General features: G+C 36.5%; 1 protein-coding gene and 2 pseudogenes across 2 annotated transcripts; 2 read left to right on the forward strand and 1 right to left on the reverse strand.

Annotated features, from left to right (window-relative positions):
* The first annotated feature begins 3,061 nt into the window (after nucleotides 1-3,061).
* Nucleotides 3,062-41,167, forward strand: CUNH14orf39 (chromosome unknown C14orf39 homolog). Of its 2 annotated transcripts, XM_069993771.1 has the most exons (19): nucleotides 3,062-3,230; nucleotides 3,641-3,708; nucleotides 3,798-3,854; nucleotides 3,950-4,006; nucleotides 5,234-5,360; nucleotides 7,571-7,660; nucleotides 8,609-8,796; nucleotides 8,889-8,931; nucleotides 11,297-11,417; nucleotides 15,129-15,220; nucleotides 18,026-18,156; nucleotides 22,038-22,117; nucleotides 27,274-27,341; nucleotides 27,662-27,726; nucleotides 31,204-31,268; nucleotides 33,123-33,298; nucleotides 35,599-35,734; nucleotides 39,097-39,148; nucleotides 40,968-41,167. In XM_069993771.1, the coding sequence occupies exons 3-19, from the start codon at nucleotides 3,806-3,808 to the stop codon at nucleotides 41,165-41,167; spliced, it is 1,740 nt and encodes a 579-aa protein (XP_069849872.1). In that variant the 5' UTR covers nucleotides 3,062-3,230; nucleotides 3,641-3,708; nucleotides 3,798-3,805. The 2 variants fall into 2 exon arrangements, with proteins under 2 accessions (XP_069849872.1, XP_069849787.1); XM_069993686.1 differs by lacking the exon at nucleotides 3,641-3,708.
* On the forward strand, nucleotides 29,857-29,957 carry LOC138835049 (U6 spliceosomal RNA; annotated as a pseudogene).
* Nucleotides 41,168-59,000: 17,833 nt separating the features above from the next.
* Nucleotides 59,001-59,824, reverse strand: LOC138807961 (proteasome subunit alpha type-3 pseudogene; annotated as a pseudogene).
* Between the last annotated feature and the right edge of the window lie 12,265 nt (nucleotides 59,825-72,089).

The raw sequence follows: 72,089 nt of genomic DNA on the forward strand, positions 1-72,089 counted from the left end.
CTTTCCTAAAAGGAGTAGTTAATTCATATAGGACAATTATAATGAAAATAAGATTAATACCTAAAATATGTAAAGAACTAAAATAACTCAGAAAAAAGTAAACAAATAAATGTATTACTAAATAGGCAAAGGACCTGTATAGACAATTTTCAAAAGAAGGTATATAAATAATCACAACAAAAAAATCCAATATGACTAATCATCAAGGAAATAGAAACCAAAATAAAAAACCAATTCACAGCTGTTAGGGTGGCTACTATAAAAGCAGACAAAAGAATAACAAGTATTAGTGCTGATGTAGAGGAAAAGGAAAGTTGTATTACTTAGGAATGTAAATTAAGATAGCCATTATGGAAAACAGTATGGAGGTACCTCAAAAATTAAAAATAGGAGCTGAGGAAGTGGCGCTGTAGCTCAAGTGGTAGAGCGCTCGCCTTGAGCTGAAGAGCTGAGGGACAGCGCCCAGGCCCAGAGTTCAAGCCCCACGACCGACACACACACACACACACACACAAAAAAAAAATCACATAAAAATAGGAGCTGAACATAATACCACTTCATGTAATCCCAGCACTTAGGAAGCACAAATAAGACAACATCAAGTCTGAGGCCAGCTTGGGCTACACAGCAAGACACTGTCTAAATGAAAAAACCTTAAAGAGGTCTAACTGATCTAGTAGTCCTCCTTCTGAGTATATATAAAAAAGGTATGAAATCAGTAAGTCAAAAAGGTAATTCTGCACTTTCATATTCACTGTAATTATTAACAATAACCAATGTATGATAGCAACACTTGGGTAATGTGAGGATAAAGAAAATGTAACACACATACAAGGGAGTGTTAGATTTAAATAAAAAGAAGAAAATCTGATCACTTGTAACAACATAAATGAGTTGGAGGACAATATGGGAAATAAACTAGGTAGAGAAAGACAAATACTACAGGGTCTCACTTATCTGTGGAATATAAAAAAGTTGAATGTTGAAAAGCAGAGATTAGTATTGTGGTTGCAAGTGGCTAAGTTAGTAGGATTTTGTTTTGTTTTGTTTTGTTTTTTTGGTCTGGTTGTGGGGCCTGAACTCTGGGCCTGGGCCCTGTCCCTCAGCTCTTCAGCTCAAGGCTAGCGCTCTACCACTTGAGCCACAGTGCCACTTCTGGCTTTTTTCTTTTTGCTTATGTTATGTCGAGGAATCAACCCAGGGCCTCAGGCATGCAAGGCAAGCGCTCTACCACTGAGCCACCTTCCCAGCCCAGTTAGTAGGATTTTGGAACAAGATTTTAGTCAAAGGATACAAAGTTTCTAGTCAGTCAGGATGAATAATTCTGGAGATCTAACGTATATCATGATGAGGATAGTTAGTAATGCTGTATTTTGTACTTGTTATTTGCTATGAAGAAAAAGAGAGTATATGCATACTAGTACTGGGGCTTGAACTCAGTTTCTACTACTCTAGTTTAGCTTTTCCACTCAAGCCTGGTGCTCTACCACTTGAGCCACACCCTTACTTCTGGTATTTTGCTGGTTAATTAGAAATAAGTTTCTCAGATCTGTCGGCCTGCGTTACCTTCAAACCTTGATCTTCAGATCTCAGCTTCCTGAGTAGTTACGATTACAGGCATGAGCAATCAGCTCTCAGCTTACATAGATCCTAAACATTTTTAGCACATACATTAATGATAACAGTCACCGTTTCATAATTGATTTGGCTTGAATATTAGTTTGTGTGTCCCTCAAGGTTTCATGTGTGAAAATTTAACCCCCACTGTGAGGTATTAATAAGGTGAAAACAATATGACTATGGTGTTTAGACTGGGGACTTTGGGAGAGAATTAGCATTAGATAAGGTCATTAGGATGGAGCTCTCCAATTGAATCCTGGTAACTATATAACAAAAGTGCAGAAGACCACAGAAACACATTCCAAAGGTATACTCTGTTTCCTTGAGCTACTTCGGGACCTTGCAAGTCAAGAAGGCTATCACCAGATTTGGCCCCTCAACTTTGAATCCCAAGATCTGTAAGTCAAAACAAATTTATTTTCCTTATATAATTTACCCAGTCTGTGTTATTCAGTTGTTACCAATAGACAATGAGTGCAATAATATGCACATCAAAATATACTCTGTAAATGTATGTAATGTTGTCAATTATAGCTCAATAAAGCTGGAAAAAAGAAAAGATTTTCATATAGAGAGACAAAAAGATAAATCTAGTTAAGTTCTTCTATTATCCAAACAAGCTAGCTTACTGGTTTATTAATAATACTTATTAGTGTACAACACTGCAAAACATAATAAAATCGATTATGGATAGCTGAGGCTAAATAGAAAAAAAACTTATGCACATTGCTTTTCATGATATGAAACCATTTAGGATGTGGTGAGCTGAGGTAATTATTGAGCTCATTTAGGATAAAAACATGTTTCTACCAGAAATATACAAAATTAAAAGAAAGGGTATATATCAGTAGTTGATTATAGGCTTAGTATGCAGGAGGCCCTAGATTCAATCTCCAGCACCAAACCAAACTAACCAAAGCCAAACAAACACCAACCCCCCCCCCAAAACACACACACACACACACACACACACACACACACACACACACATCCAAAGACAACCAACAAAACTCAAAAAGATTAAGACTATTGGGTGCTTACATTGTTTTTTTCCCCCCTCCATTCTTTTATTTCGCTTGGGCCAAGCAAGGTCTACACACATAAAAGTTTCCAACAGCATTTTTCAGACAGAAAATATGCTCTATTGGAAGTATGCTGGCGTTCAGTAAACGTTTTGAGAACGTTAAATTAAAGCTGAATTCTGACTAAGGCTGCAATCGTTACTTCTTGCGCTTATCCGTCATCTATTTTGCTGTGAATCCCCAGGTTATGTCTTACTGAAACGTTTGCAAGCAGGCTGCCTAGAAACCCCTATGTCCTGAAGGCAGCGGCGCAGGCCTGGACGCGTCCCCGCGGGGTTAAAGGGCACCACCCAGCCCGCCGAGCGTCGCCTCGGCAGCACTGTAGTCTCGCGTGCCTTGCTGATCTCGCGTGGAGTGTGATGCGGCCTCGTTCACCCCAGCCGCTGCTGGCGAGGCTGGCCTTACAAGTCGAAGGCGAGGCCGGGTTCTGCTTCCTTGGAGGTGGTGTCTCGGCTGAGGCCTTGGCATCGTGGGCTTCGCTCCGTGGGGGAGTGAGCGCGGATGTTTGTGTCCGAAGGGGCCCCTGAGGTGGGTGGAAAAGGGCGCCTTATGGTGGGAGGCCGGGCGGGCGGTGGCCCTGAGGAGAGGCCTGTCTGGGCCTTGGGCAGCGGGGGTCACGTGGCAGGGTCACGTGGGGGGGGGTTGAGGACCCGCAGGCTGGGGCAGGTCGTAATTGTACTAAATTGCCCCATCAGTGCAATTAAGACCTAAAAACAAAAATAGTGTTGGGGGAGGGAGGAGCATATGTTCTGGAAAGTTCTGGAAGGGTAGAGTTTGATGATCTTTTTCTCCATTTAAAAGAAAGCATATTTCAGGAAACCAGTGGATTCAAACTTGAAATTTCGGGGTCCATGCATGGACAATTAGAAAGGTTGCCCACCCTTTCTGGAAGTTTCAGATAAGCAACCAGGCCCAGCAGCTATTTAACACTTTCTCAGGGCTCACCAGTACTGGCCTAGGCGAGAGACACTGTGCTGAAAGGGTGTCCACCACGTTTTCATGTGAGGTATGCTGTATCTGGAAGGTGCTCGCTTCTATGTACACTGTTCCCTACCCGACTTAAGAAAATCTTAATATATGTATTTTTTCACATAGTATCCAAGATGAACGACGGCCTGTTTGCCAGTTTGGACAAGCTTCTGTTAGAATTTGGTAGGTATAAAATGAAAATAAATAGATAACTATTTGTATTATAATTGGACTGCAACAATGCAACAAAAAATTTAAAATAATTGTTTTTAATTTAGTTTTCCAGTATGAGCAAGACAGAAGTACTAAAGAAGATATGGTTCAAAGAATTAATAGTAAGTAGTTACATATGGCACAGATACTTTGGTCTTTAAAGATTTATGGCATATAGCATAATACATGATTTCCCTGTGGAGGATAACTTAGAGTTGGCATTGTAACTACTGGTTATTAATGAGCTATTTACATTGTGACTTAACTAGTTTTTCAACAGTAAATTAGTTTATTCAGAATTTAATTACTTACGAGTTTTCTTTCGTAGATAACTTAAGTGTAATTGAAAAGTTTTTTTTTTTTTTTAATATCAAATAACAAGATAGTGGGGCTGGGAAGGTGGCTCAGTGGTAGAACACTTGCCTTGCATGCCTGAGGCCCTGGGTTCGATTGCTCAGCACCACATAAGCAAAAAGAAAAAAAGCCGGAAGTGGCACTGTGGCTCAAGTGGTAGAGCGCTAGCCTTGAACTGAAGAGCTGAGGGACAGCGCCCAGGCCCAGAGTTCAGGCCCCACAACTGGACCCAAAAAAACCCAAAACAAAACAAAACAAAAAAACAAATAACAAGATAGTTTCAAATGTAAGAGAATTGATTTTTTCTCAGAAGTCACCAAAAATCAGGGACCAAGATTGAGATAGATGGAACATTTTCAGGAATGATAATTCTGAAAAAAAAAAAAATCACAGTATCAGTAAAATTGGATGGTTAATTAAACAAATATTTTAAGTTCTTAAATACACTAAACTTAATTTTAATTTTCAGAACTGGACTGTTCTTAGTTCTGGAAAGGTAGAATTTGATTTATCTTTTCTGCAATTAAAAATATATTCTATTAAATTATTTTAATATTTTCAAAATTATCTTTATATTTGATCATTAATAACAAACTAATTTAAGGTGTATCTAGTTATCATGTGGAATTGATTAATAGAAATTTCACATTTGTCAAAACTGAAAGTCTTATGTTAATACCCAGTAATGAATAAAATTTATAGCATTAAAAGATTGACTGACTTGAAGTGTTACATAATCTAGCCACTTTCTGATAAAAATGAGGGTAAGGGACATTTATTTCTTTTAAATCACAAAACATAAATCCATCTTCTTCTGGGTCATGTATTAGGCCTGGTTGTGGTTTTCTACTTTTTAGTGTGAAAGCCTTTCCATCTCAGGCCTCTTTTCCTTTACATTCTCTGGGTTACCTCCTTTTAGGAAAGTTGCTATACACTTTTTTCTAGTTTATTTATTTTGAATTTATGATTTCTACACTAAAACATTTCCCTTTCAGAATGTTTTGAAGATATTAAAGAAAACAAAGAAACTATTCGTAAGATACATGAAACCATAAGTACAACAGATGAAGAAATTACTCATTACTGCAAACATAGTAAGGAAATCAAAGACAGCTGTAATAAGTGAGTATTTGAAAGAAATTAACTTTCAATAATTATGATTTGATTCTTTTGCTCAAAGTTGAAGACATTGTTGCTCTAAAATAGTTTTGTTGCTGGGGATTGGTGCACAGAGTATTCGTGGTTTATTTTGTTTTGTGCATAAGACATTGGCAAAGGGGCTGGATGTAGCTCAGTGGCAAAGCGCTTGCCTAGCAATTACAACGTCCTGGGTTCTATCCCCAGTACCAAAAAAGAAAAGACAAAAAAAAAAAAGACATTGGCATATATCCTTACCACTGAATTAGTCTTAGGGTAGTATCTATACAACCTTTTTCATGTTTTTTTTTGCTTAAACATTTTTTTTTTATCATCACTTGTTTATGCTTGGCGATATGGTATTTGAACTCAAGGCCTCCTGCTTGCTAGGCAGGCATACTTCTAGCCTATAAATCAGTTGCTTTGTTATATGTCATTGTAGAAAGGATCATTGATGGTTCAAAAAAAAAATGGAAGGGCTGTAATATCTCAGTGATTCAAATCTGGTCATTCTAAGTACAGAATTTTTAATATAATTTAAGCTTAGGTTTTAAAATTTTTATTAGATTTGAAATAATTTTGATATTTGACTTAGTTTTATGTAAGAAAATCCAGTCTAAAATATTTCAAGATAAAGGACTGCTGAAAATGTAATTTGAAGGCCTTTGCCCATTTGTTTTATAGTCTTCTTGCTATTGAATTGCTTGAGTTCTATTTAAACCTTTTTTTTTATAATATGAAAACATTAGCTATAACTCTTTAATGTTCAACACTAATTGGGTAAATGACTTATTAAAATATCCATATTTCTGAACACACAATAGCTAAGGAAATTATGACAGATGTATGTTTAACATGAAAAGAAGTGAATGATACATTACAAATTAAAGCAAAGTATAAAATGTTTATAGTAGGAACTCAATTTATAACTATATATGTCTAGAGAATCTAGAAAGATGTACATTAAATTGCATGTAGTAAAATTATCTTCTCAATGAACCTATTTCTTACATAATCATTAAATGCTCAGAATATATGGACTTCTAATTCTGTTTTGGGGATATTTTCTAAGAAATTAGAATATTAGACAAATTAGATTAAGTTAAATTAGAATCAGACAAATATTTAAATAAATTTTGTTCAATAAATAAAGGAGAATAAGTTGTTTATGTGAATATGATTTTGATTACACTGAAACATATACATATAGCAAGACATGGAGATAATTTATTAAAATAATAACAGCAGTTATTTAATATGGAGAATGTTGATGATAATTATTTTCTTATATATTTTGTGTTTCCAAAGTGAGTATACTTTTTTAATTGAGAAATATTAGGGAAAACAGGAAATACATTGAAGTAATCTTGGAATAGAAACTATTATGGTATATAGTAATTATATTTTTTATAATGATAGTATTTTTAAGCTATATAATAAAACAAAAATATATGTGATGGACATTCATCTTATCCTTTCTGTCTGATTTTATGATTCAGTTTAGCCTAGTTTCTTTCTTCCCTCCTTCCCTCCTTCCCTCCTTCCCTCCTTCCCTCCTTCCCTCCCTCCCTCCCTCCCTCCCTCCCTCCCTCCCTCCCTCTCTCCCTCTCTCCCTCTCTCTCTCTCTCTCTCTTTCTCTCTTTCTCTCTTTCTTTCTCTTTCTTTCTTTCTTTCTTTCTTTCTTTCTTTCTTTCTTTCTTTCTTTCTTTCTTTCTTTCTTTCTTTCTTTCTTTCTTTCTTTCTTTCTTTCTTTCTTTCTTTCTTTCTTTCCTTTCTATAACCTAAATGTAAAAGGAGAAAAATCCTCTTTAACCCTATCCTAGCTCTTCCAATGTTTATTCCAAAAGAATTTCTTGGTCAGGATCTTTTCAAAAATCTATCAGAGAGAAAGACTGGAGTTAGAGATAATAACTGAAGAGTATCACTATAATGCATAATAGAAAAAAATGCCATCGCTGTACCACACTTGTTCTCTGGTCATTGGAAAAAATTTTATGTACAAGTATTAGTATTTGTGCATATGAGTACATGATTGCTAGTAGTGATGATTTTAAGATATGAGAATATTTTTCTTGATGTAAACTTGTTTTTTCTAAGTGAAAACATTTATTTAAAAACAATTATTTTCATTTAAAATTATCTTTGTCAATTTGTTTATTCTGAAATGGTTACTATAAGTATACTTTTTTTTCTAGTTGGAAGCCAACATGTGATGTTTTTCATAAACATGAAGATTATATGCAGGACCAGTTTACTGTTTATCAAGAAACTATTGAAAATGACAAGTATAATACATATATTAATTTAAGTATATCGGGGCTGGGAAGGTGCCGCTCAGTGGTAGAGTGCTTGCCTTGCATGCATGAGACCCTGGGTTCGATTCCTCAGCACCACATAAGTGGAAAAAGCTGGAAGTGGTGCTGTGGCTCAATTGGTAGAGCGCTAGCCTTGAGCTGAAGAGCTGAGGGACAGCGCCCAGGCCCAGAGTTCAGGCCCCACAACTGAACCCAAAAATAAAAAAATAAAATAATTTAAGTATATCAATTCTAATATAATTGGTTATTACTAGGACTTGCTTTGTAAGAATAGTAATTGAAAATGTAGGAAGTTTGTATTCTGAAAGAGGTTCTTTTTTTAGCTAACCATAGTAATTTGGGCTTTGTGTGCCATTTACTTATTGTAAAGCTCTGTGTAATCCTGAATTTGTTTAGACAGTGCCTTAGATATAAACTAGTTCTCAGCACTAATGACAGCATAGTCCTTCAATTAATGCTTGCTATGAGTTATAGGCATAATTCTAGAGGAATAATTAGCTGTAGACTTAATTTTGGAAATAGTGAGACAAAGTATAATTTAATAAAGACATGTTAAAAATGAACTATATAACTTGTAGGGGTGGGGGTTGGCAGGAATAAAACTAGGAGTCAACTAAGGAAGAAGTGACAACTGTTGAAATATACTCATTACTTATGTAACTGTAACCCCTTTGTACATCATCTTTATAATAAATTTTTTAAATGGTGTCATTAAAAAAAGTTAAATTGAAGAAGATTAAGGAGTAAATAATTTAGAGTATATTTGAAAAGTTTGATAGGTTAAGGGAAAGTATGAAGAGCAGACAATATTGAGGACAGTCGAGTTAAGTAGATATTCAACTTGCTTCTGGTGCTTAATTTAGTAGATCTTAGCAAGTGATACTTATTTTTTGAATGTATTTCTTTTAATTTTAATAGAAAAATGTATCATGATTATATCAGTCAGTATAAAGATGTTTTGAAGCAATACCAACTAAAGTACTCAGAAAACCATATTTCACGTGAATATTATGAGAAGAAAAGAGAACATGAAGAAATTCAAAACAGAGTGTTGGCTTGTAGTGAACAACTAAAAATACATGAAAATATTCTCATGGAATTTCTAGGTATTAACATTTTGTTATATGTTACTTTAATTATAGTATGTTATTAATGAAAAGAATAATAGCTCACTCTCAACTATGATTTTGTTTTTCAGTACCTGCTCCCTTTTCATCACTTACCAAATGGACATTATATATGTATCCACAATAGTATTTCTACTTATAATTTTTATTTGATATGTATAATTTATGTATTTTCATTGTTGTGTACTGTGTTTTCTTGATGAGAGTCTCGTGGCTTTGTTTTTTGTGTTTAACTTATATTTTAAAGATTACTTAAATTTTTTATTACATTCAAATAGTAGAAACTGTAATTTTCCTATATGTCTATGTGATTAAAAGCAAGAAGTTTTAGGGAGAATAAATGATACCTGTATCTGCCTTTTATTTTTTTTTGCCAGTTGTGGGGCCTGAACTCTGGGCCTGGGCGCTGTCCCTCAGCTCTTCAGCTCAAGGCTAGCGCTCTACCACTTGAGCCACAGCACCACTTGCGGCTTTTTTCTTTTTGCTTATGTGGTGCTGAGGAATTGAACCCAGGGTCTCTGGCATGCAAAGCATGCGCTTACCTCTGAGCCATCTTCCCAGCCCTTATGAAGCTCTTTTAAGCTTACAGTTTAGCATGGAAAACAGTCATATCAATAAATAATTCTAATTCATTACCACTTAATACTTAATTCTTAATTTTTCTAAATCTCACCTATTTGTAAGAGATCTTCACTGATAATGAACTTGAAATTTAGTCCTCTTTCAACCTCTACAATCCTTTACATGCTTTCCTATATCAGATTATAATTCTACTCTTGGTAGTAAATGTTCTGTCCCTCATAAATCATTCCTCTAACTCCTCTGCTACTAGTTTTTTTCTATTTTGGGGTGTTTTTTTGGACGAGGGGGTCAGCTCTTCATTGCCGTGCATCTGAGCACTTTCAATAGGAAGGGGCAGATACAACAACGATTTAAGGAGTTGTATGTGAGTTAGGATGAGATAGAAAGTTGTATAACAGGCAAGAAGAGAGATGGGTACAGAGAAAGAATTAGAATTTAGAATCTGAACATCTATAATTAAATTTAAGTTTGATCCAGTTTGATAATAACATAGCTTTATGTTATGTTGTTCAGGTGCACCATATTCACCTGGGGTTTTGTGTGCTAACATGTCAATCATATTTTGAAGGCAGGATTGGGAAGGTAGGATAAATTCTCACTAGAATTTTGATCACTGTTGAGTATTTTAAAATTCTCTTAAGTAGATTGTATAGTAACTTAGAAAGTTGCATTATCTAAAAATCATCTAGGATATCTATTAATAGCTAAGAAATTCTTTAGTTGAAATTGAGCATAAAACAGTTTGAACACAAAGCCCAGAAGGAAGCTCTTCTGAGTTCTGCAACATACATTGATGACTTTGGAACAGATAATTGGAATGTAAAAAGTTAAATTTGAACTTGAATAGTTCAGGTTATGGTCAAATGGCACAGTGAACTTATATAAAAAGAACAGAAGAAGAAGAAAACTACAAGCCGGGCACTGGTGGCTCATACCTTTAATCCTAGCTACTTAGGAGGCTGAGATCTCAGAATTATGGTTTGAAGCTAGCCAGGATAGAAAGAGTTCCCATGAAACTCTTATTCCTAATTAACCATTCAAAAACCAGAAGTAGGGCTGTGTCTCAAAGTGGTAGAACACTAACCTTGAGTAAAAGAGCTCAGGGACAGTGCTTAGGCCCTGAGTCAAAAAGCCCTACAACCTACACACACACAAAAAAGGAAAAATACAGTGCTGTGAAAACATTTAAGTGAAAGGAAAAAAATCCTAGTGAGTATTTGGGATGAAATGTTATGTTTAAATTCAGTAAGCTGGCCAGGTGCTGGTAGCTCACACCTGTAATCCTAGCTACTCAGGAGGCTGAGAGTTGAGGATCGCAGTTCAAAGTCAAATCAGTCAGGTAAGTCCGTGAGTCTTATCTCCAGCTAGCACCAGAAAAACAGGAAGTGGTGGTGTGGTTCAAGTGCTAGAGTGCTAGCCTAGAACTGAAGACCTCAGGGACAGTACCCAGACCCAGAGTTCAAGCCCCAGGACCAAAACAAAACAAAATTCAATAAGCTGTTGGCTCATACCTATAATCCTAGCTATTCAGGAAGCTGAGACCTGAAGATTATAGTTTGAAGCCAGTCCAGGCAAAAGTCTGTGAGACTTAGCTCCAATAAACTACTCACAAAAAGCCAGAAGTGGCACTGTGACTCAAGTGGTAGAGCACTAACCTTGAACCAAAGAAGCTCAAGGATAGCATCCAGGCTAAGTTCAAGCCTCAGGACTAGCCAAAAGAAAAAATAATAAACAAAAAAATTAATTCAATAAATAACATGTAAACAACATAGCTTATTTCCATCTTGTTTTCAGACATTCTTACTATTTATTGCTTATATTAAATGTACATATCAGTAATATGTACTGTTTATATAAATAATATTACTTGAATGATATAGTTCCTTAACATGAACAGAGTTAATTTGAGACATGAAACACAAAATATTCTTAAAAGTTTCAACAATATTACCAAAAAATCATCTGAATTGAAGAAAGAAGTAGATGAAATGGAAATGGAAATTAATTCTTTAAACAAGGTATGTATTTTGTTATATATTTCTAATGCATGGACTAGTGTTTATGTTAAAATATTTTTAAAATCCTGTTGTAAGGAATTACAAATATAGAGAAAGGTCAGTGCATTTGTCTCAAATTACTTTTGAAGCAAAATATATTTTGGGTATTGAAATATATAATATATATTATAAAAATATATTTTCTTTTGATCCTTTTTACAACTTGCTTACACTTTACAACTTGAACCACAGGTTACTTCTGGCTTTTTGTAATTTGTTGGAGATAAGAGTCTCAAGGACTCTCCTGCCCAGGCTATGCTTCATATCCTCATATATTAGCTTCCTGCGTATCTAGGATTATAGGCATGAGCCACCAGCACCTAGCAGGTATTAAATATACTCTAACTCTGAGTTTTAAGGAATAGTTTGGCTTTCTTTAGGGTCTGAGGAAGATGAGGAAAAACAACAAAATGTAGATTAGTTACAGGAACTTATTGTGTAGTGTTTGTGTGTGTATGTATGCACGCGTGCATGAGTCAAACCTAGAGCCCTCTTGCATGTTAGGAAAGTTCTCTACTTCTGAGAATAGTTCCAGACCTACAATACAAATTTAAAGGCATTGAAAAGGCAACTGTGGCTGGGTGCCAGTGTTCACACCTGTAATCCTAGCTATTCAGGAGGCTGAGATCTGAGGTTGCAGTTCAAAACCAGCCAGGGCAGGAAAGTCCATGAGACTCTTATCTCCAATTAATCACAAGGAAACTGGAAGTGGTGCTGTGGCTCAAGTGATGAGTGCAGGCATTGAGTGAAGAGCTCAGGGACAGCACCCAGGCCCAGAGTTCAAGCCCTGTGACTGACTGATAAAAAAAGGGCAACTATGCTTTCTTTTTTTTTTTTTTTTCTTTTTTCTTTGCTGGTCTGGGCCTGAACTCTGGGCCTGGGCGCTGTCCCTCAGCTCTTCAGCTCAAGGCTAGTGCTCTACTACTTGAGCCACAGAGCCACTTCGGCTTTTTTCTTTTCTTTTCTTTTCTTTTTTGGTCCAGTCGTGGGGCCTGAACTCTGGGCCTGGACGCTGTCCCTCAGCTCTTCAGCTCAAGGCTAGTGCTCTACCACTTGAGCCACGGTGCCATTTCCGGTTTTTTCTTTTTTGCTTATGTGGTGCTGAGGAATTGAACCCAGGACCTCGTGCATGCAAGGCAAGCGCTCTACCACTGAGCCACCTTCCCAGCCCCTATTTTTATTATCTTTAAGTCAGTATACAGAGGGGTTGCATTTCAAAAAAGGGAACAAGAGCTGGGTGCTGATGGCTCATGCCCATAATTGTACCTACTCAGAAGGTTGATATTTGAGTACTTTGGTTCACAATCAGTCTGGGTGGAAAAATCTGTGAGATTCTTTAACTACTTTAAAGCCACAAGGAGGTCTGGTTCAAGTGGTGAGAGTTATGAGCCTTAAGTGGAATAAACCAAGCAAGAGCTCAAGGCCTTGAGTTCAATCCCCAGAACCAGTACAAATAATAAGTGGATGAGGGAAGAATTGTAAGTAGTTTTAAATTTTTAATCTTAAAAATATAATTCTGCAATTATAATGTTCAAAGAGCTTATAGGAATAGTTTAACCTATTTTTTGTAATAATTATTGGTGTCATTTAGTTGTAGCTTTAACTAGCATAGGTTCAAGAACCCATCAAAGCTATGTCTCAATTTTGAGAAAAATTTGAATATAGTACCTAATTTTTATTTTTTTTGAAAATTATGTTAAAGTTAATATATATTAGCCAGGCTTGGTGATTCATACCTGTATCCTAGTTACTTGGGAGGCTAAGATCAGCATTGCAGTTCAATGCCAGCACTAGTAAAAAGTTCATGAGATCCCTGCCTGGGCATGGTGATGCATACTTGTTATCTAAGCTAATGAGGAAGCATAAACAGGAAGATCACAGTATAAGCTGGCCTGGGAGAGAAATGAGACCCTATTTGAAAAGTCGGAAATGAGAAAGAACTGGGTATATGGCTCTTTGCCTGGCAAGTACAAGACCCTGAGTTCAAACCCTAGTTTTGTGTCTCCCCAAAAGATTATATGTTATTAATAGATAACAGTAACAGTAACATAACTTTATTTCATTTTATTTTTGCCATATTGGGGAAGCACTTGTGTTTGAGCTTTCTAGAAAGTGCTCTATCTGTTGAGCAACAATCTTAGCTGTTTTGTTGATATATTCACTTTCTGAGACAGTGTCTCATAACTTTCCCCTGCTCACCCTGAACTTGTGATCTTCCTATCTCTACCCCTTACGTAGCTGGAATTATATATATTTACCACCATATCCAGCATAACGTAATTTTAGTAAAGAGATTAAAATAGATTTTATTTCTCTTAAAATATGTAGTGACTGGGCTGGGAAGTTGGCTCAGTGGTAGAGCGCTTGCCTTGCATGCCTGAGGCCCTGGGTTCGATTCCTCAGCACCACATAAGCAAAAAGAAAAAAGCCGGAAGTGGTGCTGTGGCTCAAGTGGTAGAGCGCTAGCCTTGAGCTGAAGAGCTGAGTGACAGCGCCCAGGCCCAGAGTTCAGGCCCCACGACCGGACCCCCCCCCCCAAATATGTAGTGATTATGTCCCTATGTAAGAGTCAGTGTCTACTTAGCTCATAACAATTTTTTGTTATATTTTTAGCAGCAGCAATGACCTGGCATATGTTAGGCAGATATTCTACCACTTGAGCCATGCCCCCAGCTTTTTGTGATTTTGATGTTTATTGCACAGGGTTTTGAGTTAATTACCTGGATTATGATGCTCCTATTTACATTTTCTGCCCCTCTGAACAACATCTACTGGTTGAGATGGGGTCTTGTAAGTTTTTTTGCCTGGGTTGGTCTCAAACTGTGATATTCCTATGATCTGTCTCCTAAACATCCTCTCTTCTCCTCTTCCTCCACAACCTTCTCTTTCTCTTCCTCATGTCTTTCCTCTGCCTACTCCTCATTTTTTTTTGTTAGTACTAGTCTTAAAGGTTTGAACTCAGGGTCTGGGCACTGTCCCTGAGGTTTTGTGCTCAAGGCTAGAGCTCTACCAGTTGAGCCACAGGATCCACTTCTGGCTTTTGCTGTTAGTTGGAAATAAGAATCTCATGGACTTTTCCTGATTGTGTTGCCTTCAAACCAGTCTTCAAATCTCAGCCTACTGAGTGACCATGATTATAGGCATGAGCCACTGGTGCCCAGCTTCCTGCTCTTTTAAGTATAGAAGTTCCTTGAAATCTACCATGTGCTAATTTAGTGTTGAGAAAAATATAAAGAGGGCCTGGCATTGGTGGCTCATGCCTGTAATCCTAGCTAAACAAGAGGCTGAGATCTGATGATCATGGTTTGAAGCCAGCCCAGGCAGAAAAAGTCCATGAGACTCTTATTTCCAATAAACAACTCAGAAAAAGCTGGAAGCTCTGGCTGTGGCTCAAGTGATAGAAAGCTAGCCTTGGGAAAAAGAATCTCAAGGATAGCACACAAGCCCTGAGTTCAAGACCCAGGACTGGCACAAAAAATTTAAAAATACATATGTAAAGAGGTATTGTTTAATATTTATTTTGACTCTTAACAACTTTCAGTAAAAGCGAATACTACAAAAATGCAAATCTGATTCCACAGGAAAAAATTATATCCACTAGTTAAGAAAAACATATATCCCTATTGCTTTGTAGGTAATTACTTTGTTTTGCTTTCCCACTTTTCTTTTTAGCAAATTGCACGACTTTACGAAACTAAGAATCTTTCAGAAACTTTGGAAGAAAATAACCAAAATATAGAAAAGAGAAAAGAATTGAAAGAAAGGTATGGATCTTATGTAAACATATTCTGCATCTAAAAGTATCTTTCTGTAAGTCTGTTCAAATATAATTTTGTGCAGGATATTTTTCTATTATTTTCTTATAAAATTAATTTAATTTTGAGTAATTTAGTTATACACAGATATTATTGGAATATTCTTATTAGTAATAAGAAGGATATTATATTGAGAGAAATTGGGCTGAAGCAGCAGCACTTGTGTATTCTATAACCTCTCAACTATATAGTTTATCCAGTTCTCTGTGACAAATCATCAGTAGTAGTAAACATGAAACAATGCTAGGAACAGTAATGCATTCACTTATTTATCATCCTGTCACCAGCTTGACATACAAAGAGTAAAGATGAACTTCCAGTACACTTCTGTGTATTTGGGCATCATGTTTTTTCTTGTCCTTTGTTGTAATGGTAAGACTTTAGACATCATTGATGAAGGCTTTAAGAAGATATTTTTTTTACCTGTTATTGTACAACAGAGAGACATATTACTATTGTTGTTTCTAATAAACATTCCATTTTTTTCTGCCCATATCCTTTTAGTTGTTGTTTGTAAATTCCTTTCCACTGCCTTTATCCTGATTTTTCAACACATTTCCCTTTTGAGTTAATTTCCCTGATCTCTTGTTTGGATTTGTTCTTTTCTTGGTCCCTCAGCTCCACATATCACACCATGGAAGGGTGGTTTTAATTTATAACGAAATTGGTTGGAAAAATAAGCAAATGTACAAAATTTTATTTACTCACATTTTAATATTATATAAGCCCTGTATTGAAAAGAACTGATCTAAACACCTGGTCATTTTTTTCTTAATAGATAATAGTTTCCCTTTATCCATAGTTTTGTTTTCTATTTCACCTACTTGTGGAAAACTGTGGTTCAAAAATATTAAATGGGAAATTTAAGAAATAAATTTCACATGAGTAGTATGATAAAATTCAATGCATCTTTATTCTACTGGGGATATGAGTCTTCTCTTTGTGCAGTATATCTATGTTGTATATACCACTTGCCTTTTAATCGCCTTATATTAAGTTGGCCATTGTGGTCTCATTGTACTGCATTCAGATGACCCTTATATTTAAAAATGGCCCTAAGTACAAAAATAGTGATGCTTATAATTTAGATTCTTCCATTAGAAAGCTATAAAGTACTTTAATTAAATAGGTCAGAGTTTTCAATTAAGAAAACAGTCATATTCTTAGGTTGCTAAAATATTTTAATAAGAATGAATCTTCTGTCTGCCCAGTTGTGAAGAAGGAAAAGGAAATTTCATGGCCAGGCTCCAGTGGCTCACACCTGTAATCCTAGGTACTGGCTGAGTGAAGCCAGTCCAGGCAGAAAAAACTATGAGACTCTTCATCTTCAGTTAACCACCAGGAAACTGGAAGTGGCACTGTAGCTCTAAGTGATAGAGTGCTACCCTTCAGCAAAAATGCTCAGGGACAGTGCCCAGGCCCTGAGTTCAAGCCCATGACCAAAAAGAAAAAAAAGAAATTTATGCTAGTTTTTCTATTACACTTCACATTGCAAAAGTTGTAGCACAATGCGTACTGAGTACTTAGCTAAGACGGAAGAGACATTAAATTTGTGTATTATATATAAGAATATATATGAAAAACATGTAACTGGGAGAGAGTGAGGGAAAGGGCGATGCTGTCCATAAAGACATGGCCTCATTTCCTGACTTATGTAACTAAAATCCTTCTGTACATTACCTTTATACTAGCAATTACAAATTTTAAATAAAAATAAACATATAGAGAGGGAGGAAGAGAGAAAGAGAGAAGGAATGAGAAGTGGGAAGAGAAGGAGATGACAAAGGGAGATACAGTTGTGGTTACAGCTATCCACTAGGGATCTTGAACCATATCCCCTGCTGATAGAGAGGTGTGATGTATTTTAATAGTGTTTATTCTAGTTCTCTGATTTAAGAAAACTCAGAACTATTCTTCTAGCAATCCCCCCAAACATTTATGATATTCATGTTAGCTAATTTGCTTCTAGTTTTTTTTAAATTTGAAGTAATCCGAAATATAAGATGATATTTATGATTAACGTTTTCATTTAACAGGTTTCTGATCTGTTTAAAAACATCTTTTAAAACTGGGTATATTGGGCTGGGAAGTTGGCTCAGTGGTAGAGCGCTTGCCTTGCATGCCTGAGGCCCTGGGTTCAATTCCTCAGCACCACATAAGCAAAAAGAAGAAAGCTGGAAGTGGCGCTGTGGCTCAAGTGGTAGAGCGCTAGCCTTGAGATAAAGAACTGAAGGACAGCACCCAGGCCCAGAGTTCAGGCCCCAGGACCAGACCCCCCCCCCAAAAAAAAAAACAAAAAAAAACTGGGTATATTCTAAAAATAAAAAGTTATACTGAGCACTGGACTTAATTAGGTAAAGTATAGTTAGCATTGGCACTATTACCAAGTAATTTAATAATATTCAGCAAGTCTGTTAAATTTTTTGGAACTCAGTTCATTATCTGCAAATATAAAGAGTTTTTAACTATATAAAACCTAAATATTCCTTCTAGATTTTTTTTGTCAGTCGTGGGGCCTGAACTCTGGGCCTGGGCACTGTCCCTCAGCTCTTCAGCTCAAGGCTAGTGCTGTACCACTTGAGCCACAGCACCACTTCCTTTTCTGTTTATGGGTGCTGAGGAAACGAACCCAGGGCCTCATGCATGCTAGGCAAGCATTCTCCCTTGAGCCAGCTTCCCAGCCCTTCCTTCTAGATTTAAAATATATTAATATTTACTTGGCTAATATCGAATGCAATCCACTTTTCTCTTTAGAGTTTTTGAAAAAGATGAACATGTGCTTGTATTGAACAACCCTCCACAAAGCAGTCAATTATTTCTTCCCTATGAAACTCAGAAATTACTAAGACCAATAAAGATACATTCTTCAAGACCAAGAGTTACAGGTACAGAATTGTTTCTTATTTAAAAACTTTATTTTCCTTTGCAAACACTAAAGAAATCAAAATGACTTTTAGTTATCATTTGGTATAAGCAAGAAAACAGTTCTGGGATCTGTAGACTCAGGAAAGTACTATTGTGAATACTTCTGAGACCAATAAGATCTGAACTTCACATCTGTCTTTTTTTTTTAGAAAGAAATTATTTTCAGATACATTAAAATGAGTCAACAATTGTATATGAAAATTAAGGGAAGGAGTGGGTTGAAGTGGGAGGAAGGGGGTGAGAAGATTGAAGGGGATGACGCTGATCAAGATGAACATTGTATTAATGGGCTTAGTGTAGAGTGCTTGCCTAGCATGCATGAAGTCCTGGGTTCAATTTTTTAATAGCACATACACAGAAAAAGCCGGTAGTGTCTCTGTGGCTCAAGTGGTAGAGTGCTAGCCTTGAGCGAAAGAAGCTCAGGGACAGGTCCCAGGCCCTGAGTTTATGCCCCAGGAAAAAAAATGCATTGTATTCATAAACTGCTCTGTTAAATGGTGTCTTCTTTGTGCAATGACTTAAAGACAATGAAGAAATTTTGAAAGTGTTCTGGTTTGATAGCAGTCAGAGGAGGATAAATAAATATACACATTTTAGTTAAGATATTGTATATTATCAGTATATGTGATTTAAGTGGGAGTTAATACTATTAACTTGTGTTAATAGTATTTGTAACTTGGTCACCAAAGTATGAGAATCATATTTCATTCCAGTTGGTCTCCAGATTAGATTAACTACATTGTGTTAGACTGACTACATTAGCTGTTTTATTTGTTCCATATCATTAGTATCACTACTCTTCTTTGGTTATTCATTAAAATGATGTAGTTTTTTTCATTTAGTCTAATAGCCCTGAATTATTAAATAAGGGGCTGGGAAGGTGGCTCAGTGGTAGAGCGCATGCCTTGCATGCCAGAGGCCCTGGGTTCAATTCCTCAGCACCACATAAGAAAAAAGAAAAAAGCCGGAAGTGGCGCTGTGGCTCAAGTGGTAGAGCGCTAGCCTTCAGCTGAAGAGCTGAGGGACAGCGCCCAGGCCCAGAGTTCAGGCCCCATGACTGGACCCCCCCCCAAAAAAAAGAGTTTTAAATAATTCTGAATCTTAGATACTCATTTAGACCTGAGTTTCTTTTTTAAAACATTTTTTTTATTATTATATCTTGAAGTAGTTGTACAAAGAAGTTCCCATTCTACAAAACAGTATATGAATACAAAGTTTCTGACAACATTGTCACCCATCGCTCCTAACCCATCTCTTTTCTCACTTTTCTTTTAAAATTGAGATTAGATTACATAAATTTCACATATTTCACAGTATAGAGGAATAGCGATACTTAGTTAAAGACACAAATACATTTTAACCTTCACAAGGCAAATTGTCATTATCATAGTCTATAAAGTTTGTGAATTCTATGAGCTTTGACAATACAAATTATTTCTTCCACATCGGGTGATGTTTAGATTTCTTTCCTTTTGCTTAGTGTAGGCTGTTCCCTCTTTCCCTCTCATTCCGCCCTTCCCATCGCCGTCTTTGGGTTGCTTAGTTCTTTTTCTTCTATGTCCAGTGCAGCTGATGGTCCCCTTTGTTGTATGTTGTTCCATTTCCCACTTATTCTGTGTCCTCCTCCTGGCTTCCCTCCTTTGCGTGCATATATCTACCATATATATGGTCAAGAACATGGAGTCATTTAGTAATGATATGACAAAATGAGTGGCTGTCCTTTGTTTCTTGAGTCTTGTTTACTTTGCCATATCTTCTTGGATTTTGGCTTTAGCATCCACGTATCAGGGAGACCTTGTGCCATTTGTCTCTTTGTTCTTGGCTTACCTCGCTCAAAATAGTTTGCTCTAGTTCCATCCATTTCCCTGCAAATGCCATTATGTTGTCCTTTCTAATGGCTGCATAATATTCTATTGTATATAGGTACCACAGTTTTTGTATCCACTTATCAGTAGTGGGGCATTTGGGTTGTTCCAAAATCTTGGCTATTGTGAACAGTGTTGCAATAAACATGGAGATGCATGTGTCTTTGTGTACTGGTTCCTGTTCAGGGTAGATGCCTCAGAGTGGTATGACTGGGTCATAAGGGAGGTCAATAGTTAGCTTTCTGAGGTACCTCCAGACTGCTTTCCAAAGTGGTTGTATTAGTGTACATTCCCACCAGCAATGCAGTAGAGTCATCTTTCTCTGCATCCCCTCCAGAATTTGTCATTGGTTGAATTTAGGATGTGTGCCATTCTGACTGGGGTAAGGTGGTATCTCAGGGTTGTTTTTATTTGCATTTCCTTTACAGCCAGGGATGATGAACATTTCCTCATGTGTTTCTTTGCCATTTTAATCTCTTCTTCTGAGAAGTCTCTCTTAGTTCCCTTGCCCGTTTCATGATTGGTTTGTTAGATTTGTGAGGGGTTAGTTTCTTGAGTTCCCTGTATGTAATGGATATTAGACCCTTGTCTGATATATTGCTGGTAAATATTTTTTCCCAAATATTTGGCTTTCTTTCTAGTTTGGTTACTATTTCTTTATCTGTGCAGAAAACTTTTTACTTTAAGGTAGTCCCATCTATCAAGTCTCTCTCCAATTTGTTTTGACCCTGGGACTCCGTTCAGGAAGTTCCTGCCTGTGCCTATAAGTTCAAGTGTCTTTCCTACTCTATGCTGCAGTAGTTTCAGAATATCAGGTTTGATGTTAAGGTCTTTCATCCATTTTGAGTTGATGGTAGTGCATGGTGACAGGCTAGGGTCAACTTTTAGATTTCTGCATGTGGTCACCCAGTTTTCCCAACACCAGTAGTTGAAGAGATTATGATTCTTCCACTGTATGTCTTTGGCTCCTTTGTGAAATATCAACTGCCACATATGGGGCTTTATTTCTGGGTCCTCTAATCTGTTCCATTGGTCTTGAAGTCTCTTTTTGTGCCAGTACCAAGCTGCCTTTGTTATTATGGCTCTATAGTAGAGCTTGAAATTCAGTATCGTGATCCTTCCTGCATTCTTTCTTTTGCCTAGAATTGCTTTGGCTATTCTAGGTCTTGTTGTTCCATATGAATTTTTGGACTGTTTTCTCTATTTCAGTAAAGTACATCATTGGGATTTTAATGGGAATTGCATTGTCTATTTATATCAATTTTGGCAGTATGGCTATTTTCACTATATTAATTCTGTCTATCCAGGAACATGGGAGGTCTTTCCATTTCCTGGTATCTTCTATGTTTACTTTTTTAAGGGTTTTATAGTTTTCATGAAATAGACCCTTTACATCTTTGGTTAGGTTAATTCCTAGATACTTTTTTTGAGATTATTGTGAATGGGTTTTTTTCCTTGATTTCCCTTTCTGCTTGTACATTGTTGCTGTACAGAAAGGCGACTGATTTTTGTGGGTTAATTTTATATCCTGCTACTTCGTTGAAGTGGTTTATTAGCTCTAAGAGTTTGGGGATGGACCTTTTGGGATCATTAAGATATAAAATTATGTCATCTGCAAAAAAGAGATAGTTTAACTTCTTCCTTCCCTATGCAGATCCCTTTAATGTCTTTTTCTTGCCTATTGCTCTGGCTAAGGATTCCAGAACTTTATAAAAGAGGAGTGGAGGAAGTGGGCATCCTTGCCCTGTTCCTGTTTTTAGGGGAATTGGTTGTAGTTTTAGACCTGATTTTCTAAGGTACAAATTTAGATTAAATGTTAGAGATAAAGGCTGGGATGTAGGCTCAGTGGAAGAATGCAAGCTTAGCATCTTATTCTCACCACTAAAAATGAAGAAAGAAAAAGGGAGGGAGGAAGGGAAAAACTGGAGGAAAAGATGGAAGGATGGTTGGAGATCATGTTTAATTCTGTCTTCCAGAATTAGATGAAGAAGAAAATGCCATCAAACAGTCAAAGATTGTGAGTGCTGACTTCAGACAAAAAGAAAATGATATCCAGGTAGCTATTTATTTTTTAACAGCACAGATGTTTGCTTTCATTATATGAAATAATGAACATTCTGCATTTGGAATACAGAGGTTGAATGTCTGTTAATTAAGTCTTTCATTAGTATAACCTCAGGGTCTAAAATTTAAAATTTTCTTTTCGGTTGGTTGTGGGGCTTGAACTCTGGGCCTTGGCGCCATCCCTCAGCTCTTCAGCTCAAGGCGAGCACTCTACCATTTGAACCACAGTATCACTTCCAGTTTTTTATGGTTTATTTGAGATAAGAGTCTCACAGACTTTCCTGCCCAGGCTGGCTTGGAATCACAATTCTCTGATTTCAGCCTTCTGAGTAGCTAGGATTACAGGCATGAGCCACCGGTGCCTAGCTTAAAATATTAACATGTCAGTATTCTGAACATATACTGTAACAAGTCCATTAAAGTAAGAAAAATGATACTTTAAAATACCAAACCCTGACATAATAACCTATACACAACTCTAGCTATTCACACACAGTCAGACTAGAGGATACCAGTAGGTGAGGAACCCAAAGGCAAAACGCCCCTAAACTTTTAAAATACTACTTATTGAAAGGAATTCCAGGAAACAGAAACATGGGTTGTTTATATTAGTGGTAGTGTTTGTGTGTGCTTCTTTTTTCTTTGTTTCCCCTTCTGCTTTTTTTTTGTGGGGGAGGGGTGGGAAATGTGGGATACAGAAAAGGAGGGAGGAAAGATGAACAAATGCAATCATGATATTCAGTATACACTAGGTGGAATATTGGAAAATGAACTATTCACCTTGTGAGCAGGGACAGGAGGGCAAAACTGGGGGAAAGTGAAGGAAGGGTGAAATTGTTCAAAAGAGAAATGTGTGTATTACCTGAATTGTGAAATGGTAATCCTTCTGTATAATACCTTAATAAAAACAATAAAATAATAAAAAAAAATGCCAAGCCCTGTGCCTAGTAGACCAGAAACTTAGAAAAATCTCTGAAATAATGGCTGGGAGCTGGTGGCTCACACCTGTAATCAGGAGGCTGAGATCTGAGGATCGCAGTTCAAAGCCAGCCCGGGAAGGGAAGTCCATGAAACTCTTATCTCCAATAAACCACTCAGAAATCCAGAAGTGGTGCTGTGGCTCAAGTGGTATAGCGCTCACCTTGAGCTGAAGAGCTGAGGGACAGTGCTCAGGCCCAGAGTTCAAGCCCCAGGACTGACAAAAAGAAAAATCTCTGAAATAAGAAAGAAGGATTGATTTGAAGAAGGAAATTATCTCCTGGTATATGCATTTTCCACAACAGAGAGATCCAGGAACAATGATTAGGGTAATTGGTTAGGTTACTTCAGTAACCTAGTTAATCATTGTTTCTTCCATATCCATTCTGATTTTAGTCTGGTATGAGCAGTGGGATGACTTTCTTCAGGTGGAAGCAATGAGTTTAAGTGAGAAAGACAAGTTGGTACTTCTTGATACTTGTGAACTACAAGGAATTTACCACCAGAAAACTAATTACTGATTTTGCACATCATTGTTTCCCTTTGTTCTCCCTGAAAACAGTCCAGAGGGTTTTTGATGAAAAATATAAGTCATTCCACCAGTTCACAGTTAATAATATAACTAAGTGGTAAAGGTAACTAAGATAATTAATGAAATTTAAGTCTAAGTAAATAGTAAGTATAAAATCTAAAATTCTGGTACTAAAAGTCCTGATTATGTCAGTTTGAAGTGAGGAAAGAAGATAAAAGAAGAAAACAATTTATTTAAACTATTGGGGGGTGTGGGATGGAGCTGGGAATGGAGACAGGGAGAATGCTTGAATAATGATTAATTTTATATGTTGGTGGAAAATGCAAAGATTTGAACATGTGTTAAATATTTAAGGATAACCATCAAAAGAGAAAAGGAAGGCATAAAATTTTAAGACAGTAAAAAAATAAAGCAAATTAGTCAATAAGAGATAGAAGAATGGGGGAGAATAGAGCAGCTATAAAGCATTTAAATAGAAAACAAGACTAGATATATTTCTGAACCATAAATATGTGATTCAGTTAGTACCATCTTTAAAATATCCTTATCTTTTTCACTTAAAGCTGGCACTCTATCTCTTGAGCTAAGTAGCTAGGATTACAGGTGTGAGCCACTGGTGCCCAGCTACATATATTTTTATATTTAAAAAATTATGTTTGTTGGTTGTAGAGCTTGAACTAGGAGATGGGTACTATCTCTGAGCTCTTTTGCTCAAGGCTAAGTGCTCTACTACCTTGAGCCACAGCACTACTTCCAGTTTTCTGGTGATTAATTAGAGATAAATGTTTCATGGACTTTCTTGCCCTTTCTTGGTTTTTAACCATGATCCTCAGATCTCAGCCTCCTGAGAAGCTAGGATTACAGGTGTGAGCCACAAGCACCCAGCTATTTCTTAAATATTAGCAAAGCACAGTGTGGTTCTGGAAAAGACAAATTGATCAATTTGCAATGTCAAAATAAAAAGCCTGTACAACAAAAGACACTAGAGTAGTTAAAATATGACAGTATGAGCCAGGCGCCCATGGCTCATGCCTGTAATTCTAGCTACTCAGGAGGCTGAGATCTGAGGATAACCGTTCAAAGCTAGCCAGGGCAAGAAAAGTCCATGAGACCCTTATCTTCAATAAACCACTCAGAAAACCAGAAGTGGCACTGTGGCTCCAGTGGTTGAGCTCCAGCCTTGAGCTGAAGAGCTGAGGGACAGCGCCCAGGCCCAGAGTTCAAGCTCCGTGACCAAAAAAACAAAAAACAAAAAAAACCATATAGTGATTCTTAAAATTTATGGAGACAATAAAAGTGAAGCTAGACCCTTTTTAAGCAATTTATGTTATCATTTCATTGGTCAGAACATAGGTAGAAGACTATCTCTGTCTTCAGATGTTGAGAAATACAGAGTTTATAAGAAGGCAAATAACAGAAAAGAAATGGGGTCACTGAAATAAAAAGATTCTTTCTTTCTTTATTTATTTTTAAAAAATTTTTTTATTGTGAAAATACCATACAGAGGGGTTACAATTACATGGGCAAGGTAATGAGTACATTTCTTAGCAAGCTTTGTTGCCTCCTCTTTTGTTTCCCCTTCCATCCCTTCCCATCTCCCATCCCCTAACACCTCTAACCCCCTACCCCCCTATAAAAAGATTCTTGACTACAGAAGTATATCTACTTTCATTTATAAGATAACCAACATTCAAAAATCTCAGTACAACTTTGTGAGATTAAGATTTTTGGGTGTGTGTGTAATTTGTTACAATTATTTTGTAGGACTGATTCACCATATTTATTAGTAATAAAATACATATAGCAAGCAAGCTTACTTCTTGGTTCTAAACTTTGTCAGGGAGTCATATACAAAAATGTATTGTTTAAAACATACATCAAACCAATAACTGAATTTGTTCTTTAAAGGAGACTGACACTTATTATAAAAAGCACAATAAAATGATAGATTACATTACTCTGTTTAACAAAAATAAAAAAGATGAACTTTGCTTTAAAAAAAAAGATCCTTACATTTTGAGTCTATTAACAAAAAAAATTGGGGATTGTTAAAATGAGTCACTCAGGAAAAATGAAAGGCTTGAAATAATAAAGTGGTGTTTTAAACAATATTAAAGTAAAATTAAAAATGAAATCCTAGTTCTTTCATATATACATAAAAAAGAAAGTTCAGGCTTTGTTTTCCTTTCCTGTATTCAGATTGAGAGATTATAAAGGAAGGAAGACTATAGAAATCAGACTGGACCAGATGAGATTACATCTTTTCCAATTTTCTGGGAGGTAAAGATAAAGATTGTAGTTTGAGGCTAACCTCAGCAAAAAGTTAGCAAGATGCCATCTCAGCCACAGACGAAGTGATTAATTGTGTTCACACCCATCATCCCAGCTATGTGGGAGGTATAAGTAGGAAGACTTAGGTTTCCATTCACCTAGGCAAAAACCATGATATTCTGTTTGAAAAATGAAATCAAGTAATCATTTGAGAAAACATCTACTTGATTAGTCATGAATATGGTCAGTATAAAAATTTTAAAGCATTACCTTAAATGTAGAAATTTTGCCCCAAATGGTTATCATATTTTTTAAAAAGATCAAATTCTAGCCTGGTGCCGGTGACCCACACCAGTAATCCTAGCTACTTAAGAGGCTGAGATCCGAGATCACAGTTCAAAGCCAGCCTGGGCAGTAAAGTCTTGAGACTATCTCCAGTTAACCACCAGAAAATTCAAGTAGCACTATGGCTCAAAGTGGTAGAGCACTAGCCTTGAGCAAAAGACCTCTGGGATAGTGCCCCACAACTGACAAAAAAAGAAAACAAAACCCATCAAATTCTGAGTCTTTTTCTGTTGCTCTTGTTAGTGTTGGGCTTGGACATCGGGACCATGTGCTTATTAGGCAGGCACTCTACCTCTTAAGTCACATCCTTTTGCTTTCAGTTATTTTTAATTATTGTTATTTTTTTTTGTATGTGTGTATGTGTGCTGGTCTTGGAGTTTGAACTTTGGACCTTGGGCACTGTCCCTGAGCTTTTTTGCTCAAGGCTAGCACTCTGCTACTTGAGTCACAGTTCTACTTCTGGCTTTTTGGTGATTACTTGGAAATAAGAATTTCACGGATTTTCCTACCTAGACTTGCTATGAACCAAGATCCTCAGATCTCATCCTCCCAAGTGGTTAGGAGTACAGGTATGAGCTACCTGCATCCAGCTGTTTTTATTATTATTATAAGATAGTCTTCCATTTTTGCCTGGGGCCAGGCTTTAGCTTGAAGCTCTTACCTGTGCCTTTCATGCAGGTAAAACTATGGGCATCTGCCACCACATCCAATCTGTTGGCTGAGTTGGGTATGTTGCTAACTTTTTTGGCAGGACTGACCTCTTAGAACAATCTTTTCAATCTCTACCTCCAAGTAGGTGTAATTACAGATGCATACCACTATTCCTGGCTAGCCTGAGAGTCTCTTTTTGTTTCTCCGTATTTACTTTGTTTTGAGTGTAGTAGTAAATATTTGTAGTTGTTGATGTTGATAATGATTGATGATGATAGGGGAGTGAAATGTTAATCTGAGACAGCTCTGAGCAGTTTATGGCATATGCTTATTGTTTTATATAGCCAATTATAATGCTTAATTTCTTGCAGGTATTTAATGACTCTGCTATGAGTGATATTACAGCTATTAAAAGTTCACAAAATTCTTTGCAATTCAGGTAACTTTTTAAAATAAAATTCTTGGGGACTAGGGATGTATCTCAGTGGTAGAGCAACACAGAAAGAGAAGGAAGGAAGGAAGGAAGGAAGGAAAGAAGGAAGGGAGGGAGAGAGGGAGGGAGGGAAAGGGGGAAAGAGGGAGGAAAGGGAGGAGAAAGGCAAAGGGGAATAGCAAGGGAAAAGGCAGGAAGGAAGCAGAAGAAGAAGGAAAGGGGAAGAAAGGGAGGGAGAGGAAAGAAAGGAAGGGGAGGGGAGGGAAGGAATGGCTAATAAATACCAACTAAGGAAATAATACAAAGTTATGCTTATTGTATTTTAGATTAAATTTACAGAAAAAAGCAAGCTGTAATCAGTGGTTTGAAAAAGAAAATACAGGCATTTCAGGTATTTGCTTTTTATATTTTTCCTAAGTAAAAGTAACTATATATATGTATACATATTATTCAAATAAATTATTTGGATATTTTTATCTTTGGTAATTGCCCACACAGGCCAAGCATTAAAGTACATGTTCTTCTAAATGCATTTCCTTGTAGGAAGTTTGGAAAACAAAAATCTAAAAGAAACAAAAATACCATCACATAGACATAGCTGATGCCCATACTTACTTGTGCATATTTTTAGTCTATACATATTTTTTCATCCTAAATTTGAATCATGTCTCATATAATTTTACATCCTTTGTGTCCCTACTTGATACACTATTGAGCTTGTTTCTCTAGGTCATTGGTTTTATTTGGAATAACTGTATAATGGTCTGTTGTGTGAATACACCATAATTTATTTAGCCATTTTCTCACATTAAATATTTGGTTGTTTCTAGAATTTTTTGCTATTATAAATAATACTATATTCTTTTGCACTAATGTTTTACCATCTTGGGCCATTTTCTCTGGATAAAATAATAGAGGGCTCATAGAATATATATATGCATTTGTTATTCTCAAATCAGCTAGCTATTGGGATTTTGACACATCTTTGAAAATACTTTTTTCTCTCTTCTTATGTATCTCATATGTACACCTATATGGCATATGTCTATATGTATATAAATACCTATAAGAATATGTATATGTGTCATATATTATACGTATTTGGAAATGCATTAATACATAAAATTATCCCACACATTATGCTATGTAAATATCTTCAAATCTCGTTTGATTATGGACTTTTATTTTGGAAATACCTCATTCTGAAAGCATGAAAATATTGTAGATATATGCATTTTCAGAATGGTCAGTTTTTTTGTTTCTGGTACTAGAACTTGAACTTAAGGCCTCCAACTCTTACTTGGCTTTTTTGCTCAAGTTTAGCACTTTACCACTTGAGCCATACCTCCACTTCTGGCTTTTTGGGGGACAGATTGGAGGTAAATCTCATAGATGTTTTTGCCTGGACTGACTTCAAACCATGAACATCAGATCCTGCCTAACTAGGATTACAGATATGAGCCACAAGTACTTGACAGAATGGTTATAATGTATCAATATTTTTTTATGGGATTCATCCAAAAAACCATGCTTTTTCCACAAAGATAAATAGTCTCCCTACATTTTTCTCTGTAAGATGTATATTCATAACTATATATTCTAGATGTTCTAGATGTTTATATCCTTTCTATATACCAAGCTGAAAGTACTAGACAGGAGCAATATCTAATATCTAGGAACAATACATCCTTGAAATAAAAAGTTGGAAATGTATATAAATGACATAGTTTTACCTGTTGTTGAACACGTGTGATGAAGACATATAATTATTTTGGAAAATAAAAAGATAACTTTTAGCAACCTCTATACCCACAATGTGATGAAATACATGGAGAAAAGTGATAATTGTGACTCAAAATACAAAGCTTTTCAAAAATCACATAGAGAAACAGATGCATGACTTCTGTATAGGAAAGGATTTTTAGAATCCTTTGAAGTTTAAAAAAAATTTTCATCATTAAGTAATTGTAGAAAGACTTTACATAGCCATAAGTCAGGTTATGAGTATAATGAATTTTGGTCAATGTCACCCTTCCCTTTGTTCCCCCCAGTTTTTCCTCTCCTAATCCTTTGAAGTTTTTTTTAAAGGATTTTTAAATAATTAAAAAGCCTAATTATAAAAGAAAACTTAACTAAATTAAAATTAAGAATTTTTTAAATCAAAAGATACCATAAAGAATAGAAGGTGAGTCATCATGTCAAAAGATATATTTGCAGTATATAAAACTGTCAAAAAGAGTAATCTAGCCGGGTGTCAGTGGCTGATGCTTGTAATCCTACTCAGGAGACTGAGATTTGAGGATCATGGTTCAAAGCCAATCCAGGCAGGAAAGTCCATGAGACTCTTATCTCCAATAAACCACTCCAAAACCCAGAAGTGGCACTGCGGTTCAAATGATAGAGTGCTTACCTTGAGCTGAAGAGCTAAGGGATAGGCGCCCAGGCCCAGAGTTCAAGCCTCACAACTGGTGTAGTCCACACGATGTGAAAGAACTATTAATCAAGAAAAAAAAGTACATTTTTACTTCAGCAGCTCATAGACTAAATTTGGTATGATACAGAGAAGATTAGCATAGCTCCTGTCTAAAAGTTTCGCACATTCATGAAGCATTCCATATAAGAAAAGAAGGAAAAGACAACCCAATTTGAAGTGATATGTAAAATATGTGAATAAGCACTTTAAAAAGAGCAATTTGTGTGGCAAATAAACATGAAAAGATGCTCAGCAACTCATGGAACTGTAAAAACTACAGTGAGATATCCTTACACATCTCTAGATTAGTAAAATTCAAAAGTCTGACCACATTAAGTATTAAAAAGTAATGCTGCTGAGAATGTAGGACAATAGGGAACTGTCCTTTATAAACAACTATATAATTGAAACCCTACCTAAATTATAATTGAACTTAATAGTTTGTTTGGTGGGATTAAATGATTTCTAGAATGGCTAGTTGTCAGAACAAAAACTGACACAACTCTCTGGTCTTAGAATATAGACATAATGTATACTTCCTAATTCTACCTATTCTATTCTTAAGTAGATATTTAGAGAAATATAGCTAAATATATACAAGGATGTATCTAAGAGAATGCTACAATATTGTAATAACTTTAAAAGAGAAACATCAAAAATGCTCAGTTGCATTAGAATGCATAGATAGCATATGAATGACAAAATACTTAAGAATGAGAAAATTATGTTTATATTCAACAATATATTTAAATTCAGCAATATGTTTATATTGATCAATTTTACATGCATATTGCTAAATAAAGCAAAGCGATAATAGCATATGATACTATCCCATTTGACATTTTAAAACAGAAAAAAATTATTTTTATGGTTTATCATATACAAGTTAGGAAATGAGTATCACAAAAGTCAGAGTAGGGATAACTTTTTTTTTTGTCAGTCCTAGAACTTGAACTCAGGGCCTGGGCACTGTCCCTGAACTGCTTTTGCTCAAGGCTAGCACTCTACCACTTGAACCACAACACCACTTCCAGCTTTTTCTGTGTATGTGGTACTGAGGAATCGAACCCAGGGCTTCTTGCACGCTAGGCAAGCACTCTACCACTAGGCCACATTTCCAGCCCTGGGATTACTTCTGAGGAAGGAGAATATGGAGAGTATGAGACTTTTTGTAGTGTTCACGATGCTTGATTTCCTCAACTTAGTGGTGGCCATGTGAGTGTTTTTACAATTTTGTTTGTTAAACTATAAATATTATGTTTTGTTCTTTTATGTATTTATTGTGTTGGGTCATATAAAATTGCAAGTTAAACTTCATACCTTCATACACCTAGACTAATATGTTATTTTACAATAAAATTGAAAAAGAACAATAGTTTTTTTCTTATATAACAGATGCAGAATGTGGAGATAAAGGGATGGTAAGACAATTGAGAGAATCAAGCTGTACTTCTTCACAAGTAAGTCAGATGTTTGATTTCTGATTTCTAAGAAAAACATTCTAATTTTATATTCCATTTCCATTTTTTGGGGGGGGCAGTCGTGGGGCTTGAGCTCTGGGCCTGGGCACTGTCTCTGAGCTCTTTAGCTCAAGGCTAGCACTCTACCACCTGAGCCACAGTGCCACTTCTGGCTTTTTCTGCTTATGTGGTGCTGAGGAATCAAACCCAGGGCCTCATGCAAGTGAGGCAAGCACTCTACCACTGATCTACCTTCCCAGCCCCTTTACTCTGTTTCCATTTTAAGCTTACATTTAGTACAATGAAATTTACATGAGCTGTTATTTGGTTGATAATCAGAATTCTGGAGAGATACAGATTCTATTTTTCAGATTCAAAAATGCAGCCACAGAAGTTTACATTAAAAATACAAAAATTATCATTAATAAGTGATAATATATTGATATAACATTATAATTGAAAGAAAAATTGTTTAATAAGACTAAATTATTTGCTACTACAATTCAAGACCAGTTGTTGCTGTAAAAGTATTGAAAAAGTATTTTTGAATATTAGAAAACATTAATCATAACACATTTTAACAATGTATATCAACTTTACCATAGCTAATAAGGGTTAAAATAAGGGCAATTACATAATACAATTTTGCTGTAAGGAAATTCAGGTAAAATGTACATTTAATTTTTTTAACAAACCCAAATTATTTCTGTAAAAGAATTTGTTGTAGTGAGTATGTATCTAAGGAATAACATCTCTGGCCTACAAAACCATAAACAGGAAAATTAGTATTTAGGTTCTCAATATTTATAGAAAAGGTAAAGAAGCTGGGTGCTGGTGGCTCACACCTGTAATCCTAACTACTCAGGAAGCTGAGATCTAAGGATTGCGGTTCAAAGCCAGCCTGAGCAGGAAAATCTGTGAGACACTTATCTCTAATAAACCACTCAGAAAACCAGAAGTGGTGCTGTGGCTCAATGATAGAATGCTAGCCTTGAGCTGAAGAGCTGAGGGACAACGCTAGTCCCAGAGTTCAAGCCCCCCCATGACTGACGAGAGAGAGAGAGAGAGAGAGAGAGAGAGAGAGAGAGAGAGAGAGAGAGAGAGAGAGAGAGAGAGAGAAAGAAAATGGCCTAAAAAAAGGACAGGAATATAATTTGTGTTAACATCTTCCTGTTAACAGTTATATGAAATAATAGCTGTCTGAGATAACCAACTATGAAGATAAAAGATTTGTCTTGGTTCACAGTTTAGAGGTGCAGTCCCTGATCATTGCTTTGGGCCTGTGGCAGCACACTACCTCACATCATGGCTAGGAAGTGAAAAAAAAGAGGAAGTGACTAAGGTCTCATAATCCCCTTCCAAGGCATACTTCTTCCTGCCCCCCAATGACCTAAAGATAATTAGAATTTGCAAATAGTCCCAAGCTGGGACACAAGCCTTTAACAGTTGGGTCTTTGAAGAAGAACATTTCAGATTCAGACTATAACATGAACCAAGTGAAAGCAAAATTGCTTAAATATAAGTTAATAGACAATTTTTCCAGAGTACAATGTTGTAATTTTAAAGAAAATTACTCTTAAATACTTTCTTCAATTTCAATATGATCAGTTTGTCACTGACTTTTTTTTTAGATAGGGGTAAGGAAGATGGGAGCCAGGAAGAAGAGAAAAATAATTAAAATAACTAGCTTTTTAACTTTTTGAATATATAGTACCAGTTTACTGTTTTTTTAATTTACTTATTTTATCTGTGAAATGATAACAATTTGTTGATTTCCTACTTTGTACATTTTATGTCATTTTATTAATACAGTAACATTTATTACTAAAGTTTTCTGTTACTTTGAATTTGCAGGCTACATGTACAGAACACTTTGGAAAGTCAATAGAAAATACTAGTGACAAAGTAGAAGAAAGGGCTGAAATTTTTTCACGAAATCCTGAAACTCCTATATTTTTAAGAACTGAAGCTGTGAAGACACCTGAATCTTTGGAGAAAATACAGTTTCCAAAAAGTCCCTTGTTTGAAATGTAGGGTTTTAAATACTATTTATAATTAAATTATCTCTTCATTGACATATATTGTAAGGGGTTTATTATGAAATGTTTCAGAAATGAAAAGGAGAGAGGCTAGTATAATGGAACTCCATATATTCATTCCTCTGAACACTTCTTAAGTGTTTTAGTGATTTGTTTCATAAAAAAGCCATTTTTCCTGAATCATTTATTTAGCTGAAGATATGTAGATTCTGATTATTCATTCCATATGGTAGTATATAGATATAAGATTTTCCAAAGGTTGAGAAAATTATGAAAAAATTACAAAGGTCAAACTAAAGAGCTACTGTCATTTATGATAGATTATAGTCTTAATATTCATTAATGTTCTAGCAGTTATTTTTCCATATGTTGTTTTGTCTAAAGCAAGAATTGCCATTCTGTTACATAACTTCTTTAGGCATAAATATCTCTCTAACATGAATATTTAATTGTAAAATACAGATTTGTGATTAGCAGCCAAGAAAGTAGTGCTGCAATTAACCTTTATATTTAATTCAGTCTCTTCTTTAACATTGAACCATGAGGTTCTTCTAAGACACATGTCAAATAGACTTTACTTCATCAGGAATCATCCACCTGTGGTCTATATCTGTATTTGAACTACTAGTAAGAGTATGGTGTGTTGACTTATGCACAGCATATCAAATGCTAAAGCCTCTCTCCATGGGTGAGAATACACACACACACACACACACACACACACACACACACACACACACACACACACACACACACACACACACACACACACACACACACACACACACACACACACACACACACACACACACACACGCATATTGCATATTAGGTGGTGGAGATTGAACCCAGTGCCTCATGCATGCCAAACATATTCTCTACCCTTGTGCTACAATCTCAGCTCTTATGTGGCAGTATATGCAAGTCACTAGGCACTTTATAAATAATGCTTATTTATAGTTCATAACAACTATTTAAATTGTAGGCATGTTATTATCTTCATTTTCTAGATGTGGGAATAGAATTTACTGATAAAACTAGTCAGTGTTATAGTTGAGATTTTTTTTTAAATTTAATTTTATTTTATTTGAGAACATACTGTACAGAGGGGCTACAATTACATGGGCAGGATAATGCATACATTTCTTACCAAGCATTGCAGCCTCCTCCTTTGTTTACCCTTCACCTCCCTTCCCAGCCTCCCCCCTCCCCCCACCCAATTATACCCCCCTCCCCCCCACACCGACATTGTAAAGTTGGTTTTGACATGACATTTTGTACTTCTCATTGTTGCAACAGGTCCACCTGAATCCTTAAACGACTTGTTTGTCCCCATCTCCTCCACATGTTATACTGACATCAAATATAGTGAAAGCAGGGGTTACACTGTGGGGGAGGGACATACAAAGCTATAGTTGAGATTTTTAAACAGACAATTCTGGACATAAAATCCTTATTTTTAACTACTGTGTAATATATTATCTTGTCTAATTTTTCTCAGATAATTTTATAGTTAAACTCCTTTACATAGTACTTTTTAATGGCTGGCTTTTCTGTAAGATCTTGTGATTGGATTTTGAGATCTAAAAGATAATGTCAAGGTTAAGTGCTTGGACTTTGAATCTGAATTGTTGTAGTAAAATTTCAACTCTAGCACTTCTTTTCAGTTATCCCTTAACTATTCTTGCTTCCAAAATCTTGTACTGCAAAATGAAAGTTACAGCAGTAGTAACTACCTATCTCATTGGATCATTTTGTGAAGTAAGTTATTCTTATGGAAGTACCTGGTAGAGCACCGGGTACCGGTGGCTCATGCCTGTAATCCTAGCTACTCAGGAGACTGAGATATGAGGATCACAGTTCAAAGCCAGCCTGGGAAGGAAAGGCCATGAAACTCTTATCTCCAATAAACCACCGAAAACCAGAAGTAGCACTATGGCTCAGGTGGTAGAGCGCTAGCCTTGAGCTGAAGAGCTCAGGGACAGTGCTCAGGCCCAGAGTTCAAACCCTAGGACCGACAAAAAACAAAACAAAAAACAAGAAAGTACCTGGTAGAATTGTGCCTGATAGTATATTCTCAGAAAGTATTCTTACCCTCACGTTGATTTTTCTACATTATTTTCCACCAAAACCATCTTTTTACCATAGGTTTGTTACTTTAGTAGCTACCCCCTACTTTTTTCTACTATGCTAATTTTTACCTCTATGTTACTGCTTATGGTACTTACCATTTTCATTGTTCCACAAGAGCTTTATAATATATTAATGACATCTTAATTTCTCTGTAACAGAAATAGAAATACAGTGCCTGAAGATCAAACACAAAAATCTCCTGGATTTTCATTTATTACAAGTTTTGCTTCTAGATCACCAGGATTGAATTTATTTGACTCCTCTGTATTTGATTCAGAAAACTCATCAGATCAGGTAAAAGTATAAGTTTTATTTTTAAAAACTGTACACTGGAGCTTTGGATAGTTTTAATTCTTTAGCACCAAACTATTTTGGAACTAAAAACCAATTATTCAAAAATTCTTGGGGCTGGGAAGGTGGTTCAGTGGTAGAATGCTTGCCTTGCATGCATGAGGCCCTGGGTTCAATTCCTCAGCACCATATAAGCAGAAAAAGCTGGAAGTGGCGCTGTGGCTCAGGTGGTAGAGCTCTAGCCTTGAACTGAAGAGCTGAGGTACAGCTCCCAAGCCCAGAGTTCAGGCCCCACGAACGACCCGCCCCCACCCCCCAAAACATCTGAATACTGGACCTGGCATATAGATAAATGGTTGAGTGCTTGCCTAGCATTGGTGAGGCCCTGGTTTGATACCCAACACCATGAAAGTAAAACAACGCAACTAAAGTCCTCAAAATACAGATTTTTTTGGTTGGTGGTGGTTGGGCTTGAATTCAGGGCTTAGGTGCTGCTGTTCCTGAGCAGTTTTGCTCCAGGCTAGCTTTCTACCACTTTGAGCCATAGCGCCACTTCTGGTTTTTAGTGGTTAATTGGAGATAAATGTCTTGTGGGGGCTTTTCTGTGGCTTTGAACCACAATCCTCAGATCTCAGCCTTCTGAGTAGCTAGGATTACAGGCATGAGCCATGGGCTCCTGGCTAACACAAGGAGGATTTAATTTGTAGTTTAAAATTAATTTGATTTTATAATGAATGTGTTTAACTCCTAAGCAAACTATATATTATCAATTAACTTAAAATGCTGTTATAAATTGGTCTTTTCAACTATATATGTGTACCTTGCACCTCTGTCATTAGTTAGTTTTAAAAATAAGTAATTCCCTGGTCTGAAAGTTTGACTCTTATGGTAGGTTGAATATTGCTGTGATTTTTTTTTTTTTTTTTTTTTTTGGGTCCGGTCGTGGGGCCTGAACTCTGGGCCTGGGCGCTGTCCCTCAGCTCTTCAGCTCAAGGCTAGCGCTCTACCACTTGAGCCACAGCGCCACTTCCGGCTTTTTCTTTTTGCTTACATGGTGCTGAGGAATCGAACCCAGGGCCTTGAGCATGCAAGGCAAGCGTTCTACCACTGAGCCACCTTCCCAGCCGGGTAGGTTGAATATTAACTGTCCTAACAACCACAAGGTCCTGAGTTCAAACCTCAGTATTACCCCCTCCCTAGAAAACAATTTCCTCCTAATAGATCACGATAGATCATTTTTGTATTTAATACGTAAATTGAAGAGTTAAGATATGCTTTTAGTGAGAGTAGAGAAATATTGTGTAGTGGTTAAAACTAGCTGAGAAGTCAGATAATAACTTGTATGTTTTGCATGTGGAATTTGAAGTAGAGAAACTCAGTTTTCTTATCTGTAAAATGAAAATAATAATTTTGTTTGCGAATATTAAATGAATTTATACACACAAAACACCTTGAAAAGTCCCAACCACTTAATAAATGCTATGAAAGGAAGTAGCAATGTAATGAAAGTATTATTATTGTTCATTTAGGTATTTTTATGTGGATTAGAAGTTTTAATTGCTGTGTCCTCTTACAGTGAATGGTTGACATATTTTTTCAAGAGATGATACAGTACTGTATCTGTATCATTGCATATCTTCACCTTTTGCTTCAGTTTTTACTTAAGTGCTAATTTGAAAAACTACTGAAGTAAATTCCTAGAAAGAATGGACTAAAGATGAAAAAAATAACAATGACTAAATTCTCATTTAAGACAATAACAACATAGATATACATAAACTTAATGGGAAATGGGCACTTTAAATAAAGAAAACTATAAAACCACTGAAAAATTATTGAATACATAAAATACGCATGTAGGAAGAGTATGTTGTAAAAATAAATTTGTTCTCGGGTAATTGATGAATGTATTTGGAATAATAGAAAATTTATCTTTAATTTTGTTGTTTTGTTTATGCAGAGGTAGAGCTAGGGAAGGAGACTGACAAAATAATGTTTCTTAGGAAAATGTTGTCAAGAATTATCAAGAAAATGTTCAAAAGTAAAACTGATAATAAAGATGGAATTCTGTTTTTTAAAAAATAGCAAAAGAAAAACAAACCTTAGCCAACATAGTGGCTCATGCCTATAATCCTCACTAATGGGTAATCTGAGATCAAGAGGATTGCAGTTTGTGCCAGCCTAGGAGAAAAGTTGATGTGACCCTTTCCTAACCAATAAAAAGCTAGACACAGTGACAAATTATCCCAGCTTAAATAGGAAAATTCATGTTAGCCCTGGCAAAAAGTGAGAACTTACTAAAAAAAGAAAACAAAGAAAAAGAGCTGAGGCACATGGCTCAAGTAGTAGTATGCCTACCTAGCAGGTACAAAGCCTTGAGTTCAAACCTTGGTGTCACCAAAAAGTTTTTTTTTTTAAGGCAAAAAAGAAGGAAAAGAATAATAAAAGATAAAAGAGCCAACATAAATAGTAAAATGCTACAGAAAATTAGAACTTTATAATAATTCTATTAATATGAATGAGTTAAATGCTCCATTAAAAGATAAAGATTGAACCAGGCAGTTCTGCCTCATGCTTGTAATCTTAGCTATTCAGGAGACTGAGATCCAGAAACAGTGGTCTTGAAACTAGTGATTTTGGAGACTCCATCTACCAGATAACCAGCAAAAATCCTGGGCTAGAGGCACTGTGGTAGAGTGCCAGCTGAGCAAGCAAGCTGAGCTAATGGAAGGCCCTAAGTTCAAACCCTGTAACTGGCAAAACAAAAACAAGGAGGGGAGGTAAGGGGAGGGCCAAAGATTCTAGCATTGGATAAAACAGAATTACCTGAAGCCTGGTGGCTCACACCTATAATCCTAGCTACTCAGGAGGTTGAAATCTGAGGATGTGAGTTTGAAGTCAGCCCAGTCAGAAAAAGTCTATGAGACTCTTATCTCCAATTAACTACTAAAAAGCCAGAAGTGGAGTTGTGCTCCAAGTGGTAGAGCCCTAGTCTTGAGAAAAAAAGAAAAAGAAACACTGAAAAGCTTGTTTGTTTGAAATAGGGTCTATGAAGCTCAGGCTGATCTCAAACTGGTGGTCCTCCCAGTGCTGGGATAGGCCTTATTTTAATGTAAGTAAATAAAGAGGGAATGTAAATGAAGCTAGAACTCCTTTTTTATGCTGGATATTGAATCTAGGTCATTGTGTAGCTAGATAAGGCTTGTACCACAGAATCATATACCCAGTCCTAAGACAGAACTTGTTTTAAGTGCAATTCTATGTTATGTAAGAAGTATGACTTACTTTAATCTTGAATATTAGATATGCTTTATATACTGTTCTACTTATTTCACAAGTAATAGTTTGTGGGAATTATTTTCCAGTTTAATGAGCATTATTCTGCAGTAAATCTAAATCCTCCATCACAAGAAATTGGTAAGTGATTTGAAGTTTGCTACATAAAAAAACATACTAATTTTCCCCCTACTTTTGTGACCCTCACTGATCTTTCCTTCCTCCTTTCACTTCCCCACCCCTTCCTTTCCCTTCCCCCCTCCCTACCCATTTCCTCTCTCTTCTCTCCTACTCTCCAATTTCCCTTCCTTCCTTCCTTCCTTCCTTCCTTCCTTCCTTCCTTCCTTCCTTCCTTCCTTCCTTCCTTCCTTCTTTTTCCTTCATTTCCCTCTTTTCCCTTCCTTTTTCCCTTACCCTTCCCTCTTCTCCCAGTTTTTCCCTCCTGGTCCCCCTCCCTCACAAGTTGTATAGTTCATTTTCAACATAATGTCTAGTGAGTATCAGCTGCGTTTGTTCACTCTTTGTCCCACCATTTTTGTGCTCCCCCTGACTCTCACCAAAACTGATAATCTTACATGAAAGATGAAAGGTACAGTGACAAAGGAGCAAAACAAAAAGCAAAACCACAAAACCTCTTTGTTTCCATTTCTTGGAGAGTTCATTTCAATAAACATCATTTTATATGAGCATATGCACATAGCAATTGAGCCTTTGTGATCCTCTCCTGAGAACATTCTCCTTTGGTCTCACAGTGTGAATATTTAGAGTGGAAAAAAATATAGGTGCTTAGATGACATTTCAAGCAAGGCTTTACTGTTGATTTTTAATTGTTTAGTAATGATTAATTTTAAAGTAAATTTAAGGTTTTAAAAATACTTTTGTATTTATAGCTTTAAATAATATAATGAATAAAAATCTATTTTTCCTTACTGGCAATTTTGAGAGTCAACAACCAAATAATTGTATATGTAAAGTTAAATGAAAAGTTTCTTTTTCAAACTGTAGAAGTCTTTCCACTGTTCTATTTCTATTAACAATGTCATAAGCATACATTGTGGCTACTTAATAAATATTAGTTAGATAAGTTTGCTTAGTAGTATGTCTTCAATCCAGCATTTTTTTTCTTCCATTTTCATTGCTGTGATGGTAGGTGAGGTGAGATTTTTTTGCCATCTCTTTGATGGACTGTAGTTTTTTCTCCCTTTTTATCTGTCTCTGTTTCTAGGTTCTTTTTACACATTCTCTCTTGAGTAAACTTTATGAAGCAGTTCAATTCATGTCTTAAATGCTTATGATTTTCTGTTAACTCATTAAAGCCCATATTCTAGAGTAGGACATTCAACATTTTTTTCTAAGCTCACCATTATTAATTCTGATTTAATGTATCCTTTTTATTTCTTAGTGCCCCTGCCAAGTTGAATTGATTGTGGTTACCCTAATCTTCTATGCATGCCTATTTTTGGGCCTTCAAGTCTTCATTTCCACTCCATATTTTTGCCATGTACACAAGTTCCTTATAGTTGCAATTTGGGCTTAAGTTTATGTCTTTTGTAGTTTTCCATAGTACCAAGGACGATGCCTTGCATATGTGAGAAATCTATTGAAATATATGCTAAATAGAAAATTGATTGTGGGCTGGGAAGATGGCTCAGTGGTAGAGCGCTTGCCTTTCATGCTCGAGGCCCTGGGTTCGAGTCCTCAGCACCACATAAGCAAAAAGAAAAAAGCCAGAAGTGGCGCTGTGGCTCAAGTGGTAGAGCGCTAGCCTTGAGCTGAAGAGCTGAGGGGCAGCGCCCAGGCCCAGAGTTCAGGCCCCACAACCGGACCCTACCCCCCCACAAAAAAAAAAAAGAAAAAAGAAAAATGATTGTATGTTACTATATTTAATACTTATAATCTATTAGGTTATATACATTTTATGTGTCAAATAGCATGATCTCATTATGTTTATCTTCTTCAGGAAACATATTTGGGAAACCAGAAGGAGAAGATGCCTTTACATTTTCTTTTCCATCAGATACTTCAACTCATACATTTGGAGCTGGAAAAGATGACTTTAGTTTTCCATTTTCTTTTGAAAAAAGTCAAAACACACAACCTTCCTCTTCAAAAGATTTTTCACCTTCCTCACAAAATTCAACACAATTTACATTTTTTTGAACTAGTTACTAATTTTTAAATTATTTTATTGCTCTATAATCATCTAGAGTATAACTTTACATTAATACTGAAAACAAAGATATTTTTGTTGATTAAAATAATAAGTTAATTTCTGTAGTTACATGAATTTGAGTATTTAAATATTCAAATATTGAAATTTTATTTTATTTTATTTTTTTTTGGGGTGGTCCGGCCATGGGGCCTGAACTCTGGGCCTGGGCACTGTCCCTCAGCTCTTCAGCTCAAGGCTAGCGCTCTACCACTTGAGCCACAGCGCCACTTCTGGCTTTTTCTGTTTATGTGGTGCTGAGGAATTGAACCCAGGGCCTCATGTGTGGCAGGCAAGCACTCTACCACTGAGCCACCTTCCCAGCCCCTGAAATTTTATTTTTATTGTGGCTTAGCTAATCATTTATTTTCATTTTGACTTTAGATGCCATATTCAGGCAGAACTTTCATTAATCTTAATAGAATTCAATACTTTCCCCATTAATCTTTATTATAACTATTAAGCCTGCTTCTCCTAAGAACATAAGTTCTATTCTTGAATTATTTCAGTTGTGTTGATAAGAGCATAAATTCAGACTATCAGAAAGACTGTTTGATGATAACTGTGCAGAACAGGGCTCAGGAATATTTATTTCATCAGCCAAAAAAAGACTAAAAGTCACTAGGATCCAGGTGTTTGTGGCTCACACCTGTGATCCTAGCTACTCATGAGGCTGACATATGAGGACTGCATTTCAAAGCCAACCTGGATAGGAAAGTTTGTGAGATTCTTATCTCCAATTAACCACCAAAAAGCCAAAAGTGGAGCTGTGGCTTATGTCGTAGAGTTCTAGCCTTGAGCATGAAAGCCCAGAACAGCATTCAGCCCTTGAGTTCAAGTCCTAGGACAAGCACACACACGTACACACACACACACACACACACCACTAGAGCTCACTCATACTTCACTATTGCAGCATGCATGATAGTATTATAATTTCACAATTTATATTATTGATAGTTAAGTCTGTCCATATTTTCTTCAAAACACAACAAATGGCAAAATTCTAATTTTACTAGTTATGTTAGAATCTTTTATGAAATCAAAGGTGAAAGACTAATTTTAATATATATTTTTTATTGTAAAGATACTGTACAAAGGGATTACAGTTACATGAGTAAGGTAATGAGTACATTTCCTATGGAGCATTGTTAGCCCTCCTTTGTTTTTCCCCTGCCATCCCTTACCTCCCCACCTCCCCAACTTCTCCCTCTCCATCCCCCAAAGTTGTAAATACAGTTCATTTTCAATATGGTGTCTTGTACATCTCATTGTTACAATGGTTGAAAGTCTTAAATGTTTGAAAATTTTTCAGTAGTACTTTTTTTTGGTAAAATCTATTTTGAATAACACTTAAGATTTTGATTCCTGGGCTGGGAAGGTGGCTCAGTGGTAGAACACTTGCCTTGCATGCTCAAGGCCCTGGGTTCGATTCTTCAGCACCACATAAGAAAAAAGCCGGAAGTGGAGCTGTGGCTCAAGTGGTAGAGCGCTAGCCTTGAGCTGAAGACTTAGGGACAGCGCCCAGGCCCAGAGTTCAGGCCCCATGACCGGACCCCAAAAAAAAAAAAAAAGATTTTGATTCCTATCTTCAACAAGAAACATTGCATATTGTTATTTTTAGTATTGACACATTTATATTGTATATTCAGTTTAATTATATGTAGCTTGTTAATATCTTAAATTTTAATAAAATCATAAATATTTTTCAGTATCTGTATTTTAGTTGTACTGATTGATCAAGCAATAAAAATGACTTCATATTTTGATGTATAAGTACTTTAAAAAAATCTCATTGTTTCTACTTAGCCTTCTGCTCCTTATCTGGTCAAGAAAGCCTGGGTCCTCTTTTAGTTGAGTGCTTGCAGGAAATTCAAACCATGTGGGACAATCCTGACCCCTTAGCCAGTGTAAAAACCCAAATACAGACCAGGCTCCAGTGGCTCATGCCTGTAATCCTAGCTACTCAGGAGGTTGAAATCTGCTTCAAAGCCAGCCTGGGCAGGAAAGTCTGTGAGACTCTTATCTCCAATAAACCACCAAAAAAACTGGAAGTGGCGCTGTGGCTCAAGTGGTAGAGCACTAGCCTTGAGCTGAAGAGCTAAGGAAAAAACGCCCAGGCCCAGAGTTTAAACCCCCGAATGACAAAAAAAATAAAAAATAAAAAATAAAATCCATTCACCATTTACTTGATTTCTCAAGCCATTTTCATGCCAGTTTAGGAGACCTGCTTTCCTTTCCCCTAGAAAACCTTGTTACATGAGTATGAAATTATTTTGTCATATATTTTGGTATGTCTGTTTTGTGCATGTCCCTTATAAGTCTGAATATACAAACCAATTTTGGATGAGAGTTTATGCTGCTTTTTCAGAGTATCTACAATGTATTAGAATTGTATAAAATTAAGCTTTTTCCAAAGGCTTTAAGAAGATTGATCTAATTGACAGGATTTCAGACATATTTAGACCTTTAAAACATTTAATAACTGGGTAAAAATGACAACTCAAGTCTGACCCCATGACTAAATTAATTGGTAGTTTTGATGTATCTAAGATAAGAGACTCAAGCAGGAAGCTGGTGGCTCATGCCTGTAATCCTAGCTACTAAGGAGGTTGAGATCTGAGGATCACTATTTGAATCAGGTCTGTGTGAAGCTAGTCTGGGCAGGAAAGTTCATGAGACTCTTACCTCCAGTTAAGCACCAGAAGACCAGAAGTGGTGTTTTGGCTTAAGTGCTAGAGTTCTAGCCTTGAGCTAAAGGAGCTCAGTGATATCACCCAGGCCAAGAGTTCAAGCCCAAGATCAGCAAAAAAAAAAGAGAGAGAAAGGAGTAAAAATTGTAATTGATTGGTTATTTAAGATTTGAAATTGGTTTCAGCTTTTAGTATCCCAATAATTACATGATTTTTGTACTTTAGGATTTAAACTTACCATATATCAATAAATGAAAATATTTAAGTATCTACAGTGGCTGAGCATGGTTGTTCAGTATCTGTATTTCTAGCTACTCAGGAAGCTGAGATCAGGAAGATCACAGTTGAGACCAGCCTTGGCAAGAAGTTCCCAAAACCACAACCCACCCAATAAAATACTAAGCATGGTGATATGTGCCTGTCATGTGCTATCTGGTCTATGCCAGTCATAGCAAAAATAGGACCCAATTTGAAAAATAATAAAAGGAAAAAGTACTGGAGGCATAGCTCAAGTGGTAGAGTGCTTGCCTAGCAAGTGTAAAAGGTCCTGAGCTCAAATCCCAGTACTGTCAAAAATGAACATTTATATATGATATCTTGACAACATATAAAAAGTCTCAATGTAATATTATACTTAGGGAACTTAGAACCAAATGAGGGGACAAAACTTAGAAAGCAAAAGCGAAATATCCATTACAATAAAATAGTTATAATTGTTTCTATGGGTAATAATTTGATCTGAGATTGACAAGACACCAGTTGCTTCAACAAATAGAAAGGTCATTATAAACTGGAAAGGCTTAGAAGTCACTGAACAGGAAAATTTTTAATTAAGACATTTTAAAGGTATGCAGACGGTAAAATTCTTGACTATAAGATGGATGTGTTTTTTGCACTTTTTTTTTGGCCCTAAGGAATGAATGCAGGGCTTCAACTATACTAAAAGCCTGCTTTACCATTGAGCTACACACCTAATCCTGAGTTGATGCCTTTTCAGCTTTACAGTTTTTGTTGCCAAACTCTTAATGGCTGATGTTCAATATAATTTTATAAAATACTTCTGAATAGGATCGAGTTGGTAAACAGAGTCTTCTAGATAAGCTTTTTAGATATGATAAAAGGACTAAGATTAAATAGACAACACAATCAGGTGAAAGAAATTCAACCACAGCTTTTGTTTTATGAGCCAGTATTTTAAAATAGTGAGGGAATCTTCAGGGAAATGGAACATGTAGTATGCATGTGTGCTTGCATCCAGTAACAAGTGAAATTGATGTTAAGAGGCCAGGATTGTAACAGTAGCAAGATTGACATCTGTATAACAGACATTGGGCAGGAAATTCAGCCAGTAGAAATTGATGAGGTCAGGATTGTAAAAGTAGCAAGATTGACATCTGTATAGCAAGACAGTGGGCCAGAAATTCAGCCAGTAGAAATTGATGTTGCACTCAATTGCAAAGTCCTTTTTATGTTGAACTCTTGGGAAGAATTTCCTCTTTGAGAAAACTTAGATTTTCCCCTGAAAGCCTTCAGCTGACTGGATCAGGCCCACCTACATTATGGGTTAATTTTCTTTATGCATAGTGTACTGATCAAATGTCAATCAAGAACATCATTGCAGCACTCCTCAGTCCCAGCCTGTTAAGTGACGGAAGCTACAGGACCACTTAAATTTCTTGAGGATGTGTGTGTGTGTGTGTGTGTGTGTGTGTGTGTGTGTGTGATGGGGCTTGAACTCTGTCCCTGGGTACTGTCCCTGAGCTCGTTAGCTCAAGGCTAGTGCTCTACTGCTTTAGCTACAGCGCCACTTTCTATAGAACCACTTAAGCCAGCCAGCCTCATAAAGGGTAACATTCACTGATCCAGAAATTAGGTTGGTTGGATATCTTTAAGGAGGGCATTTTTATCTATGTCAAAATAAAGATTTTCAAAGTGACTTAGGCTTGAAAGTATCATTATGTCACCCACTTACTTAGATTCAGCTGTGGTCTTCTACATTCCATCTTTTTTATCTGAATCTTGCTTGGTTTTTAAATGCATATATGTACATATGTAATATATGCATATATGTATATATGATATCTACACATATATGTATATATGTGTATATGATACATATATGTATATATATGGTTAAATTTCTTCCTTGTAATATGCAGTTCCATGGGCTTTGATAAAGTTGTATGTCTATCATACCATACCAGTTATATTACTCCCAAGTGTTCCAGCATGTTGAACCCTTGAGTGAAGCCTTTCCCTACTTCCAAATCATGGAAATTTACAGATTTGTTTTCTCTCTCTACAGTTTTGTCTTTTCCAGAATGCCACAGAACTGGAAACATATGATATGTAACCTCTGACATCTGGCTGCTTTTATGTAGCATTATATGTTGATGCATGAATAGACTATTCCTTTTCATTAATAAGTAGTCCACTGTGATGTATGAGCAAACTGTTATAGCCAACCTGTCAATCTATTGATGGAAAAAAAACAAATGGCATTTTGTGATTCTAAGGAATGCCACCATAAACATTCACATACAGGATTTTGTGTGCCTATGAATGACTTAGCCTGTTAATAACAAGACATCATAAACTAGGTAGCATATAAACAGTAGGTAATTGTTTCTCATACTCTTAGAAGTTGGAAAGTCAAAGACTGACATATTGGCAAATTTGGTGTCTGGTGAACACCAAATATTGATATATTTTTCATTTCATATAAAGTAAATCCCAAATTTCTTTTGGGACTTCCTTAAAATCACTTAAAACTTGCTTGTTTAATTTTCATATGTTTTGGTAGGTTTTTCAAATGTCTTTTTGTTATTTCTGTTTTAATGTCATTATGGACCAAGAAATGTTCTGGGAAGGGCAGTCCTGGGGTTTGAACTCAGGAACTTGTGTTTAGTAGGCAGGCACTCTGCCACTTGAACCATGTATCCAGCTCTTCTTTCATTCTTTCTTTCTTTTGTCAGTCATAGGACTTGAACTCAGGGCCTGGGCACTGTCCTGCCTGGGCTGGCTTTGAACTGCAATCCTCAGATCTCAGCCTCCTGAATAGCTAGGATTACAGGTATGAGCCACTGGAACCCAGACTTCTATATTTTTGACATATTTTTACTGAGTCTAGAATGTTCCATATATAAGGTGTGTTGGTTTGCTTATTTCTCTAAAAAGTATCACTCTATAGAGCATAGTGGCCTATAATCCTAGCATTCTAGGAAAGTGAGACAAGAGGGTTATGGGCCACATAGCAAGACCCTGTCTCAAAAAAAAAGATTAATTAGTTTTAAAAAATCACTCTGCTTTTTTTTTTTTTTTCCAGTCCTAGCTTGAACTCAGGGCTGGGTACTGTCCCTGAGATTTTGTGCTCATGGCTAGTGCTCTTGCACTCGAGTCACATCTCTACTTCAGCTTTTTGGTGATTATTTCAAGATCAGAGTCTCACAAACTTTCCTGCTTGGCCTGGCTTTGAACTTCAATTCTCAGATCTCAGACTCCTAAGTAGCTAGGATTACAGACATAAGCCACTGGCACCAGCTTGAAATCTGTTTCAATTTTTACCTTTTTTCTTTGTATGTCTTTTTCTCTCTGTAGCTGGAATATGATATAGTTAGAGATTAGTTCAGTTGAGGGTATTTATCCTGTTTGGCAATTTTCCTGAGACTTAGTGATTGCTTAGATTTGTTGTTTAGTATGTATTATTACTTTTGGAAAATTCTCACAAATTTGTTTCTTCAGACATTTTTTCTATCCTTTTCTTTGTCTTCTTTCTGAGATTCCATGTCATGGATAAAACCACAGCTCTTAGATTCATGCTTTCTCTCAACTCTTTTGATTGGTGAAGTTTATATAGACTTATCAAATTCACCTGGTTGTTCTTCTGGTGTCTTAAGTCTGATGAACGTATCAAAGGCATTTTCAATTTTTGTTACTATGTTTGTTTGTTTAGCATTACCATTTGATTGTATTTTTCTTTTGCCAATGCCAGAATTTGAACTCAAAGTCTCACCCTTGCTCAGCTTGCTTGCTTGACTGGAGTTCTGCCACTTAAACCACACTTCTAGCCCAGCTTTTTGTTAGTTATTTTGGAGATGACATCTATTAGACTTTTCTGTCTGTGCAGTCCTGCAGATCTAAGCGTCTCTGAGTGGGATTACAGGTATAAGCCACTGTCCCTCAGCATCTTTTTAATTCTTTATTTGCCATCTCTCTGTTGGAACTATCTTCTAATCTTCAAGTTGTCTATACTTTAAATTATAACCCTTCCCTTGCCACAAAAATCATTGTGGTTTTAAATGATCAGATATGATTACAGTATCTGTGTGAGAAAATATTGGATGATTACTTTCTCCCCTAAGAATGTATTATTACTTCTTACTGTTTATGCTTCGTGATTTTTATTCAAAATTAGGCACATTATATAAGTTAAAAGGAGATTTAAAAGTATATTTTGGGACCTCAAAATGGAGCATCTTTCTTTTTCCTAAGTCTTTAGTATGATGCGTTGACGTTATATAAACATGAGTTTAGCTGGGTAGAAGATTTGTTGTTGAAGAAGTTAGTTTCAGTGCATCACATATTTTTCTAGTGGCACCTTGTGTTAAGGATATTAGCTCATTCTCATATATATAGGTATATATATATATATATATACCTATATATACCTACATAGGTATATATGTTGTATATACCTGTATATGTATGTTATATATGCATATATGTATACTATATAAATGACTCAATAATTTATTTTTCTCTTTGTAGCTTATTTCCTTTAGCATAATGTCCACCAAGTTCATCCATGAGGATTTCCTTTTATTTTATTTTTTAAAAATAAGGCTGAATAATATTGGAGTGTGTGCCTAACACATTTTCTTATGTGGATAGTTGTTCAAATTGATGTTTCTGCCAGGGGATGAACACTAGAAACCAGAAATATCTACCTTAAGCATTGAAATTAAGGTAGTATTTCAAAACAATTAGACTCGTGTAAGCCTAATTAAATTGGATCAAGTGAGTTCTGAAACCATAGTATCACTACCTAGAAATTACTTGATTATTGAATGTCAAGGCAGTTTTGGTATTTAACTGGCTTTACTTTTTTTTTCTAGTGTTCTGGTAGATTTTAAACAGTATCATTTATATCAAACAAAGTTGGGGGAATTAACTAATTCTCTGTATAGTATTGCATTGTTGTACTTAAGTATAATCAGGAAATAAGTTGTAAATCTACTGATTAGAGCAGATGAGAATATGAGATTAATATTTATAAAATAGCACTAAGCTGCCTATTATCCTACTTATTTAGAGTTATAAGTCCTTTTTGGTTAGTGGACAATATAAAGATTAGTATTTGTTCATGTTAACTAAGTAGGCATTAAAATTTCAGAGGCCTACACATGTAGATGGTGAGAACTTTTGTGGCCAGTTTTAAATGACCAGAACGCTAATAATTTTGGAATGCTGTTATTACAATTTTAAAAATAAAAATTTCCTTTTTTTTGAAACAAAGTCTCATTATATAGCTATGATTGGCCTTAAATTCCTGCTTCTGATGCCTTCCTTTTGCTCAGATTACAGGCATGAGCCACAACTCCTAGCAAATTTTCTGACCTTTTGAAGGAATGAATGAAGAAGTGATGCATAATTTAAAGATAGTAAACCTGGCATGTTGCTGCTTTCTCTTTGAATTTCAATTGCTGCCATAAAACTTGCCTTAGAGGCTGAATGGCTCATTTAGAAACATCTCCATTGCCTTGCTTTACATTTTGCTCTGATTTCTCCAAAGTTGACACAAGTCACATGTAATCAAATCTATGTTCCTGGTGGACAGGCTTGTCCTAATATTCTCTGACTCACACCCATGTTGTTTGTAGCTCAGCAGTTCTGCTTCTAGACAATCATTTTTGTTTTTATGATATTTTTATGATCTTGTCATAGAATTTGTTATATTGTTAGTTGAAAAAATTAAAAGCTAGACCGGACATGATAACCTAAAAAAAATTTTAAAGCCAGAATACTATGTATAATTTATATTCAACTATGTCAAGATATAAATATATAAAAAGATTGCAATATGTTAACAAAAATTTTGCTTAATGTAATAATATTACTATTCTAACCTAATTTTCATTTATTTTTATGTATCTGTGGTGCTGGGAATTCAGCCCTGGACCCTGGGCCTGGTAAGAAGTGCTTTGTCACAGAGCTATATTCTCAATTCTTTGTTATTTTTGTTTTTAATTTTAAAAATATAAATCATGTATCAGACAAATCAGTGTTGGATTTCTTAGGTGTGATAATGACATTATTATTATTATAGTGAAAAAATGTTCCTAGTGGAAAATATGTATCTGCAATTTATTTACAATGGCTTTTTAAAATTTTATTTTATTTTAAAGGTGATGTACAGAGGTGATGTACATAAGTTAAACAGTGTTACCCCTCCCTCGTTTTCTCTTGCTTTCCCTCTCCCCCTTCCCTCACCCTCCCTCTCTCCCAAGTTGTAAAGTTCATTTCCAACATAGTGTCTAGTGAATATTGATGTTGCATTGGTTCATCCTTTGTCCCACTGCTTCTGTGATTCCCCTTCCCCAAATCAGATAAACATATACAAGACAAAGGATACAGAAATCAGAAACAGTGACCACAGGGAATACACCAGAGGAATAAAAAACAAAAGACAAAAGAAACAAGTGTCAAGAGTACATTAAAAAAGAAAGAAAGAAAAAAGAAAAGAAAAAGGGGAAAAAAACCTTCTTGTTTCCATATCATGGAGCTCATTTTGACTAGCATCATTTTATATGGTCATATGTACATAGCTATTGGGCTATTGTGAACCTCTGCCAGGACTATCCTAGGTGTATACTAATCAGTATAAATGAGAGAAACCATGGAACCTATGTTTCTTTGGAACTGGCTTATTTTACTTATTATGATTTTTTTCTTTTCTAACTTTAGTTTTTCCTCTTTTCATTGTAAAAAAAAATACACAAAATACACAAAAATACATAAACAAAAACTACCATATTAAACATAGTAGTTCTTTTATCTATGGTGTTTTCCATGTTTTCAGTGACCTCAAGTCAACAATCATTGAAAATATTAAATGGAAAGTTCTAGAGATAGTTAATTCATAAATGAGCTTTCAATTACACTTCCCCATTTAGAGTATAATGAAACATACACAGTCTTGTTCAGAACAGGAACCAGCCTATGTCCAGTGTAGCTGAACTACATGTTCAAACTATGTTAGTAATTAGGTAGTCATCTTAGATGGATCACATTCATGTGACTTTTATTACAATATGTTGTTTAATTGTTCTATTTTATCATCACTTACTGTTGTTAATCCTTTATTATGTCTAACTTATGGATTAAGCCTCATTATATATATAGGTACTTATGTATAGGAAAAAGCAGCATATAAGTTAGCAATGCCCACAGTTTCAGGCACACAAAAATAGGAGGACTTAGAATATACTTCCCAGGGATGAGAGGTATACAGTTCAGTGCCATAAGCGAACTCGTAATGTTGTTCAACCCTGTCCACTAACCTTCTCCACAAGTCTTCATTTCATGTAAGTGAAACTATATAACAATTTAACAATAACTCACCCCCCTCCTTGACCCAAGCTTCTGGGTTCCCACTAGGTTCCAAGTCCTTGCTTCAAATGGAATTACACAGTTTCAGGGCTTTTTTTTTTTTTTTCTGACTAGCTTATTTCATTTAGCTTAATGTTCCCAAGGCTGATCCATGTAATATGTCTGACTTTCTTCCATTTTAGGGCTTATTGCTATTCATGTATGTGTGTGCCACATTTGACTGATCCACCCATCTGTTGATCTATACCACTGCAGCCAGCTATTGGTTGAGATGAGGTCTTGCAACCTTTTTTACAATTTTTTTGCCTGGATTGGCCTCCAAACTAGCTAGGATTGCAGGCATGAGACAACACCATCTGACTTTCATTTTTATTCTTCTGTTCTGCCCTTTTGATGACAAAACACTATTTCAATTGTGAGTAATGAGGATTTTAAAATAACTAATAATAGTCTGCCTCTGCTGAATTAGTGTGTCTCTCCTAGTGTGTCTATTCCTGATAAGTAGAAAAATTAAAGAGATAAAATGTTACTGTCCTAGTGATAACAAATTCAAGAAACTAAGGTCCACTACATGGAAGAGATAAGCAGAGTGTAAGGCTTAAATGCTCACAGTGTTCTAGGTAATAAGCATAATACAGGCAAAGATGCTAAATCAGAAACTTAAGATTTTGAAGAGCTAGAACTAAGGTGTAGCTGGAGCATAATGAATAAGGGACAGGGAAGAGGGAGAAGCAGTAGTCTCTCTTACCTGAGCTAAGCAAAAATTTGTCCTCCACAGCAACAAGAATGCCTTTTAAGAACCTGAATTCACTTATGTAAAAGCCTAGTTTTCAAAAACTAGTTATGACACAAAAAAGTTTTAGTCCTACATTTCAGCATAATACAAGAATAACTTGTGAGTTGTGTTTTCAACAGCTTAGACAGAAACATAATTAGCTTTTCATTCTTATGAAAGCAAACAATAAAACTGACTATCCTTTTTCTGTGTGAGTAGAAAACTGGAGGAGAGAATGTTTCTTATGTGCTTTATTAAATAAAATACCACCCATGTGCTTTCTACTTATCCTTTTAAAAATGTATCTTAATGACACCTATGCAATGTCCTTTCTGATTTTACTAAGGACTAGCATTTCTTGTACGCACCAAAAATAGTTGGTTGATGCCTCTTGTTACAACCTTTAAAACATTCTCTTATAATTCATCTAGTTAAAAAAATTAGGCTTTGTGTTCTGTAAGGACAAGGATTAAGTTCTAAACATTGACTGTCTGTGTCAAGTACAGTAAGTAAGTTTTAATTATTATATATATATATATATATATATATATATATATATTTTTTTTATGTCAGTCATGGGGCCTGAACTCTGGGCCTGGGCGCTGTCCCTCAGCTCTTCAGCTCAAGGCTAGCACACTACCACTTGAGCCACAGCACCACTTCCGGCTTTTTTCTTTTTTCTTATGTGGTGGTGAGGAATCGAACCCAGGGTCTCATGCATGCAAGGCAAGTGCTCTACCAGTGAGCCACCTACCCAGGCCAGGAACTGCATTTTTTAAATGGGGCACAGAGATCTGAACAGAATAAGGATTACAGTGATACACTAGTGTCTTGATTCATGATGCTTCTTAATTTTTTTCACCTATCCATAAACTCAGGTGAGTAATTTTTTGGTTTAGTTAACCACGGGGGATTTTTTAAAAAGCAGATATAAAGAACATTCATTACTTTATTTGCATAATTTAACAGTTGTCATGTCCTATTTCTTACTTTTCAAAACTAAGACTGGTCTAGAATAAATATTGGGAGGATCTTCTGTATATTTTCCTTTACTTCTTCAAGGAAAAGACACTTCAGAATTAAAATCACCTGAGGCTAGATCAATTGTAAGTACTGACATAATATAAAACAACTACTCTTATTTCTGTTTTTTGTCATTTATTGCTGCTTGTTAGTCACAATGATTCCTTTGACAAGAGAATGCTGAAGGCTTAGCAGTTTTTTCCAGGACTTCAGATGTAGTTACCTTTTATCTAGGCTGTCAATATATGAGAGATGACATTTGATGGCTAATGTTTTTACCATATCTTTGTAAGTTAAGAAGTGAAATTGGGTATAAATATACCTACTTTTCTTATGCTAATAAGAACAGATTGATAAACTACTCATGGAAAGCCTATTTTGTATTTTAAAAAGATCTTAATAGCATATATTAGTAATACAAGAGGATTCATTGTGACATTTCCCCACACACAAAAAAAACCTTTAATATTGTGAGGCTTCTAAGTCCAGTAATACAAACAAATAAAGAAAAATAGCCCCAAACCTGTCCAGATTGTTTTATATGCAAGTAGTTTAAATGTGTTACTGCTTTTTTCTATTTAGAGTCTGCTAAGAGAACTGTTTTAGAAAACTGTTTTAGAAAACTGTGGATTGACTATAACCAATGAGTTAGAAGTTTATATATATATATATATATATATATATATATATATAATATTTTATAGATTAGTCAGATGCTAATAGGTAATGCCTGTAATGTTAAGTACTCAGGAGACAGAGATTTGAGGATCATGGTTCAAAGCTAGCCTAGGCAGGAATCTCCAATTAACCACAAAAAAGCCAGAAGTAGAACTGTGGCTCAAGTGGTAGAGTACTAGCTTTGAGCTATATATGTATGTATGTACATGTATATATATATATATATATATATATATATATATATATATATATATATATACACACACACACACACATATATATATGTGCCTAGGCCCTGAGTTCAAGCTCCAGGTCCAGCACAAATCTATCTATCTATCTATCTATCTATCTATCTATCTATCTATCTATCTATGATACTAGTAATATAGAATTATATACACTATATTATATTTCATATTATATTATGTATTATGGATGTGCTATATATTGTGTATTATATTTCTTTTTTGGGGGAGGGGGTCCGGTCGTGGGGCCTGAACTCTGGGCCTGGGCGCTGTCCCTCAGCTCTTCAGCTCAAGGCTAGCGCTCTACCACTTGAGCCACAGCGCCACTTCCGGCTTTTTTCTTTTTGCTTATGTGGTGCTGAGGAATAGAACCCAGGGCCTCAGGCATGTAAGGCAAGCACTCTACCACTGAGCCACCTTCCCAGCCCGGGTGTATTATATTTCACTGTGAAATACAGTGAAAGAATTTTTTGACTTTTTTTTTATTGTGAAAATACTGTACAGAGGGGTTATAATTACATGGTCAAGACAATGAGTACATTTCTAATCAAGCATTGTAGCCTCCTCCTTTGTTTCCCCTTCCCATCCCTTCCCATCCTCCCCACCCACCCAACCCCCCCCCACCATAGTTGTAAAGTTCGTTTTCAACATAATAACTTGTACATCTCATTGTTGCAATGGGTCCACCGTATCCCTATTTAAACCATTTGTTTTTCCCCTTCCCCTCCACAAATTATACTGACATCAAATAAAGTATTTCCCTATTTCTGCTTAGCAGAAGGTTTTGTTGTTATTTGGGGCAGTACTGGAATTTGAACTCAAGGCTTCATGCTTGTGAAGCAGATGCATTACTACTTGAGCTACTCTCTAAGTTTTGTTTTTGATGAATGGATATTATATTTTTCAAACGATTTTCCTGCTTTAATTGATAGAATCATGTGATTTTTCTTTTCAGCTTGTTGATATGGTAGATTAAAATCAATTTCTCAACTTTTGAATCAATTTTTAATATGTGGGGTAAATCACACTTGGTTATGAAATATGATTCATTTTATACATGAAATGATTCAAACTTGCTAATGTTTTGACTGAATTTTTATGCTTAAGATCATAAAAGATATGGGTCAGTAGATCTTTTTGTTTGGTTTGGTTTTGGTACTGTCTTTGTGTTTTTTAAATTTTAATATCAGGGCAACAGCTTATAATATTAGATTGGGTGTGTTCCCTTCTATTTTCTGGAAAAGATTACACTAAAATGGTGTCAGTGCTTCAAATGGCCAGAATGCATTCGGCCTATGATGTCCTTGTTTAAAGATTCTACAATGACAAATTCCATTTTCTTAAAGGTTTTAGTACTAGTCAGCATTTTCCTTGTTTTGGTTGAATTATGGTAGTTGGGAGGGGGGTGGCAGGTAAGAATTTTTCTTTTTCCAGAACTGGGGTTTTAGCGCTGAGCCTCATCCAAACGAGTCATGCTTCCACTTGTTTAGCTTTTAGTCTGTTTTTCAAATAATGCCTTGCACTTTTGCCCAAGAGAGACCTCTGACAATGATCCTTCTACCTCTACCTCTTTAATAGCTGGGATTATAAGTGTGCACCATCCTATCTGGCTTGTTAACTTTTTACATGGGCTGTCCTTAAACTTCAATCTATCGATCTCTGCCTCTAGAGTAGTTGGGATAATAGATATGTATCACCAAGTCCAGATCTTTTAAGTTTTTTTATTCATAAGCATAAAGTTATTCATGGATATAACAGCTAATGTTACAGGTCACTTTGGCTGGATCATATTTATCTTTAGTCCAATATTATTCTCCATATTTCTGTATGGATTCTTTTTTTTGTACCTGTACTGAGGCTTGGTCCTCAGCATGAGGACCTCATGCTTTCTGCTTTTGCACTCTCAGCTGGTGTTCTACCACTTGAACCACGCTTCCACTTCCAGAGTTTTGCTATTAACTAAAGGATGATAATAGTCTCAAGGATTAGCTTTGAACTTCATTTTTCAGATCTCAGCCTTCTGAGTAACTGGGATAATAGACAAGAACCACCACTGGATGGATGTTTTTTGGATGGATTTTTAAAAATAAGATTAACATTTATATTGAAGACTTTAAGTAAAGCAGGTTGTCTTTTATAGTATTAGTATCAGTTGAAGGCCTGAGTGGAGCAAAAAGACTAGCCTTCTCTGAGCAAAGAACACTGCAGCAATGGATGGTCAAAAGGTTTGGAGGAAACAGGAAATGGTTAGTATTCAGAAGCCAAGGGCACACTTTCCAGAAAAGGATGCAGTTAGTGTCTTACTCCCAGACCATGAGAACTTTAGGATGCCTTCCCTTTCCTTCTGCAATGTACAGAAACAATGAGTAGCCCCACTTTGCTCTGGCACTCTGGATGATGAAGGGGATTCCCCATATAGGCCTGTGGTCTCTCAAGCTTCTACTCAATCCCAAACCCAGTTCTTCTCAACTCTGGGATCTGGATTTCCACAGTAGTAGTTAAAATGATACAATATACTAAATAATTTCAGATTGGGTCATGAAGTCCATCTCATGAAATTATGTAGTCCTGTTTGAAACATCACGTGCCTTAACTGCTGAAATATCCATTCTAGGAATCCAGAGGCTTTACCGTGAATCTGAGCCCACTTCTATATAACAACCCACTCTAAACACAATTACTTATCAAAAGAACAACAGGATGTGTTCACACATCTGCAGTTGGGCAGGACGCTCAGAGACAACTGTGTCTTCTCTTTGTAGCAGTGAGGCCAGTCTGGCAACCGGCTTGCTGTCTATGGTATGAAGGCACCAACAGGTAAGGGCTGGGACTTGGAGCATTCCTCAGGCATCTTTCCCAGAAGACTCTTAGATGGTGGCTATTTATTTGTTTGTTTATTTTGTGCTCATCCTGGGGCTTGAACTCAGCACCTGGATGCTATCCCTGAGCTTTTGTGCTCAAAGCTAGTGCTCTACCACTTGAGCCACAGCTCTACTTGGGTTCATTGGAGATAACTTTCCTGCCTAGGCTAGCTTAGAACCATGATCCTCAGATCTCAGCCTTCTAAGTAGCTATGATTATAGGAGTGAGCCACCAGTGCCTAGCTTTGGCTATTTATTTATTTTTATTTATTTATTTATGTCTGGGGCTTGAACTCTGGGTTTGGGCACTGCCCCTGTACTCTTTAGTTCAAGGTGAGCCCTCTACCACTTGAGCCACAGCACCACTTCTGGTTTTCTAGTGGTTTATTGGAGATAAGAGTCTCAGGGACTTTTCCTACCTCGGCTGGCTTTGAACCATGATCCTCAGATCTCAGCCGCCTGAGTAGCTAGGATTACAGGTGTGAGCCACTGGTGCCTGGCGGCAGCAGCAGCAGCAGTGGCAGCTATTTATTTTTTAAAGAAGACCAGGTAAAACATGATTGGTAGTATTCCACACATAAAAGATTCTCAGTAAACACTTGTGAAAGAAGGAAGGAAAGAATGAAAATTATGTATACAGGGCTGGGAAGATAGCTCAGTGGTAGAGTGCTTGCCTTGCATGCATGAGGCCCTGGGTTCGATTCCTCAGCACCACATAACCAGAAAAAAGAAAAAAAGCCGGAAGTGGTGCTGTGGCTCAAGTGGTAGAGCGCTAGCCTTGAGCTGAAGAGTTGAGGGACAGCACCCAGGCCCAGAGTTCAGGCCCCACGACCGGACCCAAAAAATAAAAAATAAAAAAATAAAATCTGGGGCTGGGAAGGTGGCTCAGTGGCAGAGTGCTTGCCTTGCATGCCTGAGGCCCTAGGTTCAATTCCTCAGCACCACATAGGCAAAAAAAAAAAAAAGCCAGAAGTGGTGCTGTGGCTCAAGTGGTAGAGCGCTAGCCTTGAGCTGAAGAGCTGAGGGACAGCGCCCAGGCCCAGAGTTCAGGCCCCACGACCGGACCCAAAAAAAAAAAAAAGAAAATTATGTATACTACATAGGACCATGATTTTTCTACATTACAATAGATATATCATCATTAGTACTCTTTGTCCAACATATTGAAGAAAAAACAAAAAAAATTAAGTCAATATTATTTAAATGAAGATAATGACATTTGACACACAAGATTTTCTAAGAATTAGAAGTAATTTTTGAAAAGTTACTTAAATGTCTTTGCTGTAAAATAGCAACACTCAAACACAGAGAAAATCATATCATATGGTTCTAAAATAGTCATATTTGGCAAGGGCAATTGAGCTGTTGATTTGGTTAGCTATCACCATTATGTATTAAAGGTGGCATATCATTCTATTTGTGACAAAGCTTTGTGAAATCTCTCAATGCTGCAGATATTGCTTTGAATTGGAATCCCACTTGCCTAGTATACCTTGTTGAAGGATAAATGATTTTCAGATATTTTAAGAATAATATTGATGTTTTTACCCGAATCCTAGTGATTGATGTTTATATCATGAGATGAATCAAATTATAAGATATGTGCGGGTGGGGGAGGGTGGGGAGGGGAGGAGGGAAAGTGGGAGAAAAACAAGGGAGGGAGTAACACTGTTCGACAAAAAATATACTCATTGCCTTACTGATATAACTGTAACCTCTCTGTATATCACCTTTCCAATAAAATTTAATTTAAAAAGATATATTCTTGTTTAAACACAAGGCCATTATGAAACATCCTCCCTTTTTACCTGTTAGACATAGAATATGGAGAAAATAGCAAAACGTAAAGTTTTGGTTTTTTTAGAAGACACATTTTAATGAAAATTGGTCAGTAAGATGTGGACTCCATTGGGTTAAATAGTTACATGCGACGTGACTGAAACTTAAAATATAACAGATTCTGAAATGTTACATGTTATCATCATCTGATTCATCTTCTTCCTTCAAAGATTCCTTAGCATATTTCTCTGCTTCTTCTTTTATGTCTTTTGGAACAATTTCATGTCTTCCTTTGGTTAATTCACCAACCCAGCTGAGCTCTAATTCAAAAGCTTTATCCTTAACTTCATCATGTACTATGTAAATTATTTTTGCAACTTCTTTAACAACATCATGGCAGGTCATTTCTTTCATCTGAAGTTTTTCTATTTCTGTCTTTGCAACTTGCCTGGCTTTGCCAAGGCACAGCCCCAATAACAATAAGAAACACCTGATGGGTCAATCATGTACGGTTGTGCTGGTGCACACTGTAAGACCCTAACATGAAACCGCAGCCAAAAGGTCTAACAGCACTGTACAGTGTATAAGCATGTACGTACATAGCCACTCTGTCTGCAAGATGTTTCAGTAGAATGTTATAGCCAAAGTTAGATCTAAAGTTGGAAGCTTCCTCCCTTGCTATGTCTGCTAAAGAACGAGCATCTGCCAACAAACCTGCCATTCCAACATGCCGATCAACATTAAAAAGCCGTTTGTTAGAACCTTCTTCATAAAGTTTAGAAAGAACTAACTTCTCCACCCCAAAGACAACGCCATCTTTACATCTGATCCTAGTAGCCGTACTACTATTTTCCACAGCTTTCATAGCATATGCAACTTGAAAAACTCTTCCATCAGGAGAGAAGGTAGAGGCTGACAGGTCACGCCCGGTGCGGATGGAGCTCATTTTGCCGCAGACCCATCGGGATGCGCGGGGCTCCCACGACTAAGAAGCCTGTTCCACGGCGCTGTGCACGCCAGCAACGGGAAAACGCCAAGTTTTAACTACACAAATATCCATACATTTCTGAAAAACAATATCTGAAAAGGATTATTACAGAAAAATGATTAATAATTAGTGTGGTTAGGTTTTTAACAAATGTAAAAGAATATTAAAATAATCCTATTAGTGCATAGCTCTCATTATGCATACTCATGTCAATTAGAAGAACTCACTAACTGAAAGGTGAGTTTTAGCAACAAATGAAAAATACACTCTGCTGCAAAAATCATAGATAGATAATCGGCCACCAAATATCAAAGTTTATTAATGAGCTTTATTTGATGCTAATTTTCTCTAATTAAATTAGAATAACAAAACTAATTTAAATAATGGCTCCTGACACATAAATGTAACTATTTGTTTCACTCTTTGAAAATATGCATTAGGCTGAAAAGATATATATTAAATTTTGAGCTTTTATGGTTTTTGTTTCTTTGCCAGTCCTGAGACTTGAACTCTGGGCCTGGGTGCTATCCTTACTTCTTTTATTCAAGGCTAGTGTTCTACCACTTGAACCACAATACCACTTCTGTTTTTTTCTGAGTAGTTTAGTGGAGATAAGAGTCTCATGGATTTTCCTGCCTGGGCTGGCTTGAAACCACAATCCTCAGATCTCAGCCTCCTGAGTAGTTAGGATAATAGGTGTGAGCCACTGGCACCTAGCTCTTTTATGCTTTTATTTTTATTTTATTTTTGCCAGTCCTGGAGCTTGAACTCAGGGTCTGGGCACTGTCCCTGAGCTTCTTTTTATCTCTACCACTTGAGCCATAGCACCATTTCTGGCCTTTTCTGTTTATGTGGTACTGAGGAATCAAACCCAGGGCTTCATGCATGCTAGGCAAACACTGTATACCTAAGCCACATTTCTAGTCCCTCTTTTATAATTTTTTTTGTCGGTTGTGGGGCTTGAACTCTGGGCTCTTTTACAAATTTTTTTAATTTATTTTTTTTAATTCTGAAAATACTGTACAGAGGGGTTACAATTCTATGGACAAGGTAATGAGTACATTTCTTGTCAAGCATTGTTGCCTCCTTTGTTTCCTCTTCCCATCCCTTCCCATCTCCCCCAACACCCCCTCTTTTACAAATTTTTAACTAAGGTGATCACCTAAATATTAGAGAATAAGAATATTTTTAATTTAATTAAAATATTTTTAAAATCCCCTTTGTCAGGGAAGGACAATAGGTATAGAGGCTTAAAAACTACCTGTTTTAATGTTACTCCATCCTAATATGGACACAGACAGATGATCATTGTTGAACTCACTTTTCTCCATAATTTTAAGCCAATGACCAGCCAAATCTCTGCGCAGATCACTGAAAGTCTGAGAACTTAGCACGCAGGAGGAGAGGTGGAATAAAATTAGAATGTTGAAAGTCAAGTTTATAGCAATCCTTCACATTTCCTTTCACGTAAGAGTTCAATTAATTCTAAAAATTGGAAAAGGAATTTGGGGTATGGCTCAAGAGATAGAGTGCTTGCTTAGCAAGTGTGAGGCTCTCTCCCAGTATGACCAAGAAAATACCAGAAAAGTGTAAATCCTAGGAAGCTAATAGAGGATGCCAGCACATCCTTTTAACTATATTTAAGTAACTAAGTCCTTCGCTTACCAATTTATTCTTCACTAGTATGATATGAACACTTACAGCTATTGTGTCAAACTCTGGGATTGTAGTAGTAGGTAATCCTTGCCCTCATTGAACTTCAGCCTCATGAGATGCTTTAGCTGAGCAACTAAAAAACACGGTAGGGCTGAGCTCCAGCAGCCAACACCTATAATCCCAGCTACTTAGGTGCCTGAAGTCTGAGAAACTCATTTTGAAGCCAGCTCTGAGAGAGAAAAATCTTACAGACTCTTATCTCTAACCATCAAATAGATAGATAGATAGATAGATAGATAGATAGATAGATAGATAGATAGATAGATAGATAGATAGATAGATAGATTTTTTAAAAGAAACATGGTATGGAGCCTTACAAACTGACTAAGTTTTAAAGGTACTTGGGATAAACTCTTACACAAGTATCCTAATGTGTTACAATTCCATAAGTTCAATTAAGATAGCCATTTAGCCTTTCTCAAAAGCAAGAAGAGAAACAAGTTATTTTACCACTCCATACTTGAATTAGCAAGGAGAATCATCACAGAGGCAGCAGAGCACAGAAATGTGCTGTGTATGCTTCCTTGCACTTCTGCCAGACTCACAGAATTATTTGGGGCAGTAAAGACAAGTGAGTTTGCATTTTCTCACTTATAAAATGGGGTAGGTTATTACCTATGAAGACTTAAGGTAGGTGAGATCAGATAGGCATGTTGGTATACATCTGCAATCCCAGCTACTCAGGAGGTAGAGGGAGGAGGATTCCGAGTTTGAGTTCAGTGTAGGCAAAGTTAAGGAGACTGAGTCTCAAAAACGAAACAGAAAACAAAACAACTAATGACTGGGGCATTGCCCAAGAGCATTTATTTGCCTAGCAAGAAGGAGGTCCTGGTTTGAATCTCTAGTACCACTAAAAGAGAGAGAGACAGAGACAGAGACACAGAGAAACAGAGAGACAGAGAAATGGAGAGACAGAAAGAGACAGAGCAAGCATATGTGGTACTTGGCTGAGCCTTCAAAACATTGTTGTATAGTCTGTCGTGGATGGTCAATAGGAAAGATAAGGAAGCAATGCCCTACCATAAATCTAACTGATTGTGTGTGTGTGTGTGTGTGTGTGTGTGTGTGTGTGTGTGTGTGTGTGTAGGTTCAGATGCTCTTCACAAGAAACTGGGGCATTTAGCTTACCCTCCAACTACCTGATCTAGAAGTGTTCTAGCTGGTGATAAGGACCAGGGGACTGGACCTACTTCTCCAACATTGTGCTCCCTTCGCCATCAGCACATAGGAACAGATTTGCAGGCAGCACATTTTATAGACATGTATTAAAGAGTCAAAGGCAAAGAATTAACACCTGCACAAAGGATGCAAACCAGGCCATCACATTAAAGAGTATAAATTGATCAAATGAAAATGTAGTAAATGACATCCTAATGGTCCCTATTCTGGCTTCCTAATTCCCAGTGCGTAAGATGCTTTTATGCACCACTGAAGTAGAGCCATCACAACCTCCAACTAGCCCCAGTTAGTTTAATTACACCCTAATGCTCTCCAAATATGTCTGGCATAAAAGCCCATATAACTGCCTATCCTTAATTTAGATGGGTTGGATGGAGCGCTTTGAAAAATCCAAACTTTAGTATAACCTTGCAGTACACACAAAACATGTTTTCGCCAAAAGTATACTAAGCTATCTTTGCAATGGTAATCAGAGAGAGAATCTGCAAAACTACAGGAATTAGAGGATTGAAATCATGTGATTAAACTGTTGGGAAAACCCTTAGTGAAAGGTATTATTTAAATCTCTGTGCTATTCTTAATTACTATGGGCATGCAGTTTTGTCTTAAGTCATGGAAAAATTAGGTAATTGTTTTATCATATTATCAAAATAAAATAATAGCTGGTAGGATCCCCATGTTAACTCATTTAATCCTATATGAAGCATACAAACAAAACTGTATAGCTACTATTAGTTTACTATCTTTTTTTTTTTTTTTGCCAGTTGTGGGGGCTGAACTCTGGGCCTGGGTGCTGTGCCTCAGCTCTTCAGCTCAAGGATAGTGCCCTACCACTGAGCCACAGCACTACTTCTGGCTTTTTTCTGCTTATGTGGTGCTGAGGAATTGAATCTAGGGCCTCATGCATGCAAGGCAAGCACTCTACCACTGAGCCAACTTCCCAGCCCCTAGTTTACTATCTTAAGGTGAGGAGACCAAAGTATAGAGAGTAAATAAATTACCTTAGGTCAAACAACATGTAAGTGGTATGCCTGGGATTTGAACATAGGCAGTCAGTTGGTCTCTAGGTCCGATCTTTTAACTACTAGCCCATACTACCTATGTGACTACTGAAATGCAAGTCAAGACACTGCATCAGTAAGGGTTCTTAGATCATGTCCTAGCATACAGAATGTCCAGGAAGGTCAGAGAGACAGATTTGGAGCCATTTAGCTAGCCACAGTGTTGAAAAGTATAGCGTAGACCTGATCCCTTAAAGCCACTTTAATTCTCTCTCTGAGAACATCACAGTTAAGGCACCCACATTAGTCAAGCTGAGTGCTGGATGCTGCTACTCTAATCAGTTTTGCAGTGTTCTTGCTTTCTGGCTTCCGTAAGTCTTGCATCCAAGTCTAACCTCCCATCCTGATGATGATCACAGAGCATTTATTCTGCAAAAAGATATTGAAGGTAATGTATTTGTTTTGGGGAAAACAATTATACACATCTCTGAGAAAGAAAGCAGTTTTGTTCCACGTGTGTCACCATTAAGAGGAATTTAAAGTCACCAAGAACATTTCAATTAGGCACCACTGTTGAACTATAGAGATAATGGACAGCAGAATTTCCTCAAGGATGAATTTTTCATTCAGATTAGCAGGAGTAGCTCTGAAAATACTCACAGGAAGTGAGGGAAGAGCTTCTGGTCTACTTCTTTCTTTGCACTGTAGACTGGTTCACCTCCTATGACGCTAATGGGGAAAAAATAGTTTGTTGTTTGAGTGTAAAGACTAAATAATGATAAATTGGTTGCCTGAAGTGCAGTAAGGAAGAAACAAATGGATGTGTGGCATTAACAGAGTTAATTATAGATGCAGATTAAAAGGCAAGATTAAGTAGTGGAAGAAAGGCAGCGAGTCACCTTCGGCCCAGACCCGCCAAGCAGCGGTGGTCAGTCACCTAGCAACAAGTTTCCTCTCCCTGCTGCGCTCTTTAATTCAGCAAATCTGCTCAGGATGGCAGGCTGTTCTCCTGACAAAACGCATTATGTAGGAGACGGAGGGATACGAAAATCCACTGTACACAGCACTCTGCTCCCTATTGACCACTGATCCTTTCTCTCAATCCACAAAAGAAGCTCACATAATGCCCTGAAAGGAGAAGAGTCTCCACAGAGAAAACATTTGCTTGTAATTGAGATTGACTACATAATGAAAATGATGTTCTTTTTAAAATTCTGCTTGTTGAGGCCACACTTTTTGTCTCCTGGCACTCAAAACACATCCCTGCTGGGAAAAGGGGCAAACATTGTAAAAACTCAGAATTGTAATTTTTTTTCTTTGCATTGAAAACACCCATTCTGTAACAAAATGGCCAGGTCTCTCTCCTTAGAACTTAAACAAGTGAGGAGAAGGTAAACAGGAAAAGTTCTATTCAGGGTTGCTGTGACAAACATTTGCTTTACGGACAGACAATGTATGCTCATTGATTTGTACAGCAACTGGATGAAAAATTGCAGAAAATTTGATTTCTTGAAGGTGCCCTCTACGAAGAGACCATACACTGGCTTGGCAAAATTCAGGCACCATTTCAAATATTTGGACTTAAACATCCTTTAAAATGTTAACCTGACTGTGTAGTGGTAGAGACAAGGCAAAGTCCAAATAGCTCATATTCTTAGTCTTGAGGGCATAATTAAAGTGACCTGTGTAGGGCTTAAGTTGATTTCCTATAAAAAAAGATTATGTCAGGGTCTTTGTGAAGATCAATCTAGCATGAACACAGTTCTTTAAAAACCAGATCGTTGGATTTATTAATTTGTTAAAATAGAACTGAAATTATTCTCAGATTAGCAGGCCCTAATAGAAATTTCTAGGCTTTTATACTTCAAGGGTTTTAACTTACAAATAGTACTTTCACAAAAATAGTTCCTCACACATGAACAAAATGCTATTAGAAATGCATTTGACAAATATTCACAAGTCATCTACATGTGCCAAGTGCTGTTGTAGATTACAGGGATCCAAAGGTAAAAGAAATATATCATTTTAGTGCCAAAGAGAAACACAGGAACATTACACACTTTCCAGCATGGAGTAAGTGGTCACATGGGCTAGAGTTTGGCACAAGGGACTAAAGGAACACTCAGTGATATGTGGCCCAGAAGGCAGGGGAACTGATTGGTTCCCCTGCATTAAGACAGTAAATGACACTGCAGGAAATGACACTGAAACTTAACCCTATCACACATCTTATCTAGGTGAAAGAGAAATTCTTGACTGAGAGAATACTATATGACCATGAAAAGAGAAAGACCGTGGTGCTTTAAGTGACTGAGTTTAATAAGGGGGTGTGCAAGAGTAAGATCATTGTAGTCTCCTGAGCCAGGTTAAGAGCTTTCTTTGTTAAAATTAAATATTTAAAATAATGTATATTTATAGTACAAAGGAATTTCATTGTGATAATTCCATATATATATATATATATATATATATATATATATATATATATATATATTACTTTGAACAAGTTCATCCTCTCAATGGTATTCCTATGTCTTCCTTCTCTCTTTCCCATTTTATCACACAATATTTGGTGGGTTTCATTATGCTGTTTTCACACACACACATATACACACAAATTTAGTTAGATGAGAAAGTACAGATTTTACTGAAAACTCTGATGGAAAAAGAGGAGCTATTGGTTTTATGAGCAGTTCAAGAAGAAAAATAATACTTCCATTTTCTGGACACAGTGACTCTTTTCTATTATGGAGACTGCATCAAAATGACAAGGAAGAAAATAATTCAGCCATATGGACATCGTTGTTAGCCTTATTAATAAAATTCTGACAGTGTCTCAACCTGAATAAGAAGGGAATGTAGGTCATTTTCTGGCTTGAAAAATCTTACAAAATAAAAGTTGCTATGCATTTATGATGAAAAACACTGATATATGATTGATTATATGCACCATAACTAATTGTTTTCTGAGCAGAAAAGTGTGAGATATAGAACACAGAACAGACCCTCAAAAAGTCAGCTTATCTACCTACACAGAGACATGATTGAAGACATGTCGTCAAAGTGGGCCTATGTACTGTCGGCAGTCATGAGCACCTGTGTTATCTTTATAACCCCATTCTGTCTTCCCACACCCTGAGGGTACAGCCTTGTCAAAGCAAGACACAAGAAGACTGGCATATCAGAACCAAGAATAAACCAGTTCTAAACGAAAACTTCATATAGCTACTAAATCACTCATTCTTATATTTGCCACATTGTTCGTGACACCCAATACATGATCTAGCACAAAGTTTTCTAGGTACAACACTACTTCTCAGATGTTTATCTGTTTTTTAAAATAAGAACTCAAGAGGAGAAACATCATGGAAAATATAATAAGATTGTAATACTCAGTTTTCTAAGAACAGGCGCTGTTTTAATAGCACAATGAGCCACTGAGCCCTTCTGAGCTTACTCCTGTCTTTGCTTAAGAGGATATGTGTATGTGCATGTAGGAGTTCTCCATTCTATTCTATTGTTTTATCAAAATACAATTTATGTTCTACGCTTTGGTCCTGTTCTCTTCTGAGGTCCATTGGCTAAAAAAACAATATTTTGTTTGTGAGGAAAACTATCTGGCTTTAAATATCTACTCCCTAATTAAAACTGGGATTTATTTTGCCCCAAGTAAGATGATACTAGGAAATGAAGGCTTTGGGTGGTAATCAGATTTCAATATAGTCATGAAGGTAGAGATCTTGTGATGGGATTCCTGCCCTTATAAGAAGAGAAAGACTACAGCTCACTTCTGTGCATGTAACCCTATGTGAGGCCCAAGAAGATGGCCCTCACTAAGAACCCAGTCATACCAACTCCCTGATTTCAGTCTTCAGCCTCCAGAACTGTGAGGAAAAAACACTTTGTGGTTTATGCCATTCACTCTGTGATAGTTCTGTTATAGCAACCAGATTGACTAAGAAACTCCATTCTCCTTCAACCCCTTTACCTTTAGTCTCCCAAGGCCCTGCCAACCTCTCATGTGCTTTTGCCTCTATGCATTTGCCTATTCTGGATATTTTATATAAATGGAATGTTTTTTTTTTTTTAAGCAAACAACTAGGATTTGTTTCCTGAACTGTAAGCGGGTCAGCTTTCAACCCGCATTGCAATGGGTGGTTGCTAAATTGATGTGAACGGAATCAGCAAACTTCAGTGTTCCCTTGCTCTCTGTTCCCAAAGCACTTCTAAGCAAAAGCTTCATGGTGGGGATTTTTTAGGGCTCCTCTGCCATGGTTTTCTTCTTTAACAAGTAGAATCCATTTAGAAAACAAAGTCACCATAATATTGACCCACCAAAGATCAGCTTCCAGTAAAAAAAAGTAAATTCCAAGCTGAACACGGGTGGCTCACTCCTGTAATCCTAGCTGCTCAGGAAGCTGGGATCTGAGGATTGCTGTTTGGAGCCAGACTGGGTAGGAAAGTCCATGAGACTCGTATCTCCAATAACCATTAGAAAACCAGAAGTGGCACTGTGGCTAAAGTGGTAGAATGCCAGTCTTGGGCAAAAAGCTCAGAATCAGCACCCAGGGCCCTGAGTTCAAGCCCCTGGACTCAATAAATAAATAAACAAAGTTAAATTACAACTTGCAAGTGCATGAGGAGTTAAGGGTTGTAGAAATGCAGGAGTCATGAAGAGTTTCTTGCAGAGAGCACACTTGATAATATTACAAATACTATCTTCTCACATTTATGTCTAATCAGTTAAGCCACATTATCCATCCTCTTAGTTTTCTCACAGAAGACGATCTGACATGTAGCATTTACCATTTTCTTCTGAGAAGGTTAATAGTTCACCAGCCAAAGTTCGAACTAAATAGAATTGATCATTCCTAAAACTCCTGGTTGAAAGGTGAAGGCTTTGTATTGACAGCCTAAGGATTGTAATGAGTCTCTAGTACATTCTTAAGGCTTGTCTCTTTTGCTCTGTGAATGGGGAGAATAAAATTATAGTCTCTAGGTGTTTTCCATGGTTCTTTCACATGCAGGCTTTCCGACACCAATTAAAGAGATTATGTCATCAAGTGAAAGGAAAGCTATAACTTGTATGTTAATGCTGTGATTACTTGAGACAGGGTCATGGGACCCAATAGCATAGCAGCTGACCTTCAAAAAATTAACTGTGAGCTCAATTCCTAATTAACCTTTTTCAATACAGGAAAGTGTAATTTCAGGCCATTGGTCCCCTCCCCCGCAACCCCAACTTTTTCTTATACAATGAATGTGTCACCAAAATCAATTAGCAATTGTCAAAAGATGTTTTGCCTTCATCATGCTATCTTTGAGGATCCTTTTTTGTTACTATTCAAAACATATTCTCTGTGCTTTATAGCAAATAAAAACTGCAGGAGACCTACTTAAACCTATAGAAGTTTTAGTGTTAAATCCATATTGATGAACCGAAATGTCACCTAACATAATCATCCTTCAATATCCATGGGGGAATGGATTCTAAAATTCCTTTCCTCATAAAATCCAGAATCCACGGATGTTCAAGTACCTTATATAAAATGACATAGTATTTGTACCATTGCCTACACACATCTTCCTATAGAGTTCAAATCATCTCTAGATTACACATAATACCTAATACAATGCAAATGCTATATAAATAGTTGTCATGCTGTATAGTTTAGGAAATAAAGACAAGGAAAATCTGAACATGTTGAGTACAATTGTCCTTTTTTTCTGAGATTGGTTTGCAGATGCAAGCTCTCAGATACAGAGGGCTGTATTTTGCTGCCGTATCCCAACAATTCAGAACTTCCACAGAACATGTGTGAATATACATAAATCTTTGAAGATTACAGTAGAATCCTAACATTTCACACCACAAGGCATGAAAATTTGCTATATGATATCTTTTTTTTTGGGGGGGGTCTGGTTGTGGGGCTTGAACCTGGGCCTGGGCGCTGTCCCTCAGCTCTCAGCTCAAGGCTAGCGCTCTACCACTTGAGCCACAGCGCCACTTCTGGCTTTTTTCTTTTTGCTTATGTGGTGCTGAGGAATCGAACCCAGGGCCTCAGGCATGCAAGGCAAGCGCTCTACCACTGAGCCACCTTCCCAGCCCATGATGTCTTTTTTATTTCAGAAAGTACTCTCTTTTAAAAAGGGCTCTAATTATATTAGCTCGTATTTAGTTAGGCCTGAAGTTAATAGCTGATGGACATCACATTTCTTATATTCTCTGGTCTTTCTCACTAAACAAAAGAGCAAGGTACTTTCAACCTTGTGCTGTACAATGCTGGGAACCTTTGCTCCTGACAATCATGGTTTGCCTGTAAAGATTGTAAGGACTCTCTTGAATAAGTGATTTTCTATCATTTTGTAATTTCTCACTTTATATGAAAGCAGCATTTATCAAGTTTTAAGTCCAAATTAGCATTTAATACTATATAGCCTGAGAAAATCCTTCAAATCCTTTAAATATTCTGAATTTTAGATTCTATGAACTTGCTCTTTCCTTGACCTCTTTGAATCCAGACTGTAGCTAACACAAGTGAAATCATAGCTTTCCTAAAGGCATTATTCAGAAACTACCCTGGAGACAACTATATTGAAAGATTTCCCCAGTTCTGCTCTAACAGTGCCTTCCGTTCTGCAGATACTGGACTGTGCTCCACCAAATCCTGTAATATTCAAAGGAAAGAACTCACATGCATCTCCTCGCTTGTTACATCATCACAACATCCAGTTCTGATGTGGTTGCCTGGTAGAAATAGAACAATGGGCTTTTAAATCGGGCCCCACAGAATGTTCTGAAATATACTGGCACACAGGGATTTTTTTCACCTATTTTTTTTTGACATTGTGAACAATGTACAGAGAGATACACTGCTGTGTTGTTTATCAGTTGTATTTCTCTTGGAGCACGCACACATTACAGGATTGAAAAGAAGAGCAAAGACTAATAGTAAGACACAATTAATGCCTTGCATAGGTACCACTCAAATCAGAAAAATGACACCCAGTTCATGGTAGAGAATACAATAGAAAACAGTTAGAGCACAGCTGGAAAAGTTGCCTGATAGCTAAGTATGCAATTGGCATTGATCTTTGGGCTTTAAGGATGCAACAGGAAAAAAGAAATTTCTCATCTCCATCTAAACAATACAGAAACACACAATATTGGGCTGGGTTTGTGACTCAAGTTGTAGAGTTTCTGCCTGGTCATCACAAGGCCCTGATTTCAAACTAGTACTACCAGAAAACAGAGGAGTAGAACAGAAAAGAAAACAGAGACAAGCAGGTAATATTGAAAAACAGAAAGTGTACACTTTTAAAACAAATTCAATGTAGTTATAACATTGTTCCTTTCCCCTCATCCACTCTTCCCAGTACCAACAATCCTGAAGTGGATGGTTCAGTATAAAAAATATGTAGAGTGTGTGTATGTGTGTGTGTGTGTGTGTGTGTGTGTGTGTGTGTGTGTGTGTGTGCTTTTCAAGGGACAAATGAGCACAAAAGAGTTTGGTTATAAAATAGAATTTGCAATTTCAGGGAAAGGTAAAATGACTTCTAAAATTACCATTCTCATACTTGTATCATTCCTGGTGAATTCCCTTGTACTGTTTGGTTCTCTTGAGTTCATTTGAAAAGGAACAGTGTGATGATAAGATTTGGGATGTGCTAAATGAGCTCATTCTTCTATTGTGAATTAGAGAAAGTACAAGTAAACAGCTAACTTCACACTTGACATTTCCCTTTATTTGGTCAGCTGAAACAAGTATCAACTTGCAAAAGATGTCATGTAATTCTAAAACCAACAGTTTCTACTACATCTTTATTAAACCTTAGCAAGTAAGTATGTACAATATTTGTAACTTGTAACTCAAGTACTTCTGAAATCTTTTTTTTTCAGAAAAAGCAACCATCTAAAATAGATATTCACATATATACTTTCAGTCCACTTTTTGAATAATCAATTGATTTTATTGATGCCTATGAACATATGGCAGATTGCAAATAAAAAGAGTTAAGTTGAAATAAAAACATCTTTGGTTTTTAAGTGATTAGTAGTAAGTAGGTGGTATACTTACTTCTAGTGGTTTTTTTTTCCTTTTCTTTCTTGTCTTTTTTTAGTGTAGGTCCTGGGTCCTGAACTCAAGCCCTTGTATGCTGTTCCTGAGCTGCTTTTTTTTTTTTTTTCACTCGAGGCTAGCACTCTGCCACTTGAACCTTGAGCCACAGATCTACTTCTGGGTTTCTTTTGGGTGGAGGGGCATTGCTTATTTGTTTTTGTTTTTGGTGATGGTTAACTGAAGATAAGAGTCTCACAGACTTTTTTG

Source organism: Dipodomys merriami, unplaced genomic scaffold, assembly GCF_024711535.1.
Source record: "Dipodomys merriami isolate MVZ:Mamm:240054 unplaced genomic scaffold, mDipMer1.0.p SCAF_1, whole genome shotgun sequence".
Lineage (NCBI taxonomy): Eukaryota > Metazoa > Chordata > Mammalia > Rodentia > Heteromyidae > Dipodomys > Dipodomys merriami.

What these genes read in the sequence shown, in the direction of transcription:
- CUNH14orf39 (XM_069993771.1), top strand. Translation starts at nt 3,806, where the DNA reads ATGAACGACGGCCTGTTTGCCAGTTTGGACAAGCTTCTGTTAGAATTT. An exon ending in AAAAAGAAAATGATATCCAG is followed by an intron (nt 22,118 to 27,273) that starts GTAGCTATTTAT and finishes AATTTCTTGCAG; the next exon opens with GTATTTAATGACTCTGCTAT. An exon ending in TCCTCCATCACAAGAAATTG is followed by an intron (nt 39,149 to 40,967) that starts GTAAGTGATTTG and finishes TATCTTCTTCAG; the next exon opens with GAAACATATTTGGGAAACCA.